The following is a 72,089-nucleotide window of genomic DNA, read 5'->3' on the forward strand; positions in this document are numbered from 1 at the left end:
AAAAATTAGGGAAACACTGCAACCGTTGTCATGACTTAAAAGATGTTTGCAATAAAGTCAAAACCATTTGGTTTCCTTAATTTCAATGGTTTTCTTCATTATTCAAAGGTCTCTTTAAATCTTTCGTAGATTCAGGTGTGGGGTTTTTGTTTTTGGGGTTTTTTTTTTAAGGAAATAGCTAATCCTTCAGCTATTATTCAGTCTTAGTCCTTAGTTTAAGTCTCTGGGTACCTCACCAGTGGGCATTGGTCCTTCTCTATTTTTTATCAGGGAAGGAGAAGTCATTTTAATATTTAAAAAACTTGCTTAGTGGCTCCCTTATGTTGGCAGAAGTTCAAATAGATTATAAAACATTTCTGGTAATATTCTTCTGGAGTCAAGGAAGAAACACCTTATAATTAGGCACCATTAATCCATTTGAAATCCATCCCAGTGGCTGCAGATTTGCTGTGGACTTTAGACATGAATGATTTGTTCTGCTTCATAGAAAGCTCCCATCTCTTCCATCACAGAAAACTTCCTTTGTAATAATAGAATCATAGAATCATAGAATCATAGAATCATAGAATTGGCTGGGTTGGAAGGGACCTCAAAGATCATCAAGTCCAACCCTTGATCCACTACTGCTGCAGTTCCCAGCCCATGGCACTGAGTGCCACATCCAGGCTCTTTGGAAATATCCCCAGGGATGGAGAATCCACTACTTCCCTGGGCAGCCCATTCCAATGTCTGATCACTCTCTCCGTAAAGAAATTCTTTCTAATATCCAACCTAAACTTCTCCTGGCACAACTTGAGACCATGAGGATGCAGGATACAGAGAGAGAAAATAGCCAAAAAAACTTTCATAATGAAAGGAATTAAGTGAATACTAAATAATATGTAAATAAATGGGGCTACCATCTATTTCCTCGCTGCCCCTCAATGGGAGAAGCACAGAGGAGTTTGAGTTGCCCAGCCTGGACTTTGCTGAACCACAAGAAGCTCTTCACTGCATGATTAGTCCTGAAAGCAAGAGAAATATCAGAGGATTAACATCCAGGAAGGACATTATCAAAGTTCAAACCCTTAGACCCTTTAGGGATTTAAGATTGGATTTAAGAAGCCTTCACTTGGGCACCTTGTGGACATCAGATGATGCTTGTAGGTGGGAAGAAATTTCCCTTGTTGGTATAAAACCCTGAATGCAAAGGTTTTTTGGATGATGACAAGGAGGAACAGAAGATATTTTCAAGCTGTGTAAGCTCAAATCATGGGGGGGATTCATGAGTCTGAGAATGGATTTATTGGGAATGGATTTAATGGATTTATTGCTGTAACTCTGCAAAGAGTCAAGGAGAGAGATGTCTCCTCCAGAGCCTGCAAACCCAAAGCCAAATGGTCCCTGGGCAAGGAAGAAATTCAGATCTACCTGTTGGGTAAGGAGAATTTTCAAGTGCTTCAGACATGGAAGAGTTGTTGATGTCTTTGTGTGAAACAGAGGGAATGGGAAAAACGGTGAAAAAGAAAAATAGCACTATAGGGGTTGACAGATATTTGGATTTTACTGAAGCATTTGACACTGTCTCATGAAATCTTAATTGAAAAATTAATTCAAATCAGCTTGGCTGGAGAGAATTGTGTGTGGATTGAATATTGGCTGAAAGACAAATGAAAAAAACTGATAAACAGCTGTGTAACATGGTGCTTGGAAATGTCCAGTGGGGTGGCATACACAAAGTAAACCCAGACTAACAATTAGTATCTTCATTAATGATTTAGAGAAATGTCCTAAATAAGATCTTAATGACACACACAGATTGTGCTCGTTCTAGAAGATTTGGAATGTCAATAAGGACAGGAAAATAAAAAGGGACTGAGAAGAAACTTGGATGAAGCGTGGCCAAAACAGATCCATCAAGGGATGAAAAATATTTCAGTGCAAACAAACAAATGAAAAAAAACCCCAAACATAAAGCAAGGAGCCATTTGGAAGAGAGTCCATTAGAATAAGGACTGTAGGAAATGGAACAGTAGTAATAGATAAGAGAGGAGGATGTAACATGAATTATAAAAAATAAAATTAAAATGCAAGTTTAGAATCCAGCACCCAATGTATCTCATGCAAGTCCAGCCATGGACTTCAAAAGGTTTTGGACATGGGTGGAAGTCCCAAAGCAAGGATTTTCCATGACCTTATCATGGTCATTGCATGCAAGGAGGGGAAATGTTCTCCCAGAAAGATGTTAAATTGGAAGGAAATCAGAGAAGAGTCAGAATAAAAAATGAGGGATTCTTTAGTGAGAAATCAAATCAGATTAAAAAAAATAAAATAAGAGATTTAATTGGTTATAATTTGGCCAGATAAGGAAGAATCAGGAACACAACAGCAGCTTTCAAATGTCTGAGGACATAAGCTTCTAGAACAAATCAAAATTATGCTTGGAAGTGCAGTTCTAACAGGTAAGGGGAATAGATTATAAGGGATGAAAGACACGATGTAAATATCAGGCAACACAGAATATTAAACTGTTGAATTATAGAAGAGATGGAAGTTGTATGGTTTGGGACTTGGAAAAAAAATCAGATTGAATGGCAGCTATTGAAATGCAGAGAATAATCTTTTCTGTTCCCCAGGACACTACAAAATGACTGCTTTAAAAACACAAGGATCTTCTTTCTGCCTCTTCCTGGGCAAGTTCTCTATGTTTCAAAGCCTCCATCAGGGGATGCAGAAATAGCATAGGATAAATTGTTCTTAAAAATGAATAAATGCTCTCTGTGTCTTTTGATCATGTCATCTCCTCTCTGCTTTCACCCCTCACTGATTAAGATTAGAGTTTTCCAAATCTAGTATTCATGTCAATATCTTTAAACAGTTTTGCTCTACTTACTGGAATGGAAATGGGAATTTCTGTAGCAGTAACCCATAGGTTTTTTTTAGCAGAGACATCTTTTTTTACCATTATTTTCTTCACTTATTCTCTCTTCTGCTAGAAATACTGTCTACAAGTGATGTCAGACCTTTTTTCAGAGGTTTTTTTCTTTTTCTAGTCTTCTGTTTCTAAAATTATTGATTACACTGAAGACCATTAGTACTTCTTTTCTTTCCTTACACCTACTCATTCACATAGAAAAGAGTTCAACTAAAAAAAAAGGAGAGAGAGAATGTAAAAAGCTGATCTTTACTCCACAACATGGCTCGTGACAAGGGGGGCAGCCATTTCTATCCAGCTATTTCTGCCATTTTCCACCTTCTAAGTTTTGCTTCCCAATTCTCTACCCAAATGTGGGAAGCAAACAAAGTCCAGATGGAAAATAAGACATTTTTTCATCCAGAAAGAGAACAATTAAAATAAAAATATTTATAAGCTTAAGAAACAATAATTATTGTGATGTAAATCATCACAAATTCATTCATTTCAGTTTCAGAATGATTATTACAGCAGTGAAGGACATTGTAGGGGGATGTGCTTGACATCTCCCACTGGTCCCAGTCTCCCCAGCAGCAGATTCAGGCAACCTATCCCCTGGGATAGACATTAAACATAACTACAGTCTGAAGTAAAACACTGGAAAAGAATTCCTGGCTTTTTCTGACCAGGATCTGTCCCAGTTTGATCATAATGGATGATCAATTGTAAAGAAATACAAGGGAAGCTTTGCCATGTCCAAGTGTGAACCTTGTGTATTTTAAGACAGACAAACACTGCATCCTCAGTGCCATTCCAAAGTGAGAAGGAAAATGGGAAAAAAGATGGTAGAATGTCTGGAAAACAAAGTTACAAAACTGAATGAATTTCATTTATCCATGTGCAGTTTAGGAGATGACTTAAAGAGGCACTGAAGTGAGAAATCATCTAACAGTATGTTTTTTCAGATTTATTTCTTGATACCATGATAATATCCTTGACATCAGTGGTGTCTTGCTGTTATGTGAGTCAGCTGAAGTTATCAGAGAGGGTTGTGTCTGTACTTCTAGTTTATGCTCAGGTAAATTCCAGCAGTGACTGCTGAGATTTGCACTTGTCTGATGAGACATTCAGAATGAGGCCCAATTCACTCCCCCCAAAAAAAATAAAATTCAGTCTTGTACATATGCATAAATTATAAATACCTGAAATTAAAGAGGTCAAGCATTAAGGCTGGTTAAGAGGAAGAATTAATTCAAAATTAAAAGGAAAGAATACATAAGCCCTAGACTGTAAAATGTTTCCTCATTCTGGAAATTTGAAATTCTCTATTTCTTGTATTGTGTGCTGAAAGGCATGAATATGTTTTATTCCTTGCTAGGTTTGTTCTTCTACTTGGAAAACATTTATTCTGTTTCTTGTTTACACTGAATTTAGAATTAATGTGGCTGTTTTGGTTGAGCAAAACCAACCTTGACTTGTAGTAGGCATTGTTTTATCATGCCAAAATATCTTGTGTAAAAACAAAACATGAACTCAGTTCTAAGAATAAAGCTGGTTAATAATTACTACAGAAACAGGGCAAGGATCAAAAGTCTTGTGAAGTGGATGGAGGTTTTCTGTTTCCAAACTGCAAACCAGAGCTATCTTAATGTATAGAGAACAAGTCTGATACCCATTGGTGAAATACCATGGAAACAGAGAAATAATTGGAATAAGTAACCCCAGCAGTCTGCTGCTAGATAATAATAGCCTCTTGGCATTAAACAGTTTCTTAGGTGCAATACTATTTACCCCCCTCAAAAAATATATTTTCATCAAACAAGCCAGGTTTTCTTAACTACTGTTAAAATTAACAGTATCTGAATTAAAATACAGAAACTCCAAGCTGGTTTCCTAAGGAGTTTTTCAACCTCAACACCACATCCCTGGGCCAGCTTTGCTCCAAGCCCATCCTCACCTCTCACCCACAGGAGGTACCTGGGTGCCCTTTAGCCTTCTCCAGCACCATCTTCAATACACATCCCTATAAATGAGAAATCCTGAGTGGTTGTGCTGGTCCTGAACTGGATCCAGAAATGGGGTGAGGCAGAGCTGAGAAATTCAGTGGTTAGGGTGCCACAGAACCCCAGGAGTGGAAAAAGAGGGGAAAGAGCTCTCTGTGTTCAGGTTTCATGAAGGATCCCAGATCAGGAGCCAACAAACACCTGGCAGCATAGATGTAAAACTGGAAAAGAGGTTGGTGGTGCTTGGAAGGTGGCATGTAAGCTCTGAATTAACACTGCAAAAAGTAAAATTAAAAAAAAAAAATAAAAATTAGATGTACATGTACTTGTTTTGGAGAGAAACATTCCAGTGCTATCAGCAGCTATAAAAATACACCCTGATAGGCAAAGGTCTCTGTAAAGTGGGAAATGAAATACAGAGGTGTGTAAACAAAGCAGAGCAGAAATGTTTCCTTTCAGTTGTTTGCCAATGTGCCATGACTTCAGTGTAGGATTTACATACAAAATGCAGTGTACCTTGGAGCCACGGGATGTAAACCAGCCAGCCCTGCTACAACTCCTTTGGTTCCTGGGAACTTGGTTCTGGGCCTGAGAAAGCTCTTTTATGGAAAGAAAGAAGCATCAAGAAGGGAGAATCAGCTCCAGAGGTTGGTCTTTTCTGCTTCTTTTTTAGAATGTTACAAGTGGGAGAGGTGGATGCACTGATCTGATCAGACAGGGAGGTTGCAGTAAACAACCAAGTGGGTGCTGGTTCCCCCCCCGCCCCTTTTTCTTGTATTTATTTGTTGTAGACATCACAGCTCTGACATTTTAATGGGCAAATGATGAGAGCAGCCCTGGTCAGACCCCTCAGCTCTGGAGCTGGGGGCTCTGAGGGCTTTTCTGTCCTTAATTCCTGACTTCTGGGCTCTCCCTGGTAGGGTCCTGCAGAGATTACTGCCCCAAACCAGCTCTGGGGGGTTCAGCCCTGCAGATTCCAAACCATGGCTCTGGAAAAATGAGCAGAATTGAACCCAAAGCCTGGAAGAGCCCACTAACCTTCCCTTGCCCTGTGCTTTGAGGATGGACACAAGATATTAAGCAGGAAACTGGGGGTTGTCCTCTTTGAGAACCCCAAAAGATGCTGACCTAATTGCTGGTGGCTAAAACCAGCACAGTGTTGGGCCTTTCTGTACTCTTTCTTGTTGGAAATGCAAACTGGGTTCTAGGGGCATGAATAATGTGTTGCATTACTTCACTATTATATTTCCCTACAAAATATTCTCATCTGGGATGATCACAAGGATGGGAAGGCAAACACAAGGAGCTGGTTTGTAGGCAGCTTCTGGGGGCTTACCTTCATGCAGAGGGGAAGGGTCAGGCAGTCCTGCAGAGGAGGAAAACTCAGTGTTGAAATCTGTCCTGGCCACAGAAGTGAATGTCAGCCTCAATACTGCACAGCAAGCCAGGAGTGAGAATTGGCATGAAGCTGAGTAAACCAATGGAGATCAAATTCTGCACCAGTGTGGACTGGAGCTGCTGGTATGCTTTTCTCTGAAGTGTTAGCAGGACATCGAGGTGGAATGAAAATGTTTTTAAATTCCAGTTGCTTGCATTTCCTGGATCCCAGTGGGAATCTTCCAATCATCAAAAAAAAATCCATCTGTAATAAATGCACTGAAAACCCCACTGCAGCTTGCAGCAAGTTCTCTCTGGCTGCTAACAGTGTCAGATGGCTTTGGTGCAAGGCAGGTTATACACAGAGCAAACACTTCCAGGCTGATTTCCTGCTCCTCCACTGCCACAGAAGTCCTGGGGATAAGGTTGATATTCCAATGTGTTTCCCTTTGCACTGCAGCCGTGCCATGGGATTAAGTTGAAGGTGACCACTGAAGTTGACCACTGCTTGCTGGTGCCTTTCCAAGGGGCTATCCCCTTCTCCTGGGTTGGTTTCTTGGGCTGGGGAAGCTCCTGCTGGGTGAGGAGGCTGTTTGCAGGTGATCCTTGGGCACAGCTCATCAGGGCAGTGTTGAGATCCTGAAGCTTTCAGAGTTAGAAATTGCACTGAGTGGAAGGTGCCCAACAGATCCCTGCTTGAAGCCTGAAGCTCTTCCCTCTCTTTCAGCTCCTTCTTCCCTTCCTTTCCTCTCCCAGCTGACCCCAAGGCCACCTCCAGGAAGAAGAGACGGGCTGAAGTTAATCATTAGCTGCTGGAGCTGGGGGTAACCCAGCTGATTAACACCCAGGTGTGGGGCTTGGTTACCCCTTGGTGTTCTTCCCCCAGGGATTAATTTTGGGATGTACATTTGTTTCTGGACAGGCAGCACTTGTGTTCAGGCTCTCTGGATCCTGGAGGAGTCAGACAGCCCCAGGCTTCCCAACCTTTAGACTTTTTGCAGAAATATCTCTGCACTTCCACCACCACCAGCATCCTGGTGTTAATGAGCAATGGCAGGAACTCATCCCATTCCAAAGGATTCTGGAAAATAAACCAGGCTCTCCCAGTTGTAAAACCTCTAGGAAGGCTTCTCTTCCCTTTTACACCTCTTTTTCTCTGGCAGGAGTATGACTGTTGTACAGCAATTACATTTGATCTTAGAGGTCTTCTCCAACATTCCTGATTCTCTGATTATGCTTGATCAAGCCCTGAGTGAAATAATACATAATTATTATCTAACTGGAGAGGTCTGGAAATGATTAGCTGGAAGTATTAAGGAATTTTGCTGTGGAAAAAAAAAAAAAAAGTTGATTTTTGTTCAACATATTCAGAGGGAAAAGAAGTGGGCTGAGGCTGTCAGTTTGCCCCAGCAAATAGGTGGTGTTGGGGATTATTATGGTTAGTAAACCTTCTAGCTTAATTAAACTGAGTTCTTATCAGATAAGGAATCCTGAGGAATCAAAGGAAACAGATGCCACATTTCAAAAATATGTTTTATCTGCCTTGAAGAGCTTCGGACTCACCCAATGGTTTAAAAGAAAAGAATAAAGAAAAAGAGTAAAGAAATAAAAGAATAAAGAAAATATTTTTAAAGAAAAAAATATCTTAGTTCTGATTTACCAACAATCACAGATAACACAGAAATCTCCCCTTGGGATATTTCTACTGAAGTGTAATCATGGTGAGATGAAGCTGCTTCTCTCTGGGGCCTGATAGTTTTGTGGGTGCTCTTACAAGTTTTGGGGCATGCAGATTTGGGAGCCTGAGCTAAGAGAAGCAAGCACAAGTATTTCTTGCATAGAGTGCAAAATATTTGCTGATAAACTACAACTTTTTGCAATATGCCAGGGATTTAAGTTACAAAAATCAGTCCCAGCAGCAGATCTTGGGGCACTCCATGTTAACCTTTCTGTATTTCAAGAACCAGATCTTTTTTCTTCTCCTTTTTCTTTTTTTTTTTTTTTTTTTTTTTTTTAGTCTGTCTCATGAATGGTTTTTAATCCTGAAAATTTACCTTTTACCTTGTAGTTTCTAAATTTCCAAACCAGGCTTTGGTGATGGATTGTGTCATAAACCTTCCCCAGCTACAACTGAGTGGTCTTCTTAGCTTTGCTTCCGTTCTCTGCTAACTGGAAAGTATGAGAGAAATTTATCTCATGACTAAGGTTTATATCTGAACAACTTATATTAGTATGAGGAGCAGGAAATAAACTGTATTTCTGCAGGCAAAGAAAAAGCATAAATTCTTGTGAGGTGGTTTTTTTGTGTCACACACTCCTAAAACTGCTCTTGTCCAATGATCCAGTTTTATGAGGGAACTGCCAGGTATCAGCCTTGAATCTTAGCCAAGTTTTCTGTGTCCTATCCTAGGTACAACCAGCAGGTGGTGGGTTCAAAACCAAACTGAAAAGAAGAACATTTTTTCATGGCTCTTGGATTTATGCAATGGATTTTGTTGTCGGGTGTCCTGGGTGACAAATCTTTAAAAGGTCCCCAAAAGTGCTTGGAGAAATTCAAGAGAGAAGAACCTCTGGGTGGCAATAAGATAAAAAAAAAGACCTCTTATTGAGAGTCAGGCTTTTGCTGGCTGGAGAGTTTTACAACTATTGTTCTATGCCCAGCCTGCTCTTCTGCTTTAGTTTTGCAAACTTCCCTTGAATTTGTTGATTTACCTTTGGTCAGGCTCAGAATGCCCATTCTTACCCATTAGTCCTGTGTAAAATGTCTGTTATTTAATGATGGTATCATTACTTCTCTGCAGCTACCACAGCTCTTTACTCATACATAGTGGAAGAGTCATTTTTATCCCACCAGTGTCTGAGGTGATCAGTGCTGTAGAAAAAAATATACATGATCAGCTTTGTTTAGTGGTTGTTTACTTAAAAGCATGCAATGGGGATCCTTAAAGAATTCAATCTGTTTAGGAAGTAGGAAGAAAAAGAAGTAGCTCAGGGATAAACTATCAAATAGGGTCATCTGAAATATATCCTGAAAAAATGATGGGTTTGTCCAGCATGCCAAATGGAATAAGATTCAGAGGGTGATTCCAGTGCAAGCAGGGCTGAGGTCCCAGCTGCAAACAGACTTGGGTGTCCAGCATCTTCATCATCCTCTCTGTATTCAAGGTGTTTCCTGACCCCTGCGTTGAGTCCAGCCCTGAGTTTTGACACAGAAAATAGTTCTGAAAAACTGGTCTGGTGGGAGAAAGCCTGAAGGGAAGCTGCAGTGCTCAGCATTAGTGGGTGGTTTGTTGGATGTTGCACTGAGTACCACATCAGTTCTCCCATCAGCTTTGCAGTGTTTGCATCCTAAGCCTGTGCTGATAAATTCTTTATTTTTTGTACCTGAATTTCACGGCCAGCAAACACTGCCAGTGGTTTTACAAAGGGAGGCAAAGTCCTAGGAAAAATACCCAGCTCTATAATCAAAAAGAAAATTAATCTGAAGGACTTGTTTTCTGGTTTTCTGGGATTTTAGGGTCTTTCCAGCTGACTAGCAGTCACCAGATGAGCACAGCAGCTCAGTGGTGATTCCTATTGCTTCAGGGCAACAGCACAACCTGGTGGTTTCTGGTTATCCTGAAACATCAGATGGAAAACTCTGGGCTTCCCTGTCCCCAGAAACAAACTCATTCATCGCCTGTACAGGAGCTGTTATTCATTAATTTGTTTGCAAGATCTCCTTTTACCTGAAAAAACCTGTACTGCAAGGGCATGTGCAAAAAGATAAAGGAATAGGTCTCTTCCTTCCCAGCATCTACAATTCTGAAACCTCGAGGCACCTTTGCAATGAGTTATTTCATGTGTTTTTTGAGCTGGTTATGTCTGAAATTTTGTTCAAGATAATAGCTAGAGGCAGATTACTAAAAAGAAAAGCTTGCAATATGCAAAAATTGAAGAAGAAAAAAAAAAAGTAAAAGACAAAAGGGAAGTGTGTGCAGAAAAAAATACAAGTTTATCTTGCTTGCTTTTTCTGTTATGGCAAAGCCAAGAAAAATATATGATGCATTTACATAGACTGAATATTCAAACACCAATAATAATATTTATTCTCTTTCTTCTGTGTCTTCAGGGTATGTGATGTTGGTCAGAGTGTAGCCTCTGATGTGGTAGGGGAGGGAAATGGGTGCCAAATGTGCTCAGAGACAATTTTCAAATGAAATTAATTACATTTTCTATTTTGCTGGATGCAGAAGCACTGGCCTGTGCTGCTCTCCTTGCAGAGCAAGGCACTGATGGGGATGTTGGAAAAAAAAAAAAATCTTGCAAGGGTCATATTCAGTTCATTTGCTGCTCCTACAGAGTGAGACAAAGGCTGGAAGTGGGAAGGCAGAGCCAGTCCAGTGCTGGGGCTGGTCCTGAGGCTCTGCAAACCTTTTTCATCTTCAGGCTGTGTCCAAAACACACATTTCTCAGTTCTGCTTAACTTGATAAAAAGCACCTTTGATTTCAGCCTGTGTGGGTTTGGACCTGAGGGAAAAGGTACCCTAAGAGATGCTAAGCAAGGCACTGAAAGACTGAAGTGCTTTGAGTGGTGTTTTTTCTGCTGTGAACATTCCTATAGGATTGTCACCACAAGTAAATGTCTCTCATTGCTTCATCTTCCCAGCTTAGTCCTGTTTGGGGCTGAAGGATGACTTAGAATCTTGATCCAAGGAAGTGGAAGTGTGATTAATTCACCTAACCTTACTCTAAACTCAATACTTAACTTTCATTTATGGTATTTTGACTGAATATGGATGAAATGGAAAGTGAACTGAAATTTATGAAAATGCTTATTTTTCTACTTTAGTTTATGTAGAAGAAATACATAAACAGGACAAAATTCTCCAAAGACCAGTGAGGTATTTTTGAGAAACTCTGTAAGAAGCTTTGGGAAAACAGTGGAATAGTGGGGAAAAAAGGGTAAAGTTTTTGTTTTCTTTCCCTTGAGTGGTGAATTAGAGGATGAAATGACTGAAAACCAAATCCTGTTGTTCACAACCTTTCCCTATAGCCCACTGGAGAACGGGGAGGTGATGCCATTCCTACCTCCCTGCATCCCTTAGGAGCAGATGCCAGGAGAATGCTCAGTTCTGCAGCTACCCATAACTATGAGCAGCAAACCAGTGCACCTGAGCTGAGATGTCTTTGTGGCAGCTTCCCACACATCCCCTTTCCCAGTGGAGAAGCTCCAGAAGATTTTTCAGCTCATTAAAAATCACTGGTGAGGACAGAGATATCAGGTCTACCTTTCTGCTTTGCTCACAGAAAAGGACAGAATGGATGGATTGAGAACCTCAAAGTGGGGTTGAGCTGATCCATCTCCCTCAGCTCTTACTGCCATAAGTCCTGTGCAGTGTTTGGGGCACCATGGACACAATCCATGCCTGGGAGGATCAGCCCAACACTCTGCTTCCCCTCCTCTTTGCTTAAGTTACTCTGTATCAGGTTGGCAAAAAGAATTTTTCAGCCACACTTAATGTACTGCTTGGGGACGTCTGCCAAACTTGGCAACCCCCACTCAGAACAAGGATGTGCTCAGGTTTCATGCCTGGGGGAAGGAAAGCTCTCCTGTTTCCATCCCAAATGGTGGGAAGACAGAGGGCTTGGGAATTTTGGCTGGTGCCATTCATGCCATTCGTGCCATCCCCCAGGGATCAGTGTTGGGCCCGGTTCTGTTCAATATCTTCAGTGATGATTTAGATGAGGGGATTGAGTCCATCATCAGCAAATTCACAGACGACACTAAGCTGGGGGGGAGTGTGGATCAGCTGGAAGGCAGGAGGGCTCTGCAGAGGGACCTGGACAGACTGGAGAGTTGGGATGATCCCAATGGGATGAGGTTTAACACGGCCAAGTGCCGGGTCCTGCACTTTGGCCACAACAACCCCATGCAGCGCTACAGGCTGGGCACAGAGTGGCTGGAGAGCAGCCAGGTAGAAAGGGACCTGGGAGTCTGGATTGCCAGGAAGCTGAACAGGAGCCAGCAGTGTGCCCAGGTGGCCAAGAAGGCCAATGGCATCCTGGGCTGGCTCAGGAACAGCGTGGCCAGCAGGTCCAGGGAAGGGATTCTGCCCCTGTGCTCAGCCCTGGTGAGGCCACAGCTTGAGTCCTGTGTCCAGTTCTGGGCCCCTCAGCCCCTCAGGAAGGAGCTTGAGGTGCTGGAGCAGGTCCAAAGGAGGGCAACCAGGCTGGTGAAGGGACTTGAGCATAGACCCTATGAGGAGAGGCTGAAGGAGCTGGGGCTGTTCAGTCTGGAGAAGAGGAGGCTCAGGGGAGACCTCATTGCTCTCTACAACTCCCTGAAAGGAGGTTGGAGCCAGGGGGGGGTTGGGCTCTTTTGCCAGACGACTTTCAACAAGACAAGAGGGCACAAAGGGTCTTAAGTTGTGCCAGGGGAGGTTTAGGTTGGAGATGAGAAAGAATTTCTTTCTGGAGAGGGTGCTCAGGCATTGGAATGGGCTGCCCAGGGAAGTAGTGGATTCTCCGTGTCTGGAGATCTTTCCAAAGAGCCTGGATGTGGCACTGAGTGCCATGGGCTGGGAACCACGGGGGGAGTGGATCAAGGGTTGGACTTGATGATCTCTGAGGTCCCTTCCAACCCAGCCCATTCTATGATTCTATGATTCTATGCTGCCCAAGCAAAAGCTGCATCAGCATTTCCAGTGCATTTAGAGGGTGGATTCTCTTCGACTCAGAGGAGTAACAATCCTGTAGTACAAATCCAATGCCTTCCCATCTGTGTTCACCAAATTGTCTCCTCGTTGCTACAAATTTGGTATTACATTATTTAGGACAGCTTAAATTTGGAAAGCAAGAAAATAAACACCATTTTTGGCTCATTTACATGTCTGTGATTATTGTAAAATGGTTTGCTTCCTAAATTAAAGTGCTGCTAGCAGTCTGACAGGGAAATGAGCAGCAATATTTCTTTTTTCTTTTTGTTATATTTTTGAAAAACTGCTTTTAACTCTCCACCACTAACCCAAGACCAGGTGGGCACCTGGAAAATGAAAATTCAGATCACTTGCAGCATACACTGGATCTGTGGGTGCTCAGCCTTGAAATGAATCCTCATTTTCCTTTGAACTAAATGGCATTTTGAGTCTTTGCCCAATGGTTGTGCTTCACACTGCTGCAGGCATGGGCTGCCCACTTTGGAGCTGTGCATCTTTGGGGCTGGTGTATCAATATCCATGAGGAGGTGATTAAGGACAGGCTGATGGTATTCATTGTCAGGACACTGAGTATGGCATGAAAAGGCATTAATAGCTCTGTCCTGTGCTCTGCCATGATGTGATGCAGCAGCTGCTCCCTGCAGAAGCTCTCAAGGCATCCAGTCAAAGGCAGCCATGCTAAGAACTTCAGGAGGCACTGGTGTATGGCATGGTGATGGCATCAGGGTCCTTCCTGCTGGCAGTGGTGCCAGACATGCTGCATAGAGTGCTGGAAATCCAGGCATTAGCAGCTCCCTTTTTACTGGCATGCTTTTGTATGCCACAGCAAAGATTTACAGGAACCAAGTTCAGCTGAGGCTGATTTCATGTGACTTGGGGGCACTGTGGGGACAAGAGGAGCTTGCAGGCAGATGCTTGAACTCCAGATCGATGTGACCTCTCCCCAACCCACCTCTGATTTTTAGTGCTGTACAAGTGCCAGCACATGGCAAAAAACTCCAGACTTTATTTCTGGGTGACCCTATCTCAGAGCAACACCTCTCTGTTCTTCAGCAGGGCATGGGGACTTGCTGTGCATGCTGGCAAGTGTTGCTTGGTGGTTTTCAGTGTCTCATCTTTCTGCTTCCACCAGAAGACACTTATTTTAAATTCAAATGTTGTTTTTTTGTTTTGTTTTGTTTTTCCAATAAGACCACTCTTATTGCAATCTCCTTGCACATGAAAAGTCTTGATCATGACTGAAATTCCAGCCATGGAGTAAAGACCCAATAGAGCCTTCCAAGATAAGAGTTTGCACTGTATAAATACACAATAACATCTCCCTGCAATTACTTCAGAGAGGTTTGGATAAAGATTTTTAGCCCAGTAACAAGGCAGAGGGAATTGTGGTTTCTGAAGTGCTCCAAACCAATAAAAGAATGGTGGTCTTTGGAGGTTTGCTGTGCCAAATGCTGGTTGTCACCACTGGATTGGGCATTCACAGCAGTGTCCCTGTCACCTCCAGCAGATATTTGGGATGATACTGTGCTTGGAGAATCTCCCACCTGTTGTTCAGGTGAGATTGTTGGCTTTAGGAGACTGTATTTTCCCTGCTCAAGATATTCAGGTGAGGAGGAGGAGGGAATAGCTCTGTCCTTCAGCCACTATACTGAACAAATATCCATTGAGGCACAGGAGCCTCTTCTGTAGCCTCTGCTATTGAACCTGTGTTTATAACAGAGGTGGCCAAACTGGAAAATCTCCACTTAATATCCATAAACTCTTAGGCTCCAGGCTCATATTTTAGCACAAGTGTAGAGGTGCAGTAATGTGCCTGTTGCACAGCCCTTTGATAGCTCATCCCACAGTTCCCCCATTCCCAGAGTGCTGGAGATACCAAAGGAAGAGCTTGGAAATCCCTCCAAGTGCTCCAGGCAGGGGTTGTCCCCATGTTCACCCCTCAGCAATAAAAAGCTCTCAGTCCCCAGATCAGACACAGAAGCTCACAGAACCAGAGCTGGGAGCTGCTTCCCGTGATCCGAATTACTTTATTGGATCATCCAAAATAAATGTTTATTTCTATTTATTTCTATTTGCAGCCCTGAAGGCTGCTTAGGTACTGGCTGTGCATGGTCCCATTCTCTGCTTGCAGACCAGATGGTCCTTGGGGTTTTTTTGCAGGTGTTTTTGGACATGTCTTGGGGTAAGGAGGAACCTGTAGTGAAATGAGGCAACCAGGTGCCACTAATTGCCAGAGAGCGATCATGAGCTTGTGTCAAGCCCACCTGTGCCTAATTAGGGTTGGCTCCCTGGTCCTGCTCATGCGCAGTGGGGGCCCACCCTAATTAGGCACAGGTGGGCTTGACACAAGCTCCTGCTCACTCCCTGGCAATTAGTGGCACCTGGTTGCCTCATTTCACTACAGGAACCCATGGACGCAGTGTGGCTGCACTAGCAAGTGGTGAGAAGCAGGGCTGAGGGGCTGATGGTGTACACACTGCAAGGCTTTTCATTTATTTTTAATTTTTTCCCCTAATTTGGAGAAGCTCTAGGCTGATCTCATTTGACCAAATCCCCATTTCTCATGCATCAGGTGGTGCTTAGCATGAACTAAATCCCTGCCAGCCAGGCACCCACCTCTGAAACATCTGTCTCAGCATTAGCTTAAAATCCTTTGAGTGGTGACACACCAGGATCACTTAAGCCCAAAAGGACAGTGATTTGGGAACCATAAAAAGAGCTGGATCCCTTCACTTACATTCCTTTTGGTCAAATATCTTGTTCCCTGCCTGTTCTGGTATAATAATCTCAGAAACATTTGATAATTTTTTCTCTTTACCCATCTTCTCTCACAATAGCTTCTGTGTTTCACTATAAAGCCCTCTGATTCAGCTCCTTTTTCTGTTTCATGCACCAATACTTAATTCTTGTTCAGATTTTTATTGATTGTTTCCTTACTGTTATTTCATTTTGCTGTTTCATGACTGCTGTTAGCATTTATTAGCAAAATTATCTTTTTACACTCAACGTGCACTTATTTTGGTGACACTGAGAATAGATGGCTAAAAATTGGAGGGGGGGTTGTGGAATAAAAGAAGGAGGAGAGAAGAGGCAGTGCAGAAATAGCAAATTTCCTTTCATTTGCACAAATCCTGCCCACTGGTAACTTTCAGTGGGGAGCACAGCTCCTGTTTGATAGTACAAGTCTGCTTAATCAGAAAGGCAGCACCATGGGCACTTGCCCTTCTCCATGAGATATCCCAAACCTTCAGTGTTTGGTGATGGGATTTTCTTGTGTGAGCATGGAAATTAAAATAATTTGAATGTTTTCACTGAGAAAGGCATTAGCCAAGGCAATTATACTCCTGTGAAAGAGACTGACATTGGAATCAAAGTGTTCTCAGTATTTTGAGTTGTACCCTTGGCCTCCATATTGAGCATATTTTGAGCATATTACCTATAAGTTAATTTTATGTATTAAATATGTAGATATATAGTGAAACTCGAGGGTGCCCACTGTACTTTATCACTAAGCCACCTGTCCTGCCTGTTTTTCAAGCAGATGGCATTGTGATGAATACCCCAATATTCACCAAGCATGACATCTTCCTGAAAAACATTTACACAGAAGTCTGTAATGAGATTTTCAGCATTACACAAGACTTGGACATCCACAGAACAAAGGGACCCACTGGTAAAAAGTCACTCAGCCTCAGAGTGGTTCTCTGGTGGGACCCAATAGTGCAATGGTCAGAAGTCCAATGGTCCCTGGACACGACCCAATGGGAGAGGTCAAAGTGTGCCCACTTGTGTTGTGCCTAAAACCTCTACCAGGGTCATCTCTTTGTCCTAAAGTTATATTTCTTTCCTGAAACACACAGGCCAAGAGCTCAAATCAACTTTGAGCTATAGAAAATAAAGGAAAAATAACTCTGCAGTATTTTTAAGGTTTTGCCCTAGAGCAGTCATAGCAAAGAGAAATAATATAATATCTGACCTGTTGTTGACCAGCATCAAGGTTGTCTTCCTCCTGCTTGGGCAAAGCCATTGGGAAGGTGCAGGTGGCTGCCCCACTGTGGGCTCCAGCAACTTCTCAAACCTCCTCTTCCATGTCCTTGGATGCACCAGGTGGATCTGGAGCGTTTTCCCACCACAAATGCTTCCTTCTTTCCACGAAAATCCGTAGTTGTGATCTCAGGTGAAAGATGGGTGAAATCATGTTTGTGATAAGGCTGAAATAAAAAGTGAGAATTGGGAGGATTAGAAATTGGGATGAATTACACAGAATCACAGAATCCTAGGGGTTGGAAGGGACCTCGAAAGATCATCTAGTCCAACCCCCCCTGCCAGAGCAGGGCCACCTAGAGCACTTCGCATAGGAACGTGTCCAGGCGGGTTTTGAATGTCTCCAGTGAAGGAGACTCCACGACCCCCCTGGGCAGCCTGTTCCAGGGCTCTGTCACCCTTACAGGAAAAAAATTTTCCGGATATTCAACTTGAACCTCCTGTGCTCCAATTTACACCCATTACCCCTTGTCCTATCACTGGTCACCACTGAGAAAAGCCTAACTCCATCTCCCTGACACTCACCCCTTACATATTTGAAAACATTGATGAGGTCACCCCTCAGTCTCCTTTTCTCCAAACTAAAGAGACCCAGCTCCCTCAGCCTTTCCTCATAAGGGAGATGTTCCACTCCCTTCATCATCTTAGTAGCTCTGCGCTGGACTCTTTCAAGCACTTCCCTGTCCTTCTTGAACTGAGGGGCCCAGAACTGGACACAATACTCCAGGTGCGGCCTCACCAATGCAGAATAGAGGGGGAGGAGAACCTCTCTTGACCTACTAACCACACCCTTTCTAATGCACCCCAGGATGCCATTGGCCTTCTTGGCCACAAGGGCACATTGCTGGCTCATGGTCATCCTCTTGTCTACCAGGACCCCCAGGTCTCTTTCACCTACACTGCTCTCCAGCAGGTCAGCCCCCAGCCTATACTGGGACATCTTGTTGTTCTTCCCCAAATGCAAGACTCTACACTTCCCCTTGTTGAATTTCATCATGTTTCTCCCTGCCCAACTCTCCAGCCTGTCTAAGTCTCTCTGAATGGCAGCACAGCCTTCTGGTGTGTCAGCCACTCCTCCCAGCTTAGTGTCATCAGCAAACTTGCTGAGGGTACATTCTATACCCTATCCACCTCACTACCTGATCACCAAACCCATATTTGATCAACTTATCAACAAGGATGCTGTGAGAGACGGTGTCAAATGCTTTACTGAAATCAAGATAAACCACATCTACTGCTCTTCCATCATCTATCCACCTAGTAATTTCCTCATAGAAGGCTATGAGGTTAGTCAAACATGATTTACCCTTGATAAAACCATGCTGACTGCTCTTGATGACTCCCATGTTCCAGACACAAGTTCTATTGAACAGATTCAAATGAGCTCAGAACTAATTTCTTAATTATTCAGAGATTTAGGGGCTGAGAGGACAGATTGTGGCCATCATGCTGATGTTGGTAGGTGATTCCCAGCAACCAAGCTTGGTTATTCAGATATCTTTAAATCATTTTAAACAACTAAAGCTTTTCTATCCATAAGAAATAAAACTAAAACAGAAATGGAAAACTTATATTGTCAATTAATTAATCTTCTGTAGAAACCTGAAAAACCTAACATAATTTAACTTTCTCTTGCTCACACAAGATTACAGTTCTTTGCTGACACTCCAACTTTGTTTTCTTCCAAGCTAAACACCAGGCTATAAAAATGCATTTCAAGATGTGTCATTTTTTATTTTCTTTATTGAATCTGATCCCTATATAAGACAAAATACTGAATTATGTAAGAGTACCACAAGGAAAAAAAAAAACCCACAATAATAGTAATAATACCTTTATCTTTTAACTTGCTGTATTTTCTCATTGGTTCTGATTTCTCCAGGTATTTTTTTTAAGTACAGATCCTAATTGTGCTAATAAAGGGCAAATTATACAACCTATAATTAGAGTAAAAAGGGGAAAGGTGCAGTGGATCATAATGGAGCCAATAAGAGGAGAATATAATCATGGGTTATAGTAGTGTTGGTTTCTTCTGTATACTTAATAAATTGGCATCTCTTTTCCTGGTGTGTATCTAAGATACCTTTCCTAATATTCTCAAAGTACCCTTCAGATCTATTCCTGGGACCTTCTGCCATCCCTGGAATGATTGAGATTGAGGCTTCTTGGAATTCTCAGAGTAAGAAGAGAATTCCAGGCAGGTCTGGCCTGATATGCACAGAATAATAAGAAAAATGCTTAACATTTGGAGTTCTTTGCTGCTGCTTTCTCATCTTCTGGATTGTTTTTCTGCTTTGGGGTTTGTTGTGTTGTTTTTTTTTTTTTCATCTGAAGATTTCACAGCTTGTGGCTTTGATGTTTTTCCCTCTGAGTCCTTGAGCTGCTAACTGTCCCCATCTCAGCAATCTCACCCCTGTCTGCAGTTTCACCTTTCCTATCTCATACAGCTTGGCTTTATTTGTTTTCCTCACAGTGTTTTCTCACAAATTTGGTTTTCTCTGAGATTCCAGCCAAGGTCACACAGATGCTCAATGTGAAAACTCAGCCAAGGATCAGAGACAGCCCCAAGGGAGTTTACCAAGGCTGGAGTTTAAACAAAAACTCCCCAGATGGTCATAAAATGATATTTCAAATAGGTAACTAGAATTTACCTTTTGATTTGTTTAAAAATAAATAAAATTAAAATTAAATAAGAATGTTCCCTGCTTTTACATACTATTGCCAGGGAAATATTTCCTCCCATGTGCACACACTTCCTAAGTGATCCCCTTTACTTTGAAGTGAGATTTGGGAAGTTTCTCAGCCCAGTTATCCTTAGGGGAGCCCAGGTGCTCTTTCTGAGGCTGCAGAATGGATGGAACACTCAGGACTGATTCTGGTGATTGAGACTTTTCATGTACAAGTAGACCTTGAAAGCTCAGAGGACACCTTGGGAGAGAACAACTTGTTTTTCATTAGAACTACCCAAGGTACATCTCTCTGCAGTTTCATCTGCCATGGATTTCCCATCTCTATTAGATAATTCCTGCAGATAACTCAGAATGTGCATAATTTAAGATATTTATAAGTGTAAACATCTGCATATGCTTAGGAAACACCCTAAAGGGCAATTTAGTAGTGAACTAAATCATAACAAAAATGTTTGATCATTCTTTAACACACATTGCTTAAACTCTGTAAACTTTTGTGCCTACTAAATGCCAATCTTTCCCAGAGTTGGCCTTTAAATTCATTTTTTAAGAGACTCAGCCATCTCTCATACCAAAATTCCTGTATCAGTATGACACTTATCTCATGTGTCCACGTTAAATAATGAAAAGAGACTTTGGTGGTGATCTTTAGAACCCTTGCCCATCACCCATTAAACTCAACAAACTCCAGGATTATAGAAAAATAGAGAGAGAGATACATTTAGAATTATAAGCATTTATATATGTGTGAGTGTAACAGCTAATACACACACTCATATATATATATTTGATTTAATTTTAATGATTTATATATGCATATATATATATTTATATATGTTTATATGTATGGTATTTTATCTGCTGGTTTGTATCTCCTTTCCTTTCCAACTCCCAAAGGAAAACTGAGAAAACAACCACTCTGCATAGAATTACTAAGGCATTAAATTTATTTAATCTCTCTTATTCACACAGGTATTTTTAGGAAGTTAAGTCAGAACAAAAGCAAGTGTTTCCTCTCACAGCACACAGTTGTGAAACTTTAATTTATATGTTAATTTTTTTAATTAAAGGAAAAAATATAGAAGAGGGCTTCGTTTGAAAAATTACAATATAAGAGAACATCTAAATTAAAGTTTCCCAACTCTCTGCTCTTCTCTAGCATTGGCCCTGTTATCCCACACCTGCTGCCCCCACCCATGAGGGGACAAGAGGTGAAGCCAGAAACAGCATTTTTAGTGTCTCTTCTCTGCTGTTTCTCTCAAGGCAGTGGTGAGGGTTGGGAATACAATGGTTTGCCATGACCCTCAGAAATATTTTAATTAAAAGAGGCCTCTGACAAGGTTTGGGGCTTGTGATTCATTCCTCTGATGTCACAGAAATGAAGCCAATGGGTGTTAACTGGCTGTGTTTCCAAAGGGGTGGAAGAAGCATTAGAAAAAGAAGTCAGTGAATGTATATGCCAGGGAACATGGAAAATTATTATTGTTTTAATTAATTTAATAAATTAAATAATTTAATAAAATTATTTTAAAGAGCACAACTGGATGTTTACCTTCAGGACACTGCACTTGAAAATTTTTGATCTAGTTGTCACTTGTGTTGATCCCAAATTATTAAATATTTCTATTTTCTGTAGTGTGTTAACAATCTCAGCTGACAATTCTGAATTCATGACTAATGACTCTATTAGACACTTACTGAAAACTCAGGGATTCACAACCTGGTTTACATTTACACTGGGACATCTCCTCTCCAGTGGACACATCCCTGCAATATACCTACAGAATGTCTCATCCTGTAAAATTGCTGGGAGAAACTAAATGACCATGCTCTCTTCAGCTTTTCTGCATTAAAACATCATTTCACATGCTACCTTTTAACAACCATTTGTAGTCCCCAGGTTCAGGTCTATAAACTTCACACTTAACTTTTTATTTCTGCTTTATTCCTATTCCGTGCATTGCCAAATATTGCTTTTGTGTAATTGAAACAGAGCTGTAGTTTGATTATTAAACAGAAAGACTGTAATTGTCTTCACCTTTAATGGGAGAAGCAAAGGCTCCTGGTAGAAGAAAAGCTTAAAATGGGGAAAAATTTCTTTTTTAGAGCAGATGCTGGTGGGAGCCAGCAGACCCCCACCCAGGGCTGGCCTTCAGGTTTCACACAGGGGCACAGGTTTGCAAAATGTTTTCCATGGGGGTTATAAGTAACTTCTTTATCTTCTCCACCCACCTCTATTTTGCCTCCTTTTGCATCTCAAAATATTTGCAATTTCAGTACCCACCTCACATGGTTGGACATCACTCCGTGGTGCTGGATCTCACAGCTCTGACCTGGGGCTCAGCCCTGCTTGGCACCTGCAGTGCTGGGGTCTGCTGGAGACATTTCATGTCAGTTCTGAGATTCAGGCAACAGGAGGGTTCCAGGTGTACCAAGCAGCACAGGTGATTTCAGCTTTGAAGCCTACAAAGAAAGAGAAAACGTGTGACACCATACAGGCACCATTTTTAACCTTAACATCAGAAGAGGACAATGCAGATTTCTGTTGTAGCCTACAGATGGCCAGGAGTCAAGGACTAGAGCTGAGGCTTGCCAGTGGGTGACAAATCCCTGCAGAGGACACTCCTGTTTTCTCTGCCACTGTTGCTTCAATCCAAAATTAACTTATTTTGCAGGGAAAAAAAGAAAAAAAAAAAGTTTGAGGTACTTGAAAATCGCTGTGACCTCGAGCAAAAAAAAATACAGGTGAGGTGGGTGCTCTGAGCAAGATGAAGGAAGGAAAGGCAGGATTTTATTGTGTTTACCACTCTCCTTATCCTTCTGGGTGATGAAATGTTGCCCCGTGCTAGGACCAGATCCCTGCATTGTCCCTTCCCTGGAAAATCTTCCTCTTGCTTTTCCCCGGAAGGGCTCTTTCTCTCTGTAGCTTTTCTACAAGGCTCCTGTCAGCCCCAAGCAGCTGTCAGCTCCTGAGCAGAGGCTGCCTGCAGATCGAGTTGCTGGTGCTGCCAGCTCTGAGGAGCTCAGTGTCAGAAAGACTCCAGGAGAATGGCACCAGTGTCCCACACTCGGGCTTGAAGCCGCCGCTGCCTGCCGCGCTTTCCCCGAAGTATTCCAAGACCCTGGCTCTTACAAAAACTCTGTAGCTTCTCGTGCTAGAAGTGGGGTAAGTGCTTTCCTGTTTGCACGTCTCTCCTTTGCCAGGGGAATTTCCAGTTCAGCTTGATTTGCACGGGGATTGGGATCTTTTAAAATGCTGCGCTCTGCCCATTTGGTGCTCTCTTGGGAGAACTCCCCCTGCTCTGCAAATGCAACGGGTAAGCAGGCAAGTGTAGCAGAGCTTGGTATTATTCAAGGGATCCTGGGCTAAGTAAATTAAGCTGAACTAGAAATGACTTATTAATTCAAACATCTTTTCTATTTAAATACTGATTATATAGTCTTGTGTATAGATTTTTTGGCTGGGTAAAGATTTGCAAGGAGAGGAAACAGTCACTGAAATAAATCAGGCTCCCTGGCTGAATTAGAATGCAGAAGTCTGGCCTGTTTAACTTTTGCTGGAGGAAACTACTGCAGAAGCAGCTTTTTAAAGTATGCAAATACATTATGTGATGTATCTCTGCTGGGGTAAGGTTGATGAGCTGAAGCAATCTTCTGACCCTTTCACTCTCATGGTAATAATCAAGTGATGCTCGTTTTGCTCGGTGTGCTTTACGGGGTTGAGTTTGGTTTAATGCAGCATTTAAAAACCTTATTTAAATTAGTATTTGCCATACAGTCGAGGGGTAACAATCATCCTCTGTCACCTGGCACAAGGTAACCTGAAACTAGAGGAGTCCTCTCATGCTCTAGCACAGAACTTCTGTGTATTTTCAAGCTTGATGCATTCCAAACTTTTTCTTCAAATTGCCGCCTGTTCTTTTGGAAAGCTGATTAAAGAGATACAGAACTGATTTTTTTAGTTAGATTTCTTAAAATTTTTGCTCCTAAAACTCTTCTCTAAAACTTCTTAGGGTCAGAAGTTACACCTCTGTGTTTTGCAGTGCTGTATTGATTTCCTCCCATTTCTTTTTAATTGACAGGAAAGCACAGAGAGGAAATAATTTAATTACTATGGAGACCTTAAAAGCTTTATGAACATCTCTTGCTTTTCCTAGCATCACTTTCTCTTCTTCATAATGACAATGCTTGAAATCTCTCATTTCCAGCTTGTGATTTAGTCCTGGGTGGTATGTTAGAAGAGAATATGTGGCAAAAATAAAAGTGTCAGTGAAACAGAGTTGGAGAAATTCTGATCTCTCAGTGCCAGGCATTGGGTGCAGACATTCCCAGCTAGACCCCTACTAGTGACATTTCTAACAGCTGCCTTGGTTGGGTGAAAAACCTGAGCCCTAAACTCATCTTTACCTGCACTTTCTCATGGGCTCTTAAAAGATTTTATTACAGCAATGAATAGGAAAATATAAATAAAAATGAGTGGCACACAGGGAGCTCAGTGCCAACAAGTGACATTGGACCTGCACAGGGTACCTAGGGCTGGTACCAAGGGATGCTGGAATCAGCCTCTGCTCACCCAAACTCCTTAGGAACTGCTGGACCATGGGTCATCCAGATTGATTGCTCACATCTCTGAAGTTTGATATAAACTGAGAAGGTTTCTAGAAACCAAGCTGAAGACTAGGTGGGGGGTTAGAGCACCTCTGAAGTCTACTGTCCCCATTCACCACCTTGTCCTTTTTAAATTTATTAAAACAAAAAGAGTGTAAATGTTTGTGCTTCCTCCTATTTGTCTATTTTCCAGCTGTTTACATGAATGCTAAAAATATTGTCTCTGAAGCTTCTTCCTTGCTCCTTGGATGCTGTCTCAAAGTCAAGACCCTCTTTGTGCAGCATCTTCTTTTTCCCAACCCCTGCATTTTCTTTGTTGATTTCCCAGAACACACAAAGGAGCTGGGGGAGCTGAGATGAGGCCCCAGCTGTACTCTCCCCAGAAAGTAGCCTCAAGCCTTTTAAGGACACAAGTGCTCCTCATTAACAAAGAATGGCCTGTTTAAAGTGGCCAGACAGAGTACACTATGTACAACAGGGCAACAAGCAGAAAAATAGAAGGAAGCTTTGTTGAGCTTTTTCAGATATGTAAGGCATAGGAATGGGCTTATGCAAATGGTCTTTTTCTGTCTTTTCACTCTGAAGAGGAAGATATTGCTTATAGGGTTTCACCTTCCCTGGTCTGGCTTCTTGGCATTTGGGGTTTTTTTAGCAACTGAGTTTTTTCTGAAGCATTGTACCAAATTCTAAATTCTAAACACATTCTTTGCAACACAGCTAAAAGCAACCGATGGTTAAAGACTGCTGAGCTTTGTGTCACATCACCATCTTATTTTCAATGCCCTTGGGATGACCTAAAGAATAAGCAGTTTGAATAAGCAGTTTTGGCTCTGGTACTAATACATTCTGTCGTTCTGAATTATTTTATTCTTTTTTTCTGTGTTTCAGGCATCATGACTTGGAGAAATGGTAGAGATCTCTATACCAGGTTTCTTTTGTGGTTTCTTCTCTTGCATACGTTGGTCAGGAAGGTCATGCCTGAAGAGAACATCATTGCAACCAAGAAAGGCAGAGTCAGAGGGATGAACCTGCAGGTGCTGGGGGGAACTGTCACAGCTTTCCTTGGAATCCCTTATGGACAGCCCCCCATTGGTAGGCTGAGGTTTCAAAAACCTCTCCCTCGTGAGACGTGGTCAGAGGTTTGGGACGCCACGAAACACGGGAACTCGTGTTACCAGGTTATAGACACAACTTACCCAGGATTTCCTGGGACAGAGATGTGGAATCCTAAAACCAACCTAAGTGAAGACTGCTTATACCTGAACGTCTGGGTTCCTTCTCCCAGACCCAAGAATGCAACTGTCATGGTGTGGATTTATGGGGGTGGCTTTGAGACTGGGTCAACCTCCCTGCCGGTCTACGACGGGAAGTTTCTGGCCAGGGTAGAAAGAGTCATTGTAGTTTCCATGAACTACAGGACTTCTGCATTTGGATTTTTGGCTTTACCAGGCAACCCAGAAGCTCCTGGGAATGCAGGTTTATTTGATCAAAGATTGGCACTCCAGTGGGTCCAGGAGAACATAGCAGCGTTTGGAGGCAATCCAAAAAGCGTGACTCTGTTTGGAGAGAGTGCTGGAGCAGCTTCTGTAAACTACCATATCCTTTCTCCTGGAAGCCATCCTTTATTCACAAGAGCCATCATGCAAAGTGGATCTGCAAATGCCCCTTGGGCTGTGATAACAGCATCTGAAGCCAGAAACAGAACAGTGACTTTAGCTCAACAACTCCAGTGTCCCACCAGCAACGAGACAGAGCTCATTCTCTGCCTCCAAGACAAGGACCCAAAGGCTATAATGCAGAATGAACATTTCTGGGAAATATATGACTCTCTTCTTCGAATCTTTTTTTGTCCGACTGTGGATGGTGATTTTCTCTCTGACATGCCAGAAAAGTTGATTGAGGATGGACATTTCAAACAAACACAGATCTTAATTGGCGTTAATAAGGATGAAGGATCAGCATTCCTAGAACCTAGAGTCCCTGGGCTTAGCAAGGATGGTGATGGGCTGATCAATAAAACTCAATTTGAAGCAGCTTTAACACTGGCCTTCCCACAAGCAAGCCAACTTGCAATAGAAGCCATCATTTTTCAGTACACAGACTGGGAAAACGAGGAAAAGCCAGAACTTTACCGTGATGCCCTGGATGATATTATTGGTGACTACAATATAATATGTCCCACAATGGAATTCACCAAAAAAATTGCCCAACCAGGCCACAACGTGTTCTTCTATTTCTTTGAACACCAATCCTCCAAGCTCCCTTGGCCAGAGTGGATGGGAGTAATGCACGGGTTTGAGATTGAGTTTGTGTTTGGGATGCCCTTAGAAAGAAAAGCAAATTACACCAAAGCTGAAGAAATCTTAAGCAGGTCCATGCTGAGATATTGGGCAAGTTTTGCAAAAACTGGGTGAGTTTCCTCTAGATATGTGTTTAAGGTGTTGGATGTTTGCTGCTTTACAGGGGGGGAAAGCTTAACTGTCTGGGTGGTGATTTGAAGCCTAAGGAGAGTGATGGTGAAGGATTAATTGTTCTGCTATCCAGAATTCCTGCTTAGTTATGAAAAAAAAACAAAACTGTCTTAGCAAAATAAACTTTTGATGTGTAGTTCACAGTGGATGAGCTAAGAAAACAACGTGTGCTCATCCATAAAAGCAAATGCAAACCATTTTTTTGCCATGGCAGAAGCTGTCACTGATGGCAGGTAATGGTTTCAAGATGTAGGAAGAAAATATTTCAAATCCTGGGCAAGACTTCCAAGAGTAGAAGTAGGAGCAAAAAAGCCCAATTTCCTTTAAGAAGTAATTTGCACAGAACATGCAGGTGTATAATCTGGAGGTATTTTACTCTCCCATGATGAAGTGATTGAGAGGGCAAGATGTTCTGTGCAGAAAGTCTCCCTCCCCATGTGTACTGCAAGTGTGATCCTGGGTTCTACAGAAGCTGATGACAAATCACTCACTGTTTCCATTAGACTCATCTCTAAGTGAAATATGTCCTAACCTGGCTAAGAAGCAAATAAGTATATTTCATTTGGATGTTTGAAATGGATTAAATACATCCCCTTCTTCAGTCTGTTTGGCTGGAGACCAAGAGAAATGAGACAGCCCTCACTTTGCTCAGCAGGACTGTGGGGCTCTCAGTGCAATGTTCAGTTTGAAAGGAAAATATTTCAGTGTTGGAAGAAAAACAGCCACTGCCAGAGTCTTGTATGATTAGGCTCAAGGCTTTAAGCCTGATGGGGTGGGGAGGTATCTTATCTTGGCAAAAGCTCAGCTTGTGCTCTCTCATGAGAAAATTATATATATATATATAAATCTGTACCTGTGAAAAGGTACAGACACTTAATTTACACTTTTAAAATGTTTAAATAACTTAAATTTTAAAATCCTGCCTTTAATTTTACTTCCATTGTGGATTTTTCCTGATTTATGAAGAATACATGGATTTGTGAAGGCTGAAATCAATGATGTAACAGGATTCTGCTTGTTTTCTTCATAGATTAGAAACCAGACTTGATCACTGGGCTCATTTAGTCCATAAAACCTTGTACATAACACAAAACACAGGTGGGATTTAAACATTCCCAGTGATGGAAAATGCAGAACAAATGCTGGTAGGTTGTTCTAAAGCTTGATTACACTTCAGATGGTTACAGCTATAAAAGGAACTTTTGTGTCTGGTCTGAATTTGCAAATTCTACTGCTACATTTTCCAGGTGCTATGTTTTATTTGACAGTTTCTAAGCTTTATATTGTTATTTGTGTTCCATGCAGAAATAACTCTAGGCTCTGCTAAAATATCTTTTCATCCCTTTTTTTTTTTTTTCATGAAGTAAAACTTAAGGTTTTAACTATAATACATTTTTTTCAAGTTCTTAAAGAATAGCTATATATGTGCATCAAAACTGTCATTCATTACAACTTTCAAACTTTCCTCATTAACACTGTCATTCTGAAGAGTTTTAATTACAGGTATCATCCATCCTCTCTGCTTCAACCTGATAATCCTGTTAACTCACAACTACTCACAAGCCCTCCTTGCACTGGCCATGGTGTAACCGAGGCTCCACAATCTGTCCCATTCCATGTCCCCCATCTCCAGTGTGACACTTGATGTGACACTCCAAAGTGGACTGACAGATCATTTTTTTAAGACATCTGCTCACCACAGGGTGTGATTGATTGTTCCCTTTGCCACCCAGCAATGTTAATCACATTGATAAGTTTTATCCACTTTATCTGTTGTAGCCTATAATTTATTTATTTTTTTTTTACCATGAGTGATGAGCATATTAAAGCACAGGAAATAACTATACAGGGAGCTATGCTCACCAATGCATAATGTTTTCATACAGCTCTTATTCTTGTAAAATATAATCTGAAATTTAATCTATGGGCTCTTCCTGCTTCCCCCTCTGCTCAGACACCACTCTGTAGGAATTTGGTGTAAAAGCCCAGAGAAAAGCATTCAGCAGGGGTGCACGTTCTGGAATTGAACTGTGTGGTTGATTTATCACAACCAAAACTTCATCTGATGGGTGGGTACCCAAAATGAAGTCTGCACAATGGGGTCAGGAAACTCCTGGTAACAGTTCTTGCAGCATGAAGACATGCTAGGACATTTTTTTGAAGCTGGTGTCACCTTTCTGGAGAGCACATTGGTGAAGGTTCCTCATTCTGCACTGCAGGTTTCATAGAATCATAGAATTGGCTGGGTTGGAAGTGACCTCAGAGATCATCAAGTGGTGGATCAACCCTTGATCCACTCCCCCCGTGGTTCCCAGCCCATGGCACTCAGTGCCACATCCAGGCTCTTTGGAAAGATCTCCAGACACGGAGAATCCACTACTTCCCTGGGCAGCCCATTCCAATGCCTGATCACCCTCTCCAGAAAGAAATTCCTTTGAATCTCCAACCTAAACCTCCCCTGGCACAACTTGAGACCCTTTGTGCCCTCTTGTCTTGCTGAGAGTTGCCTGAGAAAAGAGCCCAAACCCCCCCTGGCTCCAACCTCCTTTCAGGGAGTTGGAGAGAGTGATGAGGTCTCCCCTGAGCCTCCTCTTCTCCAGCCTCAACACCCCCAGCTCCCTCAGCCTCTCCTCATAGGGTCTGTGCTCGAGTCCCTTCACCAGCCTAGTTGCCCTCCTCTGGACCTGCTTTAGGACCTCGATATCTTTCCTGAGCTGAGGGGCCCAGAACTGGACACAGGACTCAAGCTGTGGCCTCCCCAGGGCTGAGCACAGGGGCAGAATCCCTTCCCTGGACCTGCTGGCCACGCTGTTCCTGAGCCAGCCCAGGATGCCATTGGCCTTCTTGGCCACCTGGGCACACTGCTGCCTCCTCTTCAGCTTCCTGGCAATCCAGACTCCCAGCTCCCTTTCTGCCACTCTGTGCCCAGCCTGGAGCTCCCCATGGGCTTGTTGTGTTGAACCTCATCCCCTTGGGATCATCCCAACTCTCCAGTCTGCCCAGGTCCCTCTGCAGAGCCCTCCTGCCTTCCAGCTGATCCACACTCCCCCCAGCTTAGTGGGGGGGAAGTTTACAACCTTCACTCCAGGAGCTTGCAGTCAGGATCTTATACCAGAGATAGTGGATCTTTGCATTGAACAGAAGTATCTCTTAGTAGGAAAAAGGAAATTCAGCTCCATATTAGATTTTTGCAGGATATTTACACTTTTATGTACTATTGATTTCCACTGGATTGCATACATGTTGTAAAGAATGTACTATATATTCCTTACACTTATATAAGTATATAAAAATATATCAGATTTGTTATACCTTGCATAAAATACAGACATGTAATAAAACATTTTCTATTAATCTATAGAGAAACATATATACACATCAAATTCCAGTTACCTGCTGTGAAAAACAGAGTACACTGTCCTTGGAGGTGGCTAAAATTAGACAAACATCCACTACATTTAGGTTTAAGTTTTTAGGCTGATCTATCATCTAGTCTGATCATCATTCACACTATAATTAGATTAGCCCACAGATTGAATTTCAAGAGGTTTCCACAGCAAATAGCAAATAATCCCTTCCTCTGACCAATCTAACTACTGCAACCATGCAATTTCTGGACATCACATCAGGAATAACCCATTTTGTGACACCTCACAGCCCCCTGAGCCTTTCTAACCCGTTATTTCTAGTCTAAAACAAGTGGGGAAATACTAAAAATTGTTCATGTTTCCAAAAGTAATAGGTGAGCCTCAATTCCTGGCACCTTGGAGCTCACAGTAAATATTTCTCATGAATAGGGGAAGCCCCATTTGGCATCCTGTTTATAGGAAAATCTGGTGTGATCAAAGGGCAAACATCTGAAGGGGGAAATTATCATTGATGTCTCCAGTGGAGGAGGAGAAAATCAAGCAAAAAAGATGGAAATCAGAAACATTGTACAGCACATTTTTAGTGAGGGTGTGTGACCTAATATTCTAATGTGCAGAAGTATAAAAGCACAAGGGAGGGAATGCAGAGCCTGCAGAGGAATGGAGGTAAGGTAAAGGCAGCAAAAAGGGAAAGAAATCAGTTTGCTCAGTTGGGAGGGACCAAGAGGTTGCTCACCTGACCACCTGCAGAGCTGTTTCTCATGAGGGGTCTTCAGTCCCATGCTTTGACCCAAATTATCTCAATTTTTCATCTTCACACGAGCATAAATAATAACCATGGAGATATAAAAAGTCCCCTAGGAGCATTTTCTGCTTCTTAGAAATACCTGAGAACAAAGGAAAAGGTATTAGGGAGAAGAAGAGAGGTGATTCCTTCAAAGGAGCCCAAGAATCCTGATTTTCTGGTTTCTAAGAGTCCTGAGTTCCTGGTTTCTATATTTATCAGGGATCAAAAGGAGACAATCAGCCAGCCCAAGGGTTTCCTACTCAACCACCCCACCCCCATCCATAGGATGTAGAATTTTCCAAGTCTCCAGGCACCTCTCATTTCAAGCCTTTGCTAAAAGTAAATATCAGTGCTAATTGAACATTTTTGCTGGCAAATTAACAGGGATAAATATTTTCTGGTTTGAAGATGAATGGGGAAGGCAGGTGATGGGAACAGACTCTTCACCTGTGAGGCTTGAAGTTGAATTTTGGCATCATATAACAATAGATCTCTTTGCTAGCCAAGGGAAGAATGGCATTTTTAAGAAATCTGACATATATTTACCAGGTATATAATAGCTGTGAAGATCTTCCTTTCCACTCATGAGATTTTCTTCAGATTCATTATCCAGACAAGGATCCCTAGGAATTAGGGAAACCACAGCTACCTCTGTCACTGCACAAGGGACATCCTGTTCATCACTGCCTGCTGTATTTACCCATATGGATAATGTTACTTCATGTCACATAACCTGAAAAAGAGAATATTTTTTAAAAAAAAAGGGAAATTACCCCCTGTGCCTGACTGTTCAAGCAGTTGACATGGAGGACTATGAAGAAAGGACAGACTGGTGGGCTCAGAAGGTTCCTTGTGGTGATGGTTAGGATTAGCCCCTTGGGTTATTTATAGTTTATACTAAATATAGATCACTGATTTCTAATCATTGCCTCTTGGTATCAAATAAGATTGACCAAGGATCCCAGCCATTCCTACAGGTATCAGAATAATTTCATAAATACTTTCTTTGCCTGTATCTGAACCTTCAAAGAACAACTTTTTATCACACCCTCAAAATAAAAATAAATACATATATATATAATAATCATCTCTGGTTTATATTCCAAGGAAGAAATAGGATCATCACTAGTGCTGTCTAAATAAATCAAGTGAAATATTAAGGTTATAGGAAAGAACAGGTTCCAAAATCAATGTTTTTGATTTACACTGATTTAAAATTCCCCCATTCACCCTGACCTGGGGGCTCCTCATCTGAATCTTATATTTAAGAACATTGGCAGATGACTATCAAACCTTAGCTGTAAAATCATTTGATAAAATAACAGACATCGCCAAAATGAGACAGGAAAAGAGGTGTGGCCAAGTTGTATCCAGCAGGAAACCACGGGGTGATACCCTACAGAAAATCAGGCTGGGTACCATTACATTAGTGGAGAAATAAAGTTAATTTTAACACTATAAAGTCAGCTTTCAGCAGAGTTTGGAAAGCTTTTTGGCACCCCTTAAGTGACATCCGTGGTGAAAGAATTGATATTTCTCTTTATAAAGCACTTTTAACATTCATTTCTCTGCTGCACTTTTGTTACTCTTCAGAAAGCTTTGGGAAGTAATGACACTAACAGGTCCTATCCATCATATGCAGCAGAAAACACCTCTAACTAGTAAAAAGAAGTTTTATTTATCAGGAAAAAATCCATGACATCCCAAAGCAGTGGTTGCTAGGTTATGCCTCCTGCATTACTTTATTCATTAGCTTTAGTAACTGTGTCCTTTAGACCTGAGTGATGCAAAGTGATGAGGAGACAGAGAAGTCAGGGGAGATGAAAACTCAGAGAAGGATGTGTTGGAACACAAAGACAAAATTGTTAAGGCTTGGTGAAAAATGTTTCTGGTAAAAGAAAACTGGCAAAACTTGTCTCAGTGCCAGCTTTACAATTCCTGAAACAAATCTCTTGCAGCTTTTTCTCTAAAGTGAATCTTTTGAAATATTTCCTCCTATGTTTTGGGGGAATTTGGGAGGCTTTGATTGCCCCATGAAAGCTCTGAAGCTCTTTGCCTGGTTACTGTTGTCTTTTCCTGATCTTCCTCTGGTACAAATATAATAAATTTCAGTGCTTTTGTTACTGACTTATCACAACATGTTTATAGGCAGCAGTTTCAGAGTAGTGAGAAGAACAACAGCCTCATAGAGAGACCAGACAGAAGATTGAAATGAGGCCCTAAAAACTGTCTGGAAGGGAATGAATGTACTGGGAAAGAAGGAAAAGAAAAAAAAAAAAAGAAATTAAAAAAACCAACCCACCTCCGACCACTTTAACAGGAAAACTTTACATACCATGAAGCCACTCATGGTGAAGAATTTCAGGTGGGTTGTGTTTCTTCCTGAGATCAGCCCAGGTTCCCAGGGAGAGAGGCAGGAACTGGGTAATCCACTCAGATCAGATCTGGTCCTCACAGCATCTTCAGCATCCCAGAGCTGGAGCTCAGCAGGACCAAGAGGAGGATTTCCCTGAATCCAGGAGAAATTTCTGGGTATGAGGTAGGAACTGAAGGAGATCTAAATGAGCAAGGTTTGTAAAAATACAAAAAGATGGACAAAAATCCTTCCTTTCTCAGGTCAGGGAAAAGCAAAGCTTTAATTTTGACCCAAAAGAGCAGATGCATTCTCACCCTGTCTTGCACTGGAATCAACACTGAGCCATCAACAAACAAAAAAACAAACAAAAAAAGGAAATCATAGCACATGAACAAAATAGAAGGTCAGATTTTAGGAAACTTGCTCTTATTCTCCACACTTTGCTTTTGGGTTCTTAAAAGTGACTCATCATCCTTCCAGGGCCCATAATATTGTTATATTCAGAAGCAGTAATGGAAACAATTTTTTATTATTATTTTTTTTTTTTCAATCTATTTGGAAATAGTGCATCATGGAAAAGAATCAGTAACTAGAGACTTGCACTTGGCAGTCATCTCTCTCTGGCTTGCAAGCTGACAAGCTGTCATTGAATTTCAGAATTGAAACCAGGAGCCTTTGATTCAGTCATCTTTTGAAAATAGGTTTGGGACACAAATTGTTTAGACTGGCTTAATATTATTACTAATATTGTAAAATTACAAGATGTCTTTTTCCTTCCCATATGCATAGCAGATGCAATTCTGTCCATGCAGATTTTGTTCTCTACAACAGATGAGTCAAACTATTATTTTCAAACATGAGATGAGAAAAATCTATTAAGGAAACGTCCAAATATTGTAGGAGGGATTAAACAAGACATAAACCCAAAACCTGATGCTCTAACACTAAGCTTTGCTTTGAATATTTAATCAGAGCATCACCATGGTTGGAAAAAACCTTCAAGATCATTGAGTCCAACATCTACACCACCTAAACCACTAAATCCTCTCCCAAAATGCCACATCTACTTGGTTTCCTATTGCTTCCAGGGATGGAGACTCCACCAGCTCCCTGGGCAACCTGTTCCAATGCCCCACCACTTTTTTTGGTGAAGAAATTTTTCCCAATATTAAATCTAAACCTCCCCTGGAGCAACTTGGAACCATTGCCTCTTGTCTTATAACCTCACAGAAATGAGAAATGTTTTGGAGGTGGTTTGTTTGGGTTTGGGTTTTTTGGTTTGTGGGGTTTTTGTGGGGTTTTTTTATTTTTTTGTTTGTTTTTTTTTAACTTGTGCTGTCTTTGGCTGGCCCTGTAAAAGCAGATAGGGACATACCTTGGATGAGTTTTTTCCTCTTCATCCAAAAGAGAAATGTAGAAGAGTTGGTAGTGGATGTGGTTCCCTGCTGTGCCCAGCACCTGGCCAAGAGCCCACATGGTTGTGTTCTGGGGAAAGGAAAGGAAGGAAAAGATAGAGCTGATCCAGAAGTTGAAATCAAATCACAGTGTGATTGCTGCCTCAAATTTGGGAGTGAAAATAAAAAGCCTGGATGGAAATAATATAGAGTTTGATGGAAAGGACATGATTAAGGAAGATGGGAAAACAAGAGAGGGAGATGCTGAGTGATGGAAGAGGCTGAGGGAATGCAACAAAGTAAAGGGAAAGAACAAAGAGAGATGGAAAAATAAAAGAATAAAAATGTCTGAGCCACCTGCTGATCATTTTGGGGAGTAGAAGAACCTGTGAAGAGTGACACGAAGGAAATAGATGCATGAATTTACAGTGAGTTAAGCATTAGAGCAGTACACCTCAGAGATAATCTAGGATTAGGGATTTCTTTCCCCATCTCACAACTTCTGCAGGAATGTAAACACACAAAAAGTCACAGGGAAATTCTAAACAGTGTTCATTCACAGCTAATCCTCTTTTTAGGGGCACTCAACCCGTGTGCTGCTTTTCTGCAGCTTAGCCCTTGTTTCATCAGCAAAAGGCAGAAATTGAAAGTTAAAAGGACTACAAACCCCATTTTTCCAGGTGGTTCTGGGACACTAATCTGAATTCCTACTAAGGAAGCTTTTGGTACACATTTTAATTTACTCCCCAATGCAAGAGCTTGGCTTGTTTCAGGGAGGAAATGAGGAGCAGCAGAGGTTACCCAAATCCATATTTTTGAAGGGAGCTCAATACAGTCTTTAATTTTATTTTTAATTTTTTTTTTTCCAATCAGCTGCCAGAGAAGTCAGTGCTGGGTAAATGCAGTCAGCAATTCAGTCACAGAATTTGTGAGATATGGGCCCCAGGAATCTCAAAGCTGCATAAGGAGAAATCAGGCATTTCATGCTCCCAGTTGCTGCTGTTACACAATTATCTGCTTGCACAAATGTAAAATGAAAAGGTGCCATCCTCTGCTTTCCCAGACATCTCTGTCTGCCATCTGTGTTCTCTTCCTTTCCTTGGGGGAACATAAGACAACTTCCTAATTCCATACAATGCAAACTCTAGGGATCCTTACCTCAAATTGACACCAGGGAGCTCCTTTTTCTCCTGGAGCTGCTGGTCAGACACTGGGATTTTTATTTTAACCAAGGAAGTTTTCAATATCTGTCTCTTGTGAGTATTATTCACCAAGTTGTTCTCCAGAAGGAGCTTCCAAGTCAATTTTCTCTACAACTGGAAACACTGAAAGGTTTATAGCTGGTTTTTTCCAGGCATGCAGTAGTGTGCAGACTGTAATTTCCACAAAAGCCCCCTCAGTTTTCAAAGAGAAGGACTTTGAATAGGTTCAGATATCCTTCTTTACATACTTTTTCTTCCTTTTTCTTCCTTTCAGGGCTCTCAGACCCAATGTTGCTATTGGAAAGCCTCCCTCTTACTGGAGCTTAAAGCAGAGAATGTTATAATGCTGGGACATCATTTAAAAATGTTTACCAACTTCTACTTGAAAATATCAAACCTACAATGAATATATAACAAAAAAATGTTAATTTTTAGTTATTATTTTAAATATCTTTGGGGTTTATTAACACTATATTTATATGTTTTTAAAATATTTTTATATAAACTAGAGGGAATATAAATTATTTACATTTCCCATCATGAAGTCCCAGTGGTTGTGTTCCTGATGAAGCAATCACACATAGACACCTTTTCCTGAAAGCTGGGTAATGGCTTCATTTATAGGACTGCTCAATTTGGCCCAGATTGCAACAGCAATTGAAGTCTGTGACTCATCTTCTCCCTCCCATTCACAGAAATAAACCAGTGGCAGTAGTGGAAAATATCAAGAAAAATGCTACTATGATGAAGTCTGACAGGACAGGATGAATCAAAATGATTTTACTTGGTGCAGGGCTACGTGGAGCATCCATCTCAGGGAAAAAAAAAAAATCATGATTAGGGCAATTACAATTGAAAACAAATCTCTAGTATTATGGGCTAGCATAGTATCTACTGCACAGTATATATTGAAAATTTGGTCTCCAGAGATAAGGAAAACATTGAACCCATTTATCTAACAATTTCTGAGTGTCTGGAACTCTATTAATGGGGGAGAAAGCAAGAAATGGAAACAGTAATCATATACATATGAGGACAGTTTTCTCTTTCTCATGCCCAGCTGGACTGGCAAATTTTTCCAAAGCCACAGGGAATTTAAAAGCCAGTATTAATAGCTCCATGGCAAGAAAAAACATTTTTCTCTCCTGCTGCACACTCTCTCTAGGTTTGTCCCAGGGAGCAATTCAGTTAAGCTACTATGTAAGTTTATGTTTTTCCAGGTCATGAGAAGCAGACCTGAGGTGGTAGAGCAGATAATGGAGCTTCAGAAGATGAGTAAAAGGGCAAATGCCATGTGCCTTGCTACTTATTCTTTTTACTTACCTTCTGTAGAAGTTAATTCCTCCTTCAAGGTCTCAATAGGGTTCAGCACCTTCTCCCATTTCTAAGTGGCCCTCTTCAACCTCTGGAGGTAAGACAAAAAACTATGGTTTCATTTGATTTCTTGTGGCAACCAAGAGTGGAAAAAATCACAGCCCTGAAAAGTGGTCCTTGAGAGGTAAAACTGATATCATACAAAAAGGCATGAGGATCTCACAAAATCGTTCAGAGGAATATTAGGAGGAAAAAAAAAAAGCCTTTGGAATAAAGAAGGACTCAGCCATAGTGTTACCTCTCTCTTGACTATATAAAGGTGATAAAAACGTGATCAGTGAATAGTCACACTAGAACATGGAGTCCTGGAGGTGTGAAATCCATCCAGGAAGAGTAAAGCTTCTTTTGTAACCAGCAACAGGAATTTCTCCATCTGAGACCTAATCCCAAACTTTCAATCACTCTATTTTCCAGTTGTTTGGATTTTAATCAACCCCTAACCAAGTTGATTCATCTCAAAAGGTGGAGGGCTGGTCCACAAACACCATGAAAAAAAAAACAAACCTCTTCAGGTGGCAGGATTGTTAAGCAGGAGGAATAAAATCCTTCTGAAAAGTCTTTACTTCTTTCTCACAATACATAATCTGAATGTGCAAATAACAGCTGCATGTTGGGGGTATGTTCTATATCAGACACTTTTGTCACATCCAGCTTCCTGTGAATATCCCACTGAGTGATAAGCATTTCTTAAAACAAAACAGCAAACCACCAAAACACGTTTTGGTGGCTAAAATTATCTCCACATCAATGTCATGGTTTTCATCCCTTTCCCTGAACTTTAATTTCACTCCAAATCTCCAGTCCCTCTTCTCACCGTGGCAGCCTCCAGCATTGCAGACTCCTTCCATCTTCAGAGCTTTTTGTTTGCTTCTCCTTGGCCAGAAATAATGCTCTGGGATGAGAAAGCTGTGAGGCTCAGCAAGGTCTCAGTCTCTTCTTTTACAGTCTTTAAAACTCTGCAGAACATGTATGTATTTGGGATGGACCATGGGAATTAAAAGGATGTCTGACTGGCAGGGCTTCAGGGCTTGGTGAGAGGAGAGGAGACCCAGGTCTGAAAGTCCTCACCCAGGGGGACCCACAGGATATTGTACTGACTTATATCAGGGTGGATTTTCATTATTAATTAGAGCTAAATTAAAGGAAATATCAGCTGATACTTTAGTGCCTGGTCAGGAAAGGACCTTTTAACTCACTTCCAAGTTTCTTGTGCTACTGAGCCTTAGAGAGAGTGGTAGGGCTGCTGTGCCAGACCTTCCATTAAATCACTTCTCACCACATGCTATAAAAGCAGCAGGGTTTGAGGCAGGGGCTCCTGAAATAGCCCCAGGCTTTGCTGAAACATCTTCAGAGGGGAGGAGACCTAAGTGCAGGAGGGCCAGAGTGATCCCAAGAGGTTAAAAACCCACAGCCAGGGGCTGAAGGTCTCATCAGCTCTGCCCTGACGGCCTCAGCTCACGATTCCTCCTGATACCAGAGCTCCCCAATCCAGAAATTTGAGGCACTGGACTCCTAAATGCATTGCAAGCATGGCCAGAGAGCTAATGCAGGACATCCTGGTTCTACATGCCTCAAATACTATATCTATGGCCAACCCCTTCCAACTTACCTTACCAATCCCTTAAATATAGCAGGAATTCACAACTAAGCACCAAGATATGCATGAACAAGAATCATTCCAACTTTTGATGGATGCTTCATGAGGCTATTTTGAGCAGAGCCCAGAGAGAAGCAAGAGCTTGTTGCTTCATTTCCTGAAACTGATAGCAGTGGTAATAGTGCATACCAGGGGAATTTAGAGTTTAAGACAGTTCAGTGCTCAAGTGCTGTCACCAAGCTGGAATCAGGGAGGAATATCCTGAGAGTTTTATTTAGCCTGGGAAGGTGTCAGAAAGTCTGGCTGCAAATGTTCTTCTCCAATTTCTGGCAGTTTAGAAGCATGCCAGCTGGACCCTTCAGGTTTCTTCAAGGATCAGCAGAAGGAATAATATTTACCTAGGATGTCACTTGCAAAGCAGTTTCCTTTTGCTGGGGCTCTGGGACATTTTGTAGGTTCCAAACCCTGAGATCCCTGAGAACTGAGCCCAGCAGAATGCAATGAACTTCCATTAAGCTGCTGCTTAAGAAAAGGAATTTGAAGGATTACAACCTGGAACCTCTCTCATTCTTGCAGTACTCAGTCACACGAGGTCTTTCATTCATTACTGAGGAACCTGAGGAAGGCTCAAATGTTGCAGTGAGGTCCAGCAGTTTTTGTATCACAGTAAATGGGATAGTTTGAGCTACTACAGCTTTTCTGAAACAGATTACTATTTCCTTGCAAAAAATTCTAATTAAAAAAACCCAAAATTTAGACATGATTTTTGTTTCTAGATTTCCCAGCCACATAATTTCTAAATTTCTAATTTTTCTAAATTTCATTGTGCCACAGAGCAAAGCCCCAAGACCTTGAGAATGCTGATGCCAGGAGGCTTCAAGGAACCAGTGTAGGAACTGGTGCCCAAACACCCAATGTTGCACAGGCTGACAACACCCTAGCCTGGCTTCTCACCTTTCAGTGGGGTGGTTTTAGAGCTTGGCTGTTTCAAATGGCACCACTCAGCCTTTTCAAGCAGATAGATTAGCTGCTGTCCTTCTCATTAGTTTAAGAGGATAAAAACCTTGAGAATATTTTAAAATAAACTATCAAGTGTGGCAGTGCATTTGTTGAGGGAGTCCACGAGTCCAGTATTAAGAAATACTCTGAAGAGCTGTCTCAATGAAATAAAAACCAGCAAGGGAAGTTGTTCTGCAGCACTGGCAGCAAAAAGCACCAACTGGTAGTAGCAGGGACATTGAAAGTAATACATGGATTTGGGAAGAGGTAGTGTGTCAGCTTTCCAATTCATTTATTGTGGAGTGGCACATCCCTTGTCTTGCTATTCCAAATGAGGCAATTCATAACCTTTGGACAAGGAACAGAAAAGTGCTTTTGTCATCTTGTCTTTGCTTTCGCAGTTTCTAATGACAAAAAGCCTCAAAGTGTACAATTTAATGTGAAACATTTGGGCATAAAGTAAAGATTTTGTTAAGGGAGTCCTTCAAATCATTTTAGTGGGTGGTAGGTAATTAGCTGACTTGCTAAAATGTTCTGGATAACTGAACTGAGGCAATCTAAGAATAAATTCAGTATATGGAGTCATACATAGGTGGACCCAGTTGTGGTGACAGGGTATGAGATGTAATCTCATGTAGTGAAATCCTTTCAGATTTATACAGACCTCTGGATGGAAAGTTTATACAGTAATTAGAGTTTCTAGGGAAGTTCTTACAGTTAATGGGGTTTTTTACAGGTGTTAAATATTTCTTCATCCTCTCCCTTGCTGGCATTTCTAAGGAAAGTTTCCAGAACAAGTTCATTTTCTTTGTTCTGATAGCAAGCTCTGCTCCTCAGGTTAAGGACTTTGAGTCTTCAATCTTGTAGCCCTCTCCAGTGTCTACTTAAGAGTGGAGTCATTTGAAGCTAATAGTCTGGTATGAGGAAACAGGCATTAAGCCAAATTGTTTGAGGGTTTGAGTAGCTTCAACCAGCACTTCACAGTAAAATCTGTTCTTTTTAATAGGACTGGGCTGGAAAGGACCTGTTAAGCTCCCAGTCTCACCATCTGAGCAAAGCTGTACGCAAACACACACAGTCCCTACCCAGTCCTTCCCCTGGGGACCACTGCTCAAAACTGAGCTTATTCTGGCAGTTGTGCTGCAATGAGAAAATGAACACAGGTATAAATAGCACACATCATGACCTTTAGAAATGATCTGAGACATCTGGATACATTTGCCTTCCTACAGCTGCAAACACTTCCCACCCCTCTGCAGCAAGCAACTGCCTGGTGCTGCTCCTCAGCTCTCCTGAGAATTAGGAGTACCCCTCTGTTCAAGGTAAAAAAGTGGGAAAAACATACAAAATGTTTTCTTTAAGGCTGGAAGAAGGAAAAAAAAATAAACTCATTTGAATTAGATAAAGATTGGGTCATCCATTTGGATTGGATAAGGTTATTTTCATTGGGGGTGTTTTTCAGTGCCAGCATGATTAATGGAGATGTTCTACATGACATAGTAACTAACAAAGCAATTGTACAACTGAGATAAATCTTTAAGATACAAATCTTGTGATGTTTCCTCAAAGCCCATGATATCCCTGTTGGGACTCCTCTGAAGCCAAGGTGATCACTCACTGATTGAGGCATCAGCAAGAGGGATTCAGCCACATTGCAGAAGGATGCACAAAGAGCTGGCATAGCCCATCTCTTGGAGAAGCAAAGAGTTGGAGGCCCAGCACAAGATGGGGTTATCCAGGAGCTCCTTACCATCTTATTAATTTTTTAATCTACCTGAAGCTCCATTTAAGCCAGAAGGAAGTGTCCTTGTGGTACAGCCACAGCTTGGCCTGTGGTCCCAGGAGTTGGCTTGGTATCTCTGCTTCTGTTGTAAAACACAGAACTCTGCTTTCCATCCCTTCCTCCCTGAGATAACCTACTGATACCATAGCTCAGCTGATGTCTTCTCATCCTTCTGTTCATTTTGCCTGAAGCTTGGGTTTCTCTGCCCTGTGCTCTTAATCCCTTTCACCTGAAAGCCTACAGAGGAGACAACCCAACAAAAATTAACAGTGCTACAGAAGCAGTTCCTTAGGGTGTCTCTGCCCAGGGCAGGGGTTTGGAACTAGATGCTCCTCAAGGTCCCCTTTCAACCCAAACCATTCTATGATTCTATGCATTTCTACAAGCACAAAGTTATTACCTATTGACTCCTGGCAGGTTTTATACCTGTACTAGAGTGTGACACAAGTTTGTAGGGGTGGAAACCTCAGGTACAACCACACAAGCTTCAGCAGCTCCTCTTGGTTGCAGAACCATCCTTTGTCAAACAAGTGAAACATTTACAGCAGGTTTCTTATTTGATGCCAAACTATTCCCATGATTCTTAAAGGCATTGTAATGCAGCTGTAGAAAATGTGCCAGAGACAGGGTTATTGCTGCTGTGGCATTCCCTCTAAGGCCATTCCCCCTCCCTGGAATCTTGTGCCCATGGTAACACACCATGAAATGCCACCCATGAAAAACTGCTGATTGCCAGCACTGCCCAATAGCTACAAGGGCTCACAAAGCTACCAGAAAGGATTCACATTTATTCTTTCCTGCTTTTCAATGAGCTGTTTGAAAGAGAAAGGGGCCATACTCAAAATGAGCATCAAGCCTTCCAACCCAGGTGAAGCCCATAAAGTCCCACCTGGGAGGAAAAGCTCTGCCTTTGATTTCCATTCTTCCTGCACAGAGAAATTCAGCAGCAGCTTTAAAGCTTTGCATTAAAATCAGTGGGCAAGGTGTCCAGCTCCATGAGGATCCACATGGAGAGGCACTGCTCCTGCTGCTCCATGGGATGAGAGGGATGGGGAACATCCAGAAGGTGAGCTGCAGGCAACCAGGTTTGCAGAGCCCTGCTCAGAGCTGGTGGGAGGGATAAAAAAGGACAATTAAGAGCAATAATGCATTGCTCAGGTGAAATTAGTGTAGGTTTCCTCTCAGGAACAGCTTCAGCCAGGCAGAACAAATATTTGTCTGGCTGGGGTCTTCCAGGAGGGAGGAGCTACTGGGGACCAGAGGTAGAATTGTGTTGCAGCCTCTGAATCTTTCAGTGAGCCTGGGCTGGTATAATTCAGCTGTGTTAGACAGCTAAAATGATGTGGGTTTTGTTTTTCTTTTCCTCTAGAGCAACAGACAACATGTAAACTTGATCCATTTACAAAGGGAGCAGCTAAATAGGAACACAGTGAATGCTTGGGAGAATCTAAGCTGTACAGTCAATGTTTACAGCACTCATTAGGAAGGTAAATGATGCCTAAAACCATTTTCAAGAGACTTAGAGAAAATCTTTCATTGTGAGCTATGTCAAAATAGAGTTTAACACTACAAAAGAACCTCTCTAGCAAATGGTTGTACTGCAGCAGAGTGAAAATTACTCAGGGCTCACTCACAAATATAAACTGAATATTTTACAGATACTTTACATCAGGAATGCCTGCAAAAACAACAAACAAAACAGAGAGAGGGGATGAATTCAACTTTTCTGTGTTTTACAAACCAACCAAATAAAAGTTATGCTGTGTAATCAACAGTATGCAGTGAGCTAGTAGTGGGTTTCAGGGTATATTGATCATTTTCATCAGAATGGTGATTGATGTAGCTTTATGAGCAACTGAACTGTGTTCAGGTTGTTGCATTTTCCACCTGAACCAACTGAACTTTCTGAAGCTGAACACTAAATATATAGAAATTATCAGTGAAAAAGCTCCTCTAAACCCCTCTTTGTTCCTATATAATATTTACTATAAATTAATCTTGAGGATTAAATGGTAAACTGGTATGGACATACAATACCTAAAAGGGAGAGAACAGAAACTGGTGCCTGGGAGTAATACCAAGCAACTCCCCCTGAGCACAAGATTTAAAAAGCTGATGAACTTCCCTGAGTGCAGCTTTACTGGTGGCTGAGCCCAAAGACATTCTGGTTTTCAAATTAATGAGCAAATAAGTTGGGATGCCTTGAAGACACATCTTAAAATAGTTAACTATAAACAAGCTGCATTAACACTATCACAGAGCAGAGAGGGTCCAGTCTATAACTAATACTATAACTATAACAGGGCATAAGCAGAGAAAAAAACCAAAAACAAAAACAAAACAGCTGAAGTAATGAAACTGGTTCTGTTTACAAAGTTCAAACACAGGTGGGTTTGGATTTGGGTTTCTTGGTGGGTTGTTTTTATTTCTTCTCTAGGATCAATTAAAATAATTGTGTTTCTTCATAGCCATAAGATTTGCTCCTGCAAGCATTAAAGATTGCAGAGGAAAGGAGCTCATTTCTTTGTAAAACATTCAGTAAAGCAGCTCACATTTTCTCCAAACAAAACTAAGGCCTTCCCTGGCTGAAGCTTATATGGACAGAGGTCTGTAAAGGTGACAGATGTTTGACAAGGTAGGTGCAGAAGAGAGAGGTTCATCCTGCAGATGCGTGGCCCAAGCCCTCTCATGACACAACTTGAAGCCCCATTGCCAGCACTGGGGGCACAACTGGAATGTACTGGAGGTGACATGATTGAGTAGGACCAAAAGATGAAAGAGCTGAAGGTGCTAAAGATGATTGGATGGAGGTTTCCATGGAAACTTTGAGCTTTGGTTCAGGAGAAGCAAGTTGCTGTGATGTATCAGATCATCCATCAAAATATAGATGGGCAGAGACAAGGTTGTGCAGTGTGTTGGGTTCCTTTCTGTTCAAGAGATTCTCACAATACTTTTAATTTTTCTATATGAATATTATTAAGTTTTCAGTCTGTTGAAAAGACCAGGTGATTTTACAACTTATTCTGGGCCCTGCAATTCTCATAATGAAGCTATTAGTAAGGAGGAATGAACAGTAATTGTGATCAAATTACAAGGTTATTATCATAACTTGTTCTTTACCAGTTAAAAATTAGACTTCTGTGATCTGTTTTTCTATAACTGGGAGCTACTTTTTAACATGGGAAATCTTCAGTAATGGAGCCAAGGAGCAAATTACTGGACATTTCTTTGAACAGTAGAGCTGATTAGAAATGCAGAGAGAATATCCTAATCAGCACACTCACTTTTTTTTTCAAAATGCTGTGTTCATCTGACAGTCCTTTCAATCATTTTCAGCAAAATACATCTGTAGCCATTGTGTAATCCCACCCCCCCACACACACACCTGTAAATTATAATGTGGAATGTCATGATTTATCACACAGCATAAAAGCTATTAAATGAATACTGGCAGCACCATTAGTGTTCTGATCTTGAACTGAAGTGCAAGTCAGCTCTGCTTAAGTCATCATTCTCATGAGCCCCAAATAAATGTGCAGTTAAAAAGGGTGCCACAGGTTAATCAGAGCTGAATTAGTAAAGAAAAATTGGTAAAGAAGTGAGCAATTCAGGAAAAGGCATGCTCAATCTCTCCCTCTAACATCACATTTCCAGAAGCAGCCAATGTCTGGTGCTAAAGGCTCTGGAGCAAAGCAGAATACTAAAGTATGGGCCAAAAATTAAATTCATTTTGAAAGAGGAGTTTTTGATAAAGTTTCAGTAGGTGAATCTTGTGTTGTCCCTGCTCCCATGTACACCCAGTACCTTGTTCCACCCTCGTGACAAGCAGAACTCAAGTGGGTTTCACTCCACTCCCCTGGACTCCTCTCTGACCACTGCTTCTGGGAAGAGTTCTGGTGAAAAGTAGAGATAACCACATTAATTTAGCTAATTGGTTTACCCCACTAAGACTCATCAAATACTGTTGTGCAGCTCTAAACCCCTGACTACTTCTAGATGACTTCTGGAAGACAAATCCTGCTTGCACTGCAATAAGACTTACAAGCTGGGTACTCTTCCAAGCTAACATTATACATGTACAATTTTATTTCCCTGAAAATCCCATTCCATCTCATTTTTTTCCCTGGGCAGTCTTGTTTTACCAGGGGGCAAGTGCTCTGTACCTCTTTTCAGCTTCCAAAAGGTTTGAGATTCCTCATGTTTGGCACCCACTGATGGGTCTCACCATACTTCAAAGAGGAACTGTTCCTTCTTAATGAAGAATAATTCTTTTCTCTCTCTGTATAGCAAAGTTTAGACATTATTTGTACTTTTGCTCATGTTTTTATCTCAGCTATTTAGTCTCATTTGTCCCCTATCTGAAGGGATGAACAACATTCAAACTAAAACTACTCAGGCTTCCAAATTACTTTGTTTGGTCCTAAGTCACCCATAATAATTTACAGTTTTTGTGAGAATGTCCAAATCCAACACATGTAGTTTGGGTATGATCATTAACTATTTTTCCCCTTAGGAGAACCCAGAATACTCCCAAAAAGGAATATAGATTTAATTTTTCTTTTTAATGAAGTGTAAATCAAATTTATTTCTCCCTCCTCCTCCCATCACTTACAGTAATTCCAAACTAACATACTTAAGCTGAAATAGCTGTGAAATGGAAAAGAATTAATACTTTAGTGATGTGCTAAGGTAACTCTTCATTCCAAATGAAATATTTTTCTTCTCATTTAGAACTCCCAATGGGACCCTGCCTAATGGAAAAAGATGGCCAGTCTTCACCAGTACTGAACAGCAATATTTGACATTAAATACTGGCACTTCAGAGATCCTGGCAAAACTACGTGCTCAGCAGTGTAGATTCTGGACTGGTTTTTTCCCCAAAGTTCTGGAAATGACAGGTAAAAATGCTTTGTTAAATACTTCCTTTTAAACTTCTCTACAAGAATCAGATCATTTGCTTGATAGCAACAGGATACTTAAATTTAAATCCTTACATTCCTATTTGTAATTGAATTTTCATGAGATGTTCAGATGCTGGACCAAGCTCTCCAAGCTGAGGTGGGGATGTTATGGGGCTCCCCACCCCATAACCAATCAATTGTGTGTATATAGAATGTTTTTTATGAGATTTCTTACCCAGAAATATGCAGTCTGTATGAAACTTGAAGCTCATTTGAACACAAAGGATTCCCAGGATTCACTCCAACCCTCTGTGCTTCTGGACTTGGAAAGGAATTGGTTTTATAAAGCTATTTAGCAGCTCTGGAACTTCATTCTGCAATGTCACTGAGGGGAGAGGAAAAAAAAAAAAGTCTCATTTCAAAAATAAGATACAATTTTTAAATATTCATTTGTAATTTACAGGCTTTCTGTAAGATTCAGTTTGAATGTTAGTCTTAAAAATCTCTAAGCTTTCATGTCCCACAGATTATTCTGAAATAATTTATTCTGCTGTCATTTGAGCCTCTGACTGTATTGTGGCTCAACTTCTATCCCCTCCCAATTCAACAGCTGTTTTTCAATTAAACCCACAGAAGAAAATCAGCAGGTAAAATGAATAATTTATAAAGCAAGCTCTCATTTAAAAAAAAAATAAATAAAAAAATCATAGTTTAAGCAAATCATGGGTGGATTTGAGGGAGTTTTCTCAAAGTGACAAGTCCTTTCTGCTGAGCCAGGAGAACTGAACTATTTTCCATATTTTTTTTCAACCTGGCTGTGAACCACTTTTGGGTAACATGCATCTTTTAGATGGACTGGGTGTAACCAAATGCTCCATGGAGCATCAGGAGAGAGCACATCAGAGTTCAACACATCTTGGCAGGGCAGCAGAAATGCTTTGCATGGTCTGCAGGGTGAAGGATGATGAAGCAACACTCTACATCTGCCAGGAGACATAAATACATCATTTTGCCACGTTTGGTAATTTACAACAGAAATTTACATAATTTAATTAAAAGAAATCTTTGAGTGTAATTTTAGCAAGAGAAAAGAATCATCATGCCTGGATCCTAATCTGTGAATGAGACATGAATATTGTCAAGCAGCAGAGCTGCTTTGTCATCTCCCTACGTCTTCCAGTCCTTGAAATATTGTAACTGAAATATTCTGGATTTATATTTATGTTCCTTAGACAATCCTATACAACTCTAGCAAAGAACCCTTTTAAGATTCTACTTACAAAGATGATATAATACTCAGTACTTCAATGAAGTTATGACAATATAACTTTGCATTCTTCTCTCCTTTTATGCCCAAAGGAGAGCACATGCCATAAATACACATTTTTCCTCCTTTTCTAACACTTCTTCCATTAAGATATTCTTGGAAGAGGGTTGTTTTAATATGATATGATACAAGCTGACAGCAAACAAGAAGCAGGGAAATTTTATGTTGCTAGGATTGCAAGTTATGGGTCAAATAAGGTTCAGATTAACACAGTGGAATGACATCAGGTACAAGCTGAGGAGGACAACCAAATCATCTCCTCCTGCAGAAATTGCAAGGGGAGTTCTCATTGTGTCAAGTGATGAGAATGGGACATGAAAGGGAGTGGTACTGACCCAGTGATGTTCTGAAGCTTTGCTTGTCCCTTGAGGCCTTCCCAGCATCTCCTGGTCAGCTTCAAATGAGCTCTGTTCCCATGTCAGGCTGGGTAAGACAGGTTCCTTGAGGCAGTTAAATATGAGAAGGAAAAGTGTTTATCCCCTGACATCTTTATGGTTAGGTATTTTCCATTTTCCTTCAGCAAACCAAGTCAGATATGGTCCAAAAAAGAAAAAAAAAAAATCATGGTTATGGATTAAGAAAAATAATAAGAAAAAAATAAGCCTCACAGACTAACACAAGAGTAGCAGCCATATAAAAAAATACTGGCCTTTATATCTCTGCAGTAGTTTGTGTGATTTGGGAAGAGTTTTTGATGTCTTTCCCTTACATTTCAACCTATAAAACCCATTGAAGATGTGAGTCATGCCTTTTTGTGCAATTTTGAGTCCAGCTTGATGAAAATCCTCAGCCAGGTAAACTGGAGCTAGAAAAGCTTTATGCAGGCTCAGGTCCAACTAGACTCAATTTCTGTGCAGATTTCAACCCCACTGTGAAGGCACCAGGAATACCCTCTGCTCCCACTCACCCCAAGACAACCTGGGAACATTCAGCATTTCTTTTTTCATTTGAGGGTGTGAGCTCTGGGACAATCACCAGGACTTTTACTGGTAACTGTTCTATAAGAAACACACCAGAGGGTCAGTAAACAGCAAGTGACTCTGAAGTAGCTTTTAGAGCAATCATATGTTAATTATAAAAGCACCTATGTTCAACTCTTCACACAATCTTTAATGCATCTAGAGCCCTAACTACTTATACATTCCCATTTCCTCTTTATTACAAGAAGCTGCAGGCAGCCACACTTTCCATTTATTGCTCCATTACTATTTTTGTGTGGCTACTACAAATACATATTTCTTTTATTTGCTGTTACTCCATCACATGGCATCTATAGAGAAATCAAAGTAGTTTAAAAAATACATTAAATATTATGGTTGTTTTTATAAACATTAAAAAGGTTTTGAATGTTGAGAGAGAAAAGTTCAATCTCTTGACCAACAAGTAATGAAAATAATTGTATTTGCTATCAAATAGTATCTGGGTTCTGTAGAGCTAAATATTCAGAGTAGGAATATAAAAAATGTGACTAATTAGAAAATTAACCATCTGAATTAGTTTTCAGTTTCCACAGAGCTAGATGCTGCACTCATTATGCATGCAGAAAAGTCAACAAGTCAAAAGCAACCACACCAATGCTACTGCAAGTACAGACAAAATCAAATTGTACCCAAGGCACCTATGGGCAATATGATATAAACCCTAAAAACTGATTCCAGTTCCAGCACTTTGCATCCCAGGGCACAGGTGAAACACCAGCCCTTAAAATATTTAATTTCTCAGAGAGCTCTGACTTTTAGAAGAAAAGAAAATAAGTCTTAGAAAGTCTTAAAAGAGAATAAAAACCTTAAGTGACTAAAAACACGTATGAGAACAAATAAGGCTAAAAAAGCATTGAGATTGAGTGATTAAAAACCATTGAATAGAAATGCTGAAGTTCAGATACTACTGTTCTCCTTTTCTTTGTGTATAGGCTGCCCCATAGGTAAACTTATAGCATTTAGCACACTGATGAAGTTTGCAGGTACTCTTGAGGACAAAAATTCTGTTTTGTCACCCCATGTTATAGTCTATCCCAACAGTTATATGACCCTTGTCCCAACCTTAAGACCACAAAGCTACATTTAAGATTAGCATTTACTGGCACTCCTAGAAGTTCAGCACAAGATGGTGTGAAGAGGAATTTAATTTTGCTATAATACCATTAAAGTATTAAAGGCAAGAAGAGAACAAAATCATCACTGGGCTTTGCATGAGGCTGAGGGATATTTCCAGGAAGTTTGGGGTTGCCTGAATGACTGGATTATTACCCAACTTCCATTGTACTGCAGCACATGGTAGGAACCCAGTGCTCTGAGCTGTAATTATTGGTCAAGTTGAATGTTCCAATCTTTTTTTTTGGTTTTTTTGCTGCCTAGCTGTCAGCTCATCTAAGTCATGGATGGTTGCTTCAAAGAGATTGATGATGTTGGTGATAATGGGATGCATTGACTTGTGACTTCAATTTGGATCTTATCACTGAAAAAAAGGAAAGAAATGGGAATCCAAGTTCCTATTTCAGTATTTTCCTTCCCCCTTTTATCTTTTAGATTCATAACCATGGCTATTCTGAATTTTTCCTTGTCTGCTTTCTCTAGTTGACTCAATTCTTCACTGTGATCTTTAAGAAGCACAGAAATGCCTCTCAATTTATACTCTAAAACAGTAACTTTTAATTGTAGTTGTGTGGTAGATGTATTCCAGTTTCTAAAGTCTTCGGGCAGACTTCAAACACAACTATACCTGAATAATCAAAAAAGAAACAGAATTTAAATTCTTAACTGGACACTTTGCCTGCATAAAAAAAATTGGATAACATGACCAAGAAGAAGACAAGAAATACAGTAGAGACATTTTTCTCAAAATAACTCTAGTGCTGGCTCATATTCTGAATTACTGATCCATTTGACAGACATGGCTTTACCCAAGACCCTGGCTACATCTTTGGATTAAGACTCCAGCAAAGTCAAGTTGTTAGAGTCAGGAGACTAAAATGTTGTGCCCATAATTCCAGGAGTCCTGTCTGAAGAGCTTTGTACACAAAACATGGGTTTATTGTTACCAGTGTTTACAAACCCTGTTTGATTTCAGCCTGCAGAAACATTTTAAAAACCATTTGAACTTTTTCTTTGCTCTCCAATGTAGCAAAGCTTATTTACATCTCTGAACTGAAGGAATATGGTTAATTTTTAGAATTTTTTTCCTATATTTCTGCATCACAATTTCCCTTTTTGACTGGAGGCAGAAGTCCAGAAACTCACCAAGAAAAAGTATCTTGGTTTTATTCCTGAAATCAAGAAGCAATGTAAATCTCATTTCAAAGTCTCATTAAATTGCCATCTGGATTTCCAGACCAAAAAGGTTTGGAAATGTTGAGCTCAACTTCAGATAAGCAACCAAATTACTGGATGCTTCTCTAAACTGAATCTAGGAATCTGTTCACTCGCTTTCCAGAGTATTTTCTCTACTGATGTGTAAAACACAGAAGTATTCCATTTTCACATAACCAGTTAAACTTGCAATACTGGCAGATCATAAAAAAAAAAAGAGGGGAAGGGAATATTTATAGAGAGAAAAGGCCTGTGCTCTACTGCAGCAGAAGAACATAAAGTCAAAAGAGCATAAAAAGCCATGGAGCTGTTGTCTTGTGGACACAATTACCAAGATTTTTTCTTTTTTAGAAGCAAACTCAGTGTTAACACAGAGATAATTAGGTCCTGAATGAATCAAGGCATTGGTAGATTATAAATGGTTTCTAAACTTTTTCTTAAAGTCTTCAACTGATGCAAAATAGCAATCCCCACATTCTCCTTCCCTTGGTTGTGGTATGGGCTGGTTCTGCAAGGTCACTGCATTTCTCCCCAGTGTTTATTACCTTTTGCAACTGGAGGAAGTGATCCCTGTCGATAAAATACTCTGGGAACCTTGTAAAATGATCTATTTTTATTACTGTTCTCATCCTCACCCTCTGATCTGATGCCTATAACAAATTTGGCAATAAATATTGCCTTGGGACAGAGGATAAGTTGGGAAATGCTTTGTAGGCTAGAGGGAAAAAGAAAAGAGAAGATGGTTTCACATTGGCAGAGTGCACATTTTGCAGTATCCTGCTCCAGTCTTGTGTCCTTTTTGCATTAAATTTGCAGATTTATTCCTCAGGAGGGTGAAATCCTGGCCATGTATTGAAACTAATGGCTGTACCCTTATTGCCTTGAACAAAGCTGTGATTTCAGTGCAAAAGATGCAGTGATACAAACATCCATTTCAGTTTTCATGTCATAGTCTTTGGGATCTGGAGGGTTCACAGTAGATTACACTGAACCAAATTAATTTGGGGATCTAAAAGAAAAAAGGTGGCTCCAAAATGACAAATTTGATGGACAGAAGTTTTATCCATAAGCAACAAACCCATACATAAGGATATTTATGATCCTGGGATGAAGAGCATCTTTACAGTCCTTCCTCCTTGATGTACAAATGAACTGAATTTTCAGTCAGTCCAGGTTTAAGGCAAAAGACCATCATATAAACGTGTTTGGAGCAAACACTGATCATCAGAATTATTTTACAATTAGCATATAAATTGATTCAAATCAACAATTTGGGGATCTAAAAGAAAAAAGGTGGCTCCAAAATGACAAATTTGATGGACAGAAGTTTTATCCATAAGCAACAAACCCATACACAAGGATATTTATGATCCTGGGGTGAAGAGCATCTTTACAGTCCTTCCTCCTTGATGTACAAATGAACTGAATTTTCAGTCAGTCCAGGTTTAAGGCAAAAGACCATCATATAAACGTGTTTGGAGCAAACAACACTGATCATCAAAATTATTTTACAATTAGCATATCAAGTGATTCAAATTTAGATTAATGTAACCCAGCTCATGTTTTACAGGAAATACTGATGAAGCAGAACAAGAGTGGAAAGCAGGATTCCATCGCTGGAACAATTACATGTCAGACTGGAAAAATCAATTTAATGATTATACGAGCAAGAAGGAGAGATGTGTAGACTCTAATTAATATGTTTACCCTTCCCAGTATGTCTGTATTACTGTTCATCAGGCAATAATACAGGTAGCTTTCTAAGGCATCCAGTGTTAACTGTGTTATGAAGATTTAAAAAAAAATGTTATGGATATAATTATGATTCCCCAGATCATTTCTATTTTAGCTCCTATCAAAATAAACAATATAAAGCATCCATATCCTTTGAAGCATCACTGTGTTAAATAGGGCTATAGAGATTAAAGGCTGAAGATTAATGATGTACATGTTATAAACACTAGCTGCTTAAACTCACACTTCAAAGAAACAATGTAATCTGTTACAGAAAAATGGATTTTTCTTTTAATAGAAATAGCAGTGGTTTTACAGCATTGCCATGCAAAACACAATCAATTTTAACTGCAACACCACCACACTTAAACCTTGTTTCAGACGTAATTTAATTGACACAAACATAAAGAGAGAACAACTTTGCTGGACCCACCAAATGATGCTTGCTTGTTGGACCAAAAAGTTTTAAGACTGTCATTGGAGCACGAATCGTTGCCTCTTTATGGCTAAATCTGTAGGACAAAGGCAGGGTAGGATAGCACTGAAACTACTGAAGACCTAAATCATTGGCACTCTGTGTGAAAGCACAGTGGTGGAACAAGCCATAAAAGCTGATGCTTCTGCTGTCCTCATTTTTCAAAGGAGTAAAGACCTAGAGGCTCACAAAGTTATGAGCTCACAGCTATCCCTGCTCAGGCACCCACTCTCCAAAGCTGGAAAAAAAATCTTTGCTGTGGAGGTAGGGATGGATTTTGGGCACCAAGCTGCCTCCCAGGTGAGGATTGCCCCGTGTTGACTGGGATATGATGGGCAAGTTTTTACACCTACAGAAGGACATCAATCTCCGTGTGATCAGGTTAGAAATCAACCTCAATCACCATGCTCAGTCAGCCAGACAACCTTGCTCCTCTTGGGGAAGGGTATCATAGAATCACAGATTGGTTTGGGTTGGAAGAGACCTCAAAGATCCATCCCAACCCCCCTGCCATGGGCAGGGACATCTTCCACTAGAATATGTTGCTCCAAGCCCCATCCCACCTGCTCTTCAACACTTCCAGGGATGAAGCATCCACAGTATCTCTGGGCAACCTGTTCCAGCATCACTGCAGATGGAGAGTGTGGCCTTGGTGGGAAGGACCCAGCTCTTTGACATGGTCAAATGAGCTCCAGCCACCATGCAAGTGGACCATCTCTTGGACCCCTTTCTTCCTACTTGAGCCCAATCTATTAGAAGCAACAAAACACCCCTTGGATAGTTCTTCCTACTTCTGGGTGGTGTGGGAAGAGCTGTGCCTGAATAACCCCTTAATTGGCTCCATTTCCATTGGCTTCCCAAGTGGGAAGAATAACTACCAGAAAACTTGATAAAAAGCATGTAAAAGCCACAACCCATCTCATAAATATATTATCCTGAATCTTCTCAATGTAATAGCATTTTGGAGCATCTATTTTCTGAACTCTTGCAAAAATCTTGTCTCAAACTGAGCAGACTGAAGAGATCAAGATAATGAACAGAGAGCTCTGGCAACCAGTTGGAACACACAGAATCCCTACAACGAAAGGGTTTAGGTTGGTTTGGGGTTTTTTTTGCAGAAAGGCCAAATTCTTAAACAGATTATGGCTTCCCATCTTCCCAATCATTCCTAAGCAAACACAATTATTTCCTGTTTATTTACAGCAAACCACCTTTTGAGACAGTATTTCCAACACCTGCAATAAAACCCATGCAATCAAAACCCTCGGTCATTTTTGAGCCCACTGCTTCAAAACATGAGATTAGAGATGAAAAAGCCCTCTTCATGCAGCACTTCATGTTTAGACCCCAGGTAATTAGCTAATTACATACATTAGCATAGTTAATCACAGCATGGAGAGCTGCATCAGTGTGCTGGGTATTTATCAGATATTCTTCATGCCAGCAATGAGCTACTAAAAAAAAAAAAAGCCAGAGAAGGATGAAGTTTGTCTGTCATGGAGCCAGTTGTGGTGTGCACCATGGGTGTGTTTCTTGGGTGTGTTGGGTGCTGGTGTCCTCCAGGCAGCCTTGACAGCACCCACATCACCCAAACATGGGCAAGAGCAGCATTTTGTCTCTTGCTGCCATATTTCACTACCTGTCTAATCAGCCTAATCAATGGGGGGAAAAAATGAGGCAATTAAAATGCCCAAATAACCTTTGTGAAGGGCAGATTGCAAAGCAGGTTATAAAATATTTGGTTGGGAAGGTGTCCTCTGTCTTTATGGCTATTTAAAGACCAATATCCTTTCCACACTATGCATAGCATGTCTGGGATGGGCTTGAGGAAGAATATGGATGTTTGGATGTGGGAAGCAAGCCAGAATAGACTAAAGGTTAAACCACTTTTTGAAGTGTGGTTTTACTGATTTTCTTAGGGGGAATAAATTGCTACCTTTGTATTTTTTTCATAGGCTAGGAAATAATCTCAATTGATCATATAGGAAGTCAATAAATCATATAGGAATATATTCAAATACACACAGGGAAAAGGAGGAAAGCCTACTTTTTGGGGTTTTTTTTCAAATGCTGATACTTGAAGGTAAGTGGCCAAGGAATGAAGAGTGAAAAAAAGGCCAGTCCACACAGCAAGTAGTTTCAAAAGGTCAGACAAACCTCCACTGAAAATTCTTTGAGGATATTATGACATTCCTTACCATGATTATATTAGAGGGATTTCTCACCCAGAGCCCAGTAAAGATGTAATGCTGTTAATTAAGTTTCTTCTGGCTCAAAAAAGGCAAGAAACCAAGGTTTCTCTGTGAAATCCTGAGAAAACACGTTGAATCTTTCTTGCCATCCTTGAGATCCAAAAGCAAGAGTGCTAAATTTAGTCCCAGAGTTGCTGAAAGATTATAAGAAAATGAACTGCAGTGCCAAAAAATATTGGCATTAAACCAGGTGTCATTAGGTTTGCAAGCTAACAGCACACTGATTAAATTACAGACATTTCACACGTATTGTAGAGACAGTCATAAGAGGACTGAAATCAAAGACTTCCCAGCAAAACTCTGTTTAATTAAAGCCACCATTTTCTTCATTTTAAGTGTTTTATCTGAAGGAATTCGGGTTAGCTAAGTTTTGGGTAAAGTTAAGTAACATTTTAGTGAAATCCCATCTGTGTTTCTGCTGGAGTAGCAAAAATTCCCAAGATGGGATGTTGAAGGTACCTGGTTTGGGGCTGTTCTGCCAGCAGCAACCAAAGTTGAAGCTCTCTGGCTCTGAACAGACTCTCAGACCCCAAAAGTTGTCTCTAGGTGGACAAAGACCCCTCCAAGGTTTCCAGACTTGCTCCCAATTACAAATTGCACACTCCCAGCCTGGATTTCTGGGACTGGTGTTCAGGCCTTGCTGCCCTAAGCTTTGGCCATCACTCCAGGTTTATCCTGCTGATAAAGCTGAATTTCTGGTGAAGTGGAAGGCTGGATTTTTGGCTCTCTGTGGTCACTAGAGGCTCAGGTTATTGCTAGAGCAGAGATTTCTGCTCTCTAAACAGATATAGACATTGAGTTTAGCTCTTCATGAAGAGACAACTTTAATGTGTCTTAATATCAAGGAGCAGAGGCCAATCTCCACCAGCTTGTAGCTGGAAAGATATCTTTGCACCACAATTCCTATTATTTTAAGTAGAGAGTGGCCAAGTTATTTGACTTTATGGAACACTAATAGAGCTATCAGAAACATGTCTATTCATTTCATGATGTACAGTCTTAATCTGACCTCTGGAGGCTTCTTCAGTGTTCCCATCACAACAGCTCATTAGCAAGGGATTTGGCCCAGTGTCATATGCAGATGTCACAGAGATGAATCTGAATGTAACTTTAACAGTGGAGAGATATATAGCAGTCAGCACCAGAAGGTTGTCTTCTCAGGCTTGGTTATGGTTCAAGTGTTTCTCCTGGCTCAGGACCAGCAGCTACTTGGAGGGACAAAATAAATGTCACCCTACTGCAGTTCCACCTGGCCAGCGAGCAGAGAGAAACCTCTGTTGCCACCACCAAGTGCAGAGAGCTCTTGTCCTTCCTTCCCCTCTGGAGGGGAAAAAAACCTAACAAAAGAAACATGGAGAGATGAGAAAAATATGGCAAAAAGGGGAAAACTCATACACTCAAAAAAAAGCCAAAAAAGGGAATAGAATCAGAGTCTCTCTGGTTGGAAAAGAGCCTTGGGATTGTTGAGTCCATCGTCTCTACTTTATGAAGTTCTCCCCAAAATCATATCCCTCCCAGGACCACATCTCAATGACATAAAAACACAGGGGGGAAAAAAAGCTAAGGGGGAAACTTACAACTATAAAAAAGGCAAAAAGGGGGGAAAATGGTAAATGACAAAAAAAAAAAAGGGAGGAAAAAAAAAAAAAAAAAAAAAAAAAGGAAAAAAAAAAAAAAAAAAAAAAAAAAAAAGAAAAGAGGGGAAGCAAAAAAACCAACAAAAAGTAACAAAAAGAGGGAAAACAAGAATAAGACAAAGCACAAGCCAGAATGCTCAATAGTTGAAGGGCTCAGCCCTGTCCACAGAGGTTTCAGTATCCCCATCTCTATTCCAAGAGCCCCAGCCAAAAACCAATACCCTCCCAGTGAACTTGCAAGTAGGTTTAGGAATCTGACAGTGGTTCAGACTGAGGAACAAGACCAAGAGGTTTGGCTGGGGCTTGGGCGCTGCTCTGGAAGGTGCTGTGCCAGCTGCCTCCTTTCTCCCTGGCTTCTCCTCTTCCAAGCTGAAGAATTCTGGGCATTTGCCAAAAAAAAAAAATAAAATCTGACTGCTCTTGGCCAGCCAGGGTGTCTAAAACCCAGCACCTGTGTAGCAGATCTGTGCAGCTGTGTTTACTAGAACTGATCCATTTGGAGTACATGGCACATGCCCCTGGAGTTACTTTGGATGGATTAGGAGCAAAATTCCATGAGGAAAAAAAAAATAAGGTTCCTGACTGGATTACAATTATTTCTCTCTTTCTCATTGCTCATTTTTTTATTCTTCCTCATCTGTGTTAGGTTCTAGGTGGGGTTTCCATTGCTAGGTGGTTGCTGTTGTATAAAGTTTAAAAAAGAAATTAATCTAAATAAAATAATCTAAAAATCCAAATAATCAATCTCTGGCAAAATGGAAAACTTACAAGAGGTCTTTGGAAAAAAATTGCTATATTTAACAACCTGGACTCAGTTCTGTGAGCTGAGAGGAGCACAAATCCTGTGTCTCAGAGCCTCTGCATCCATGCAATTCCATCAGTCAGGAATGGGTTTCCAACCTTTGCAAGCAACATGGAGATGGAGGCTCCTAAATTATTGGGTCTGGATTCATTCAAAGGGTCTCTGGTCTTGACTGAACCCTCAAATAAATGATCACAGGAGTTGCTGATCTAAACCTCAGCCAAATGAGCCATTCAGAGTTAAAAAGTTCAAAAGCTTTTATTCTGCTTTCTATTGTTGCAGGCCCCAATTTTATGAACAAACATAATTAGGCATTTTGAAATGCTTCATAAGACAAGATAATTCCTTCCTGACCCCTGCTGAAATCTCCAAGCATGAATACTGATGCTCTTGTTTTAGCACATCACCCTTCCTGCATTGTGTTGCTAAACCAGATTAGCTGCCCTCATAAAAACTTTAACTCATCAACTTAATGACTGCCAAGCAGTGATGTGAATCTACAATTAGCACAGGTGTGAGTTTTTGAGAGGCTTTTAATTGGCTAGCAGGTGAGATTTAAATAAGGTTTCCAAGCAGGGTGGGAGCAGAAGTGCAGGGATGGGGAGGGGGATGAGGTGCATAATGGTTTCAGTTGGTTTAGAGAGAATCAAGAAGGGAAAATTAAAGGAAAATGAAGCTTAATTCCAGCACAGGGTCTGTTATACAAAAGTGAACAGTGAAAAGAAGTTTTTCCTGATAGCATCACAGCTTGAGGATGTTCAGAGAGGCTGTGGGGGTCTGGGCTGTGAGGTTTACTGGGTATCACATATATCACCAGCTTTTTAAAAATGAGCATTTTGGTCCAAGAACTTGAAGAGAGCCAGGAAATTATTGGAGTTTCAAGACAGAAAAGAGCCCAGTCCTTCCAAATAAACATATTTAGCTAAAAAAGTACAGCAGCTTCTGATGTTTTCAATTCTGTTCCAGTGTAATACAAGCCATGGTTGCTGGAGCTCATGTTTTGTACGAAAGGTTCAGGTGGTTCTTGCAGTTTGGGAGTGCTGTGGTTAATTTCTTTCATTTATAAAGTATTTATAAGTCCTCAATTATACCGAGCAGTGGTGAAAGTGTGTAGGCAGCAAGCAGTTATCTCCACACCTCTCCATCTCCCAAATTAAATTCACTCCTGCAGCATGTCTAATCACTTCAGGATACCTCATCCTCCTCTCTCTATTACAGGCTGGGCAGCACTATTTTTTTACAAAAGATCCATTGCACTTGAGTTTTTAGAAGGATCAGATTTTGTTATTAGTTTGTTATCTCATCCTTGAGACAATCAGGTTATTAACCCAGAAAAAGCAGCACGAGATGTGACTGATCATTTATCAAGAGTGGTTTAGAAAGTAATTCCCATGGACCTCATTTAGGACTGTGGGCATTACTGCTGGAATTACACATCCAAAGTCATCCTGCTGAAATATTAAACTTTTCTCACTCATTAATTAGAGCTACAAATTTTATAGATGCTGCTAGCTGAAGTTACACTAGTCATTAAATAACATTAATATTTCCTGACTTAAAGCAATTTATATTTAACTTTATAAAAAAAATTAGCACCCAGAATTGCAGAAAACTCTTTCTTTGTATATATATTTTTTTAGTCTAGATGTTCAGCCTATTTCACGTTTGGCTTTCAGTGCTACAGTGATTTGGTTATAGTTTTCCCCACCTCTGCTCTCCAAAAGAGTTTGGTCTTGCAGCTCTCACTGCAGGGATAATTTGCATTCCAGGAATTATTGTTATTATAGACCAGACCTGCAACTTTATCCTTCTGTACACACAGTTGCCTCCATTTGATATGACTTTTACATTTCATCTCTCTTGGAGAATTACCTCAGAACTCCCAGTTTTAGACAATTGGGTCATAATTCAAGTTTTGCCATTGCCTTCAGCAGAACCACAAGAGCTCCTTTGACTGACATTTTCTATCTTCTGTATCACAAAGGTGTTTATAAATTAAGAACAAAATCCAAGTTGATGATTTTTTTCCCTCAAATTTGATAGTAAAGCTGTGGATGAATTAATATGCTCCTCTTTACAGGGGAAAAGCCTTTAGAATCTCCCTGAAAATGCTCCCTACTTCTTTCCATCCCCTTTTACATGGCTCTATTGCTCTGAAAAATGGATGCAGAAACCAAAACTCTCTTCTGATAACTCTGGGCAAAACTTCCAAGCTTCAGCTCTCCTGAGCATCCTCTGCTCCCTCTGCAAGGCTCTCCTTAACCTCCACAGCAAGCCTCATCTTTAACCACTCTTCAAAACCTTAAGATCAGTAGATCCCATAACTCATTGGTAGAGAGAGGGGTACAGCTGAGTGCTACAAGAGCTCCCCAGCCTCTGGCTGTACCCTTAAGGTTCAGAACTGAAAAAAATAAAATAATTGTGGTCAAAACTCAGCCTACAAACCTTCCTCTCACTCCAAGGAAGAGCTGGATGAGGTCTGAGCGATGCATTTGACACCAGTGGGGAGCAAGGAAAGCAACAAAGAAAACCCTATTGAAGTTTCTGTCCTATCCCTACACACTAAAATGTCACATTCATGACTTTACCCCCCTCAAACAGTGTTCAGGCAACAACAGCAAGGAATTCCTTAAAAATCTTTGTGCTGCAGTCAGCAAGTAGAGAGTACAATTAGGATCCTACCTGCTCTTCCCACTGAGGTAACCTCTGGCTAAGCACATCCCATGGGATCACCCAGAGCAGGATCTCATCTCTAAAGCCCAGAAAACTGCTGAAAATAAGTCTGAAATCTCCACTTAAGTAGAACTTTTGGTGAGACAAGACTTGATGGGACAATTAGAAACACCTGGATCCCCATCAGCTCTTCACTCATTCAACCTGGCCTCGTTACTGATGAAGCAGCTGTGCTGGAGCAGGAAAAGAGAGGGGATGCTCTAGGGATGCTTCTGAACCCTCCTGAGGAATTAAACCTCCCTCAGAGCACTGGAGAGGATTCCCAGAGCCTTTAGCCCAGGATGTCACCCACTCCAGAATAAACTGCATTTTGCAGTGATAGAAAAACAAGCTGTATGCCAAATCCCTGGAAATGGTGTTCTGGGTTATTTCTAGATTCCAAAGAAACTTCCTTGACTACAGAACCAGGCAGTGAATTCCTTCTCTTGCCCTTCAGTATCACAGACTCCTGGAAACTGGGTTGCATTGTGGCTTGGCAGTGAATTCATGGCATTTGACATTCATAATTCCACATTTATCAAAAAATAGACAAGTCCATTAAACCCCTTGCTAACAGTGTTCTAGCAAAGCACACATTGCCTAAAGCAATACAATTATTGGTCAATATTTCCTCTTTTAGCTGGCTGTATCACTACTACTTTATTTCAACACTTGGCTTCTTACCCTTTGATCTGCTAATTATCTTCTTACCCACTGATCCTCTTTGCAATTCCTTGGCAATTTGATCCACTAATTACAGTGCCCACATTCCCTTTTATCAGTCGAATGTACATTTTTTCTGACCCTTTTCACCTTTTTTTCATACAAATACTTCACATCTTTCTCTAGGGTATATCTGTTTCTGTAAATATATATATTGATAGAAAGTGCTGTAATTAAAAGGAACTTTCCACTTTCCTTGCAGTCCTTTGGGTTGATGGAAATGTTTTAATTGTTTGTCCTTGAATTCAGTTTTGATGGAAATGGGAACTCATCTACATTTTTTGGCACTACATTTTCAATTACCAGAAAATCTTGGAATTTTTCCAACGTTGGGAAACACTGGTTGTGTTTCCATCCTGGAGGCTCTATTAAAAACAGAGTTTCTGCTACGTTTTGGATATATATTATTTTTTAAAGTATTTTTTTGATGAGCTTTTGAGTGGTCAAATTTTAGGGAGATAAACTCAGGCTCTCAACTTCTACAGAGCAAAAACGGGGGGAGAGGGGAACATTTCTGATACTGGGAAGTGAGGGTTTGGCCCTTGGAACATAGCCTTGGTGTTTGAAAGGCAGATTTCATTCATTTACTGGGGTGAGGATATCCTATAAGAATCAAAAACAATTATTTAACTCAGTTCCCCACACATCTAAAGTGGTTTTTTCTGCCTGCTTCCCACAAGAAAGAAACCAAGTAGAAGCAGGGGGACCCAGTGGTCTTTAAGGTCCCTTTCAACCACTCCGTGATTCTGTGGTTCTATGATTTTAAGTTTTACTCAGTTTTTATGTGGCCTTAGTTGCAAATGCTCACCTGGTCCTTCAGCCAAACTTACCAGATTTTAAAATCATGGCTTCGTGGTGTGGCCATAAAAATGACCTCAACAACTCCCATTCCAGAGCAGCCACTGCAGAGTTGCCAAATAGCTATTATTAATGCAGCAATTTCTTTTTGCTGTTTTGCCTCGTTTCTGCTCTAAAAATGATTGATTGAACACTTCTTTTCTTGCATAAATAATCCTTGCAATTTTTAGTACAGAGGATTTGTTTTCATTTCTCCTCTGTAAAGAAATTTCTCATTTCTCTGCAGCCACTTCTTCTCAACCTTAAATTAATAATTCTTAAAAACTGTAGGGACTGCATGGGCAAAACACATGTGACAGAGTAGAAGGATCTTCTACAGTCCAAAGGAAAATCTCCTAAAAAATAACATTCTTCTCTCACAGTTTCAAAAGGAGAGTGTGCTTACTGAATGCAGTCCTGTCAAGCCATACTGATTTATTCTGCCTTTTTTCCCTTTTAGACCTACCTGATACCAGATAAATTGCCATTTTGCACATGATTTCTTAAAGAGCTCACACATCCCTGCATCACAAGGCACTTAACAGCTTTTCAGTAATCTGATTGTTCAACTGTCTGAATATTTCTTGACATAGAGAAGTGAAGTACAAGCTCAGCTTGAAATACCTTGAAATACAGTAGGCCATTTCACTGGGGCTGAAGCAAGTGATGGAGAATTTGTAAAATAACATTTAAAGAAATGAATTGTGGCTTGCAATAAATAGGTGTGCTGCTCCAAGGGTATTTCTGTTTGAATTATGGAACTTTTCTTTCATTGTTTGGGAATCAGGACTTATCTGCTTGGCTTCACTTTATAGTCCCCTCACTTTATGGTCTGGCTGGGTGTCTTAGCTGCTTCTGAGACAAACTATAATTCAATGTTATATGGAGAAGCTCAGTTCACTGATTGATTGTAGATCTCAGATTTGCCAAAGAAAGTGGTCAGAACTGCTGACAACGTTGTTTTAATTCACTGCCACCTGCACTAAGAAGGAAAACTTTTTGCTGCTTCCTTTGGTGGAGCTTTGGCTCTTTCAGTGTTCCAGCTAGAGAAGAAACATCACCATCAACCAGATTAAAAAGCTACTGAGGTTCAGACGTGGCTTGGAGAGAAAGGAAGGGAAGAAACTCATTAATTAAGAAAGTCTTGAAAGAGAAGTCCCATTTCCTTCAATCCTCCCTCTGTGTGTGTGTCATATATATCCAGTCCATATGCAAACTGTTAAAATCAGGCAAGGTCCATGATGTGAGCACATACACTTTTTTTTCTACAACAGAAAATTAGTTAATTGTGATGCATTTCAATCTCCAGCTTGATCCTAATTCCCAGAACCAAAACACTTGGATCATTTTCCTTTGCCATTAATTAATAGCTCTCACTGATAATTAAGCAACCTCTATTTTCTTTTTCTATCACTCTAGAAAGTTGCATCAGATAGTTTTCAGTTTCTCATCTATTTTCCCCCCTTTATGTTTCTTGCTTTTCCATATTGCCTGGACTACTATTCAGTGCTGTCTGCAGAATTCCTCTGCATTGTTTTGCTTTGTTATAAAATAAAAAAAAGGTGATTTTCCATACTAGCTGTCAACCAGGGCATTCCCATGCACAGAATTCAGCTGCAGTTCATTTCTTAACAAATCTTCTTTTGCCTCTCTCACCATTCCAGATGGTTTATTAAAACTTCAGGCTAGCAGAACTTCTCCCAGCTCTTCTGTTTGCCCTTTTAGCTCTGAGCAGCAATTAAAAATCCAAGATTTCAAGAAAACTCTATGATTTTTTTATTTCAATCATCTTTTGATTTCGTTCTTGAAGGTTTTTTGTTATTTTGGTTTGGTTTGGGGTTTTTTTATTCTGCATATAGGTTCAATATTTTTCACTAGGAACTTCATCTTAATGTGACTGAAGTCAATGAAAGCCTTTGAGGGGAAGTTTGTAAGCTCTGAAGTGAATCCAAATCTAGCAGCTGAGCCAGCTCCCACTCTTCTAACAAAAGTCAATAAGTCTTTAAAAGAAACCAATGTACAGGTTATGCTTTGACACATGCACACAAAAACTCCCAAACCAATCCACTGTGTCTTTATAACTAAGATGAGCACACAAGGCAGAGGCTGTCACATTTTTGCAATGCTTTGTTGCCTACAACCTTCACCCCAGGAAAGTTTAGAAAAGAGAGAAAGCTTCATTTTTGTAGCAGGCAGGATTGCTCCTTCTTTTACTGCTGTTATGGACCTTAAATAGTGTTTCTCACTGAAATGTTTTGATATCTTTCCTTTCTTTTCTTCCTGTTCTATTGGAGCAAGAAGCTTTATTTGAACAAGAGCTCTTTAACCTCATCACAGTGGTGTTTGTTGGGTTTTTTCTCATTTCAAGCTTCTTGTTCATCAATATAAAAGCCAGAGGTCTTGCTGTCCCTGCCATGAGATTTGCTGATATTTTGCCTTTTGCTGAAGACAGCTCAGGAAGAAGTGTTCTCCAGAGCTGGGATGGTTCAGCCAGGAAAAGAAAAGGATAAAGTGGGATTTTATCAGTGTGTATAAATACCTGAAGGGAGGGGGCAAAGAGGACAGAGCCCAGTTCCTTCCAGTGGTGTCCAGTGACAGGACAAGAAGCAATGTGCAAAAAACTGGAACTCAGGGACATCAGGAAACTATTTTTTTAAAATGTGAGAGTAACTGAGTGCTGGAACCAGCTGTCCAGAGAGGTTATGGGGTATTTATCCTTGGAGTTATCCAAAAGCCATCCAGACACCATCCTTGGCAGCTGGGTCTGGGTAGCCCTGCTGGAGCAAGGGGCTGGACCACATGATGTGCAGAGGTTCCTTCCAACCTCAAACATTCTGGGATTCTGTGAAACATCAGCATGGAGCATACCAGGCATGAAATGTGAGGATGCTGAGCACCTTTAGGGCCACACTAGAATGAATATTTATTACAGAGAACCATAAAAAAAAAAAAAAAAAGTCAGATTAAGTTCCTCATATCCAGTGGGGTTCTCAAACTGTGTAGCACCCCAAATATCATAGGATTTGGAGCAATTTATTTTTTTTAAAATGTCTTTGCTCTCTTACTAAACCTCTCATCTCTTTCCCCCTCGCTCTTCTGCAGTAAGAAATAAACACACCTTTGCCTGGCAAACTTCTTTGAACTGAAAAATAAACATGTAACTGAGGGCATCCTTGGAAATGTTTACAGATGCTCAGTAACCCCGTGAAGACTCTCGTGTCCCCTCATGTCCCTTTGAATGTAATGGAAGTTGACACTGAATTCAATGAAGTGTGAATTTCCCTCTCAATTTCACCAGCACTTTCTCTGGATTTATTATGCCTGTGATTCCCTGCAGTATCTGTAAATAGGGTTATAATACAGCCACTAACTCAGCCACTGCATTTCAAGTGAGAAGTTAGAGACCCAAGTCCTTTCCCATTAGCTGACTCCAGCTCACATCTCTGAGATGCAACACTCTCAGGGTCTCTTTTATTTCTCATTTGTTTCATTTATTTTCTAGAAGCATCTTACAATTAGAAAGGGTGAATCCCCCTCCTTTAGGGAAATATCAGTAATAATATACTGTAGTATCCACCAGAGAGATGTCAGCAGCTCCAGCTGACTCCTGTGTTAGGAGCACTGGGTGTTGGTTTCTACTCCCAAGCTGCAAGTGACAGAACAAGAAGAAAAAGCCTCAAGTTGTGCCAGGGAAGGTTTGGGTTCAATATTAAGAAAAATGTCTTTATGGAAAAGGTTGTCAGGCCCTGGGCAGTGGTGGGGTCACCATCACCTGAAGGGATGGATGTAAAAGCTGTGTAGGTGTGGTGCTGAGGGATTATAGTGTAGTGGAGGAGGTGGCAATGCTGTGTTAATAGTTGGACCTGAGGAGCTGAAAAGCCTTTCCCAACCAAAAGAATTCCAAGATGGTGGATCATTGTCATGTAAGAGTAGACTCAAGAATATGGATTCCTTCTTTTTCATCTTTGTGTGAGTGGAAGTTAATTAATTGTCACCACTACTGCAGTCCTGGGTGACACGTGGTGTGGTTTTTGGACTCCAAGTCCCCTCTTGTTCCTTCATGTTCAGACCTTTCAGGTCTGGCATGCTGAGGTTTTAACTTGTTATCCTTCTAATCCCACCACATTTCTTGCTGCCCTTGATGGCATCCAAGCAAGCAGGTGCCTGGAAGGGAAGGGAGTCAGATATCTGTCACTGCCTCTGCTGAGCTCCGAGGAGTGACAAGAAGAGTGACACTGGGGTAGAGGCAGGGAATGGAAGGGAAGAGCAGAAATGCCACTGCCCTGGGTCACGTTTCAGAGTGAAGCTGAGGATAGAGGGATCTCCTCCTCAGGCTGGCACGGTGACAATCCTGTCCCTCTGCCAGAAACCATGCTGAGGGGTTGGGGAAAGGCAGAAGTGGGCATGGAGTAAAACCTCATCTCAGCTGGGGGCCTTCAACAGAGGAGAGCTACTGTAAGAGCTGGGGTCTCCTGGCCTCTGCCAGGAGAAGGGGATGGCTCTCATTAAACTGTTGTTTTTTTTTTTCTGGTTTTGGTTTCCATAAGATGCTGGAGGAGAGGCTGAGGGAGCTGGGGGTGTTGAGGCTGGAGAAGAGGAGGCTCAGGGGAGACGTCATCACTCTCTCCAACTCCCTGAAAGGAGGTTGGAGCCAGGGGGGGGTTGGGCTCTTTTCCCAGGCAACTCTCAGCAAGACAAGAGGGCACAAAGGGGCTCAAGTTGTGCCAGGGGAGGTTTAGGTTGGAGATTAGAAAGAATTTCTTTCTGGAGAGGGTGATCAGGCATTGGAATGGGCTGCCCAGGGAAGTAGTGGATTCTCTGTGTCTGGAGCTATTTCCAAAGAGCCTGGATGTGGCACTGAGTGCCATGGGCTGGGAACCACGGGGGGAGTGGATCAAGGGTTGGACTTGATGAGCTCTGAGGTCCCTTCCAGCCCAGCCAGTTCTATGATTCTATGATTCTATGCAGCTATGCAGCAGAACCCTATTCAAATCAACTGAATATCGGTGCTGAAAGCCACCCACAAGAACAAGCATTTTGCTGAAGAAGGATGGACTTCAGCTGCATAAAGTTCTGAGTCAGTATTTCAGCTGTGTAATTTCCCATCATTTAATGTGAGGCACCTCCTTCTGCCTTTGGTTCTGAATAATTTTCTCCATACCAAGGGGAAGCCTGTGTTCATCCCGTGCCTCACTACATCTTATTATGAAAATGTAGTGCCACTCTGTAACCTTGCTGGAGGGAGAGTCTCAAGCTAATGCAAGAAAGGTGCCCTCCCATACTGATAAAAAATATTTTAAAGCAGCTCTCTCTGCTCACCCTGACACAGGCAGCATCACTGGAATTCTGTTCTTTAGCTGAAGAGAGGTGGAGTTTATATCTTCAACTGTTAATACCCAGTCTCCAAGTCTGCTTGGAATTTTAAGAATTTAGTTCTCAGTTTCAGGTCGCATGGCAGTTGTCATGTTGCCTAATCATGTTTACACGTTTCAGAACCTGAATTTGTATGAGCCTATGGACTGCAGAGCAATGTCTGGGAAATACTGTGCATGTTTGTTTGCTTCTGCTGAAACTTCACAAAAAACTTCAGACCCACTCCTCGTTGAAAAGCATTAAAAGCTAAAATTAAAGACTCAGCACTTTTCAAAAGCCTGTTCTGGTCTGAGCTCTTCAAAGCAGGAGAACTTCACCAGGGCAATAAACAGTCAGACATTCCCTCTGAGCCCGATAAAACCTCCTGAGGTCTGCAGGGAACTACTCCTCTGGAGTAATATTGTACCTACTCCATCACTGCTAATGCTGCATCTGCAGTCCTAGAGCCTGCTTGGAAATGTTCAGGCAAGATATTACCAGTCTCTTTGACAATAACCATTTTGTCTCATGTAAAAGATCTATGTAGACTGCACTGTGTGCTCATAATAGATAGAGGCCAGCAGTTTTTCTTCCTCCACTGTTGATAGTCAGGGTGTCTGATGGTCTGAGCGACTGCAAGATATGTGTAAGCAGAGGGAAAAGGAAAATCTATGGGAAGCTGTAAAAACATTATGTGCAGTCTCTGAAGGAGCTGAAATAATTCTGGGAAACATATTCTGCCTTTCTTCATGAAGTCCCAACCTTTGTATTTCAGTACCAAAGTATATTTGGCATAATTACAGTACGGAGAAACTTGGAAGAAATGGGAAAGTGGTTCTAAAAAGAGAGGTACTGGGAATAATGTGAGCAAAGGCAAAAAAGAAAATAGTGTTATTTCTCCAAAGAACAGTCTGTGAGTAACAAATGCAGAAAGGGGAAGTCTACTTCAATTCACTGTGGAATTGTTGTGCTGACCTGTGCTGTATGCTGGGAGGAGTTTAATTAGGACACTTATTATGAGATCCATATTATTTGCTCTGTAACTGCTCCATGGCATGAAGAATTAATGGAAGAGTTTAGATTTGGCTTAGAAGTCTACTAAAATATCTGTATTTTTTGAAGGATGAGCATGATGACAGAGTTAGGGTTTGACTCTGCAGAAATGGTTTGAAAGGTGCTCTTGGGCTTGTGAAATGCAGAAGCTTCCTTGGAGTCTGTGTAGCTCCAATGCTCATGCCACTGACTTAGGAAAAAGCCAAGAAGAGGAGGAGAATACACATTTTCTGAGCAAAGCCCCTTGCTGTTGTTTAATCTGTGTACCTGCTATGAGCCCTGAGTTTTCCAGAGTGTTTGCCTTGTGTGGATGCAGAGCTGAGGGGATGCTCACCTCTCTCTCACCCTCCCACCCCAGTAACTTGAGCAGCTTCCTTAAATTCTTTTCAAGTAGAGATCATTTACCTCCTCACATCCTTTCTGCAGGTTCCTGCTCCACTCCCTCTCTCCTGGGGACTCCTTCAGTGCCCTCCTTCTACCCCAGTTTTTTTTTTAACAAGGGACACTGAGACTCAGGAACAGCACGTCCTAAAATGCAGGAGGAAATCTGGGCATCTTGAGGTTCCTGTTTGAGCCATAGCAGCATTTTCACTGACACTACCCCTGCTTTGGTCTGACCCACAAGAGAGGAAGGAATAAAATATTTAGCACTCCTGCAAGGTGTGGGTACTGCATGCACAGCTTGAATACAGCAGGTTCAGGCCAGCCCCAGCCTCCTGAATATTAAAATCAGAGAGCACAGCAAGCTGAACAAGTGATTTTTTTAATATGTCATAACTTGGGCTCCTCTGCTGGTTTTCCCTTTCTCTCCCTTGAGCCTCAGCTTATTTGGCCTGTGTTATGCTGCACATTTTTGGGTAGAAACACCACAGAAAAGCTTCTTACCCACGGTGATCTGGGTCTGTCTGGGGACAGAAATGTGCTGACAGGATCTGAAACAAAGGGCTGCCTAATGTTGGGGAAAATGCCAAATCATGGCATGAGAAAAGGAGAAAATCTCTGAGTACAACTTTCTGTTTTGAATAAAATAAAGCAGGAGAGATAAAAAGCTGTCTATACAAATACAAACCAGACTTTTTCTAGCCATAAAGGTTCATCACTGTGTGCAAGAGAGGTAGATTGCTCTCTGGATTTTGAAAGTAGCCTTTTGTTATGTAGCTTAGGGTTATCTCCAGCCTCCGTCACTGGACCAGGACCACTTTGGGACCAAGAGCCAGAGCATTTCTGTGTGACTTTGTGCAAGCGTGGGAGGTTGTTTTAAGAGGGCAAATATTTCCCAAGCTGCAGAGAGAGAGGATAACAGAAGCAAGGAGAGCTCTGCCTCTCAGGCAATGCTTCAAGTTAAACTTTCCATAAAATTCTTCAGATGGACAGAATCCTCCTCATTTGCAAATGATCCACGTGTGTTCTGGGCCCAGCTCCCCTGATGAATTCCTGTGTTTATGCATCCCAATAGATTTGTTTCTCTCTCCCCTTCACACATTTCAATTTCTATAACATTTTTACATTATATATGATATCCATAGCCTGCAAAGGGACAGATAGATCAAGAAAAGAGCTTTTTCTCCTTGCTTGTCAGAACAAGAAAAAACAGCATTTCTCTTTTATTATTGTTTGTTTGGGGTTTTTTTGCTTGTGGACAGACAATGTGTGATAGAAACAGAAACACAGCAATTATATTCATTTTTTTTTGCCTCTCACAGCAAGATATGGTTCTTATGAGAAGTTCTCAGTGCCTTCTAGCTGGTGGAACAGTGTGTTCTAAAATATATGAGAGACACTTAACTCTTAAAAGGAAAAAAGAAAAGTGGCAGCAATAAAAATGCTGACAGTGACATAGTGTCTGAGTCCACTGACATTTGGCAACAGTCAACATATGATGCCCACTCTAAAAATACTTTGGCTTTTGGAAGATTTAAAAGTTTTATTCTCCATAGATGCTGATTCTCTTCAGATTAGGTGAGTTGGAAAACTCAGAGAAACTTTGAGAAATTAGTAAAAGAACCATAAATATTTAAATCTCAGACACTGGGCAGGAGCAGATCTGCAGCAGCCTAGAAAATCAGAAGGATAGAGGCTATGGTTATTCCTGCTGCAGATGTATTTCTGGTTGCTTTGTTTTCAGGCAAGAAGAAAAGTTTATTGCAGACATTCTGGACCTTCTTTTTGTGCAGCTACATGAATTAGGAGTTTCTCCACTGAGAGCTAGAAAATTATCTCAGTTAGTGGAAAACCAGGTCGTGGTTTTGCAGAAATGAGGTGTCCAGAATGGTTGTGTTGAACTTCAAGAACTCTATTGAGCAACTTTGCAACTTTTTTTTTTTAATTTGTGTTTGGTACAGAGGGTCAGAGAGAATCAGCATTGATGTCAAATGTCCTCCATTACAAAAAAAAAAAAAAAAAAACTAGCAAGAGAAATCAAACAGTGCTGGGTTGAATTACTTACTATAATTAATCACTTCTTATAAGCCAGGGCTATTTGAAGCATTTAGATTAATTTATAAATTCTGATGCACACATTTCTCTTCATCTCTCTGATCCTCAACACAACCTTTACTTTTGGAGCACCAAAACCTTATCATCAAGATATTTTTCTGAGGATTCTTCTTTGCAGACCTACAGCCTGGGCCAGAAATAGAAATTACCACAAGAACTGTCACCATAACAGTCACAGTCCATCTGAAACCAAATCTTGGCCTCCAGGATGAAGGATCAGTTAAAGTCTGAGTCCTAGCCAATCTGAGACTTGATTTCTTCAGAAACAGTGTCCCCAAAATTGCATTTCTTATTCATGACTATATCTGAATAACTAAAAGCACAATGTCACCCTGCCCCCTTAACCTTCTCATAGGGAACACATCACTTGGCTCATGGACAACCAAGCCTTTTGCATCTTTCTTCTGTTTAAGAATACATAATGAGTACTTTTAGGAATTTCCCCCACACTCTTAAAGAGCCTCCCTGGAGAAGGAAGAGAGGAGAGGAGAGGAGAGGAGAGGAGAGGAGAGGAGAGGAGAGGAGAGGAGAGGAGAGGAGAGGAGAGGAGAGGAGAGGAGAGGAGAGGAGAGGAGAGGAGAGGAGAGGAGAGGAGAGGAGAGGAGAGGAGAGGAGAGGAGAGGAGAGGAGAGGAGAGGAGAGGAGAGGAGAGGAGAGGAGAGGAGAGGAGAGGAGAGGAGAGGAGAGGAGAGGAGAGGAGAGGAGAGGAGAGGAGAGGAGAGGAGAGGAGAGGAGAGGAGAGGAGAGAAGAGAAGAGAAGAGAAGAGAAGAGAAGAGAAGAGAAGAGAAGAGAAGAGAAGAGAAGAGAAGAGAAGAGAAGAAGAGAAGAGAAGAGA

At 41.1% G+C, this 72,089-nt stretch overlaps 1 protein-coding gene across 2 annotated transcripts; it reads left to right on the forward strand.

Annotated features, from left to right (window-relative positions):
- Positions 1–5,434: 5,434 nt before the first annotated feature.
- BCHE (butyrylcholinesterase) lies at positions 5,435–53,063 on the forward strand. 2 transcript variants are annotated; one of them, XM_030456542.1, is made up of 4 exons: positions 5,435–5,543; positions 25,202–26,723; positions 46,376–46,542; positions 52,751–53,063. In XM_030456542.1, the coding sequence occupies exons 1-4, from the start codon at positions 5,501–5,503 to the stop codon at positions 52,876–52,878; spliced, it is 1,860 nt and encodes a 619-aa protein (XP_030312402.1). In that variant the 5' UTR covers positions 5,435–5,500; the 3' UTR covers positions 52,879–53,063. The 2 variants fall into 2 exon arrangements, with proteins under 2 accessions (XP_030312402.1, XP_008495318.2); XM_008497096.2 differs by lacking the exon at positions 5,435–5,543 and adding an exon at positions 22,852–22,871.
- Positions 53,064–72,089: the final 19,026 nt, after the last annotated feature.

This window comes from Calypte anna, chromosome 9 (assembly GCF_003957555.1).
Source record: "Calypte anna isolate BGI_N300 chromosome 9, bCalAnn1_v1.p, whole genome shotgun sequence".
NCBI lineage: Eukaryota > Metazoa > Chordata > Aves > Apodiformes > Trochilidae > Calypte > Calypte anna.

What these genes read in the sequence shown, in the direction of transcription:
- BCHE (XM_030456542.1), top strand. Translation starts at nt 5,501, where the DNA reads ATGGAAAGAAAGAAGCATCAAGAAGGGAGAATCAGCTCCAGAG. An exon ending in AGGGAGAATCAGCTCCAGAG is followed by an intron (nt 5,544 to 25,201) that starts GTTGGTCTTTTC and finishes TCTGTGTTTCAG; the next exon opens with GCATCATGACTTGGAGAAAT. An exon ending in CAAAGTTCTGGAAATGACAG is followed by an intron (nt 46,543 to 52,750) that starts GTAAAAATGCTT and finishes CATGTTTTACAG; the next exon opens with GAAATACTGATGAAGCAGAA.